This window comes from Amblyomma mixtum, unplaced genomic scaffold (assembly GCF_055824585.1).
Source record: "Amblyomma mixtum isolate Tamu unplaced genomic scaffold, ASM5582458v1 scaffold_19, whole genome shotgun sequence".
NCBI classification, from domain to species: domain Eukaryota; kingdom Metazoa; phylum Arthropoda; class Arachnida; order Ixodida; family Ixodidae; genus Amblyomma; species Amblyomma mixtum.
Window position 1 is genome coordinate 351,744 of NW_028317716.1, and position 72,089 is coordinate 423,832.

The 72,089-nt window shown below is 47.8% G+C and overlaps 1 protein-coding gene and 1 pseudogene across 1 annotated transcript; one reads left to right on the forward strand and one right to left on the reverse strand.

Moving 5' to 3' along the window:
- Positions 1-20,521: 20,521 nt before the first annotated feature.
- LOC149324749 (uncharacterized) lies at positions 20,522-23,511 on the forward strand (annotated as a pseudogene).
- Positions 23,512-34,900: 11,389 nt separating this feature from the next.
- LOC149324750 (uncharacterized) lies at positions 34,901-35,652 on the reverse strand. Its single transcript, XM_089565282.1, has one exon. The coding sequence runs from the start codon at positions 35,516-35,518 to the stop codon at positions 34,901-34,903; it is 618 nt and encodes a 205-aa protein (XP_089421408.1). The 5' UTR covers positions 35,519-35,652.
- Between the last annotated feature and the right edge of the window lie 36,437 nt (positions 35,653-72,089).

Consider the following 72,089-nt stretch of genomic DNA (forward strand, 5'->3'; position numbering starts at 1 on the left):
TTATTGTGTTGACGTTTTGCCGGAAACAATCAAACTCTCCTCTGTGAAACTGAAATTTTTTCGCTTTTTTAAGGAAACGCAAGCTATGAAAAGAGAAAGGCTTGAGAGAAAACCTTGAAACGATCTCTGTGCCTGTCACCATAAAGCCCCGTCTCTATCCGTAAGGTAAAATTAGCATGTGTGTCATGAAAAAACAAACAAAGGCAATGAAGAAGAACTGGAATCTGCTACGCAAAAATGTTTCGTTTTAATAAGAATTAGCTGAAACAATAATTGTGACCCCAGGCTTATCGTGGTGACATTTTGGAATCACTTAAAGATAAGCAGCATAAAGCACCTCTGGGAAAAAAGAAGCGAATATTAAGACGAGAGAGACACGAAAAATATCACGCAAATTTGTTCGCGGAAAACTTAAATCGGATTGCTCTGCGGGCACCCTGCGTACCAAGAGGTGCCGCTTCCAACTTAATATTCCTGCTTCCCAAAGTTAAATGAGAATATTGCATCAACTCTCAGGAAACGTTCTGTTTAGATATCGCTCAAAACTTTTCGAATAAAACATAAAATCTGGAATTTGAAAGACTTCTTTCAGAAAGCACCGGAACAGCAAGGCAAAAAAATTTACTTCAGAAAAGGCGATTGTTGGGCCAGTTGGGGAGTAATTCTTGGGTCAAACACAGCAGCCTGTTTCATCCTTTTTGATTTCACTCCTGCTTTTCTTCTTTGTCCGTGCGAAATTGCGCTTTTACACTAAAAATAAAATTTTCATTGCCTTAGAGACAAGAAAACAGAGAACTGCGGAAAAATTATTTCTACTGAAAAATAGTGAATGTGGTCACCAGAAAAGAAAGGCCAATCCCCGCAGCTTTAGCACGAGCGTTGCACTTGGGGACCAAAATACCTTCTTTGCAGGTCTAAGAAGGAATATGCATCAAATACTTGTACACACCTTGTCCCTTGCCCGATAAATAGGTAAAACAGAGTCCGATGTCAACTCCGCGCATTTATTGTTTTATGTGAAAATTCACTGCCTACCTATTTATGTTTATACTGACGTTTGTAATGCAGCGAAAGCAGCAACTATCGCCAAGAAAAATAACTTAGAATTCTTCTCGACAGCTGATCCAAACTTGCGCCGTCCTTACCACAAGCAATGCGTTGCCTCCGTTTTGAAGTGAATGGCTGTGTAGCACAGCCTCCGAGATCACCCCTACAAAAATCGGCGTCGAGGCCTGCATTTTACTTACGAAATCGGCTGGTAGTGGCGCTGCCTGTATTTCTGCTTGTGGTCTTGCTTTGCTTCTAAAAGCTGCGTTTTCGGCCAGGGTGGCATATTTGTGATAAGAGTGAACGCAGTTGACTATAGCTGCAGAACATCTTCCAAGTTTGTCTTCAGCGTCCGTTTCTGCTTAGAAAAAGTGTTACTTTTAAAAGCGGGAAACTTTTTTTGAGATTTTCGCTATGCACTGGAGCTTGCAGTGCACGGCGCAAGCACATATTGCGCTGAAAATCGCAGACAAAAGACGGCGTGGTAGTTTTTTTTTTTTGTGACTAACATGCACCCTTACACCCACACTCTTCCTTTCCCTGTGGGAATGCCCTGACCCACCGGGGCACCATGCAAACACACTTCACCCCACTTTCTTACACTACGCTTGATCCAAACTGATAAAAAGGTCCATACACAGTCTGTTGAGCTCTTATAAACTCTATTGCGCTCTTAGATATTGATAAAAAGTGTACTAAAAGTATATGGACATAAATCTACGGAATATCTATAGACTGCCTGGTTTGTATTGCTATAGTCTTTTATCTAGGATATCTCTATAGACAGTCCATAAACTTTATAGACAAAAGTCTATGAGCAGTCGACAGACTCTCTATAGGATTATTTCTAAGGGCATGCCAACTAGCTTGCATGGTTATCCAGTTAAGGTCATCTCCCCCTTGAGAATTTTATTTTGATCAGAATGTTATTCACGCTGGGACGTTGTGTATTCCACACAGTGCACCTAGCAAAAACTCACGATGGATTAGAATTACAGGCAGGCGATTACAATAGCCGGCGAACATTTTGTCGGAGTACTCTGAAAGCCGGCTCTGCAGGAGCACGTCGAACGTTTCTGAGCGTTCGAGGCAAGATATTGGCACTAGAAGAAAAATTGCAGAAATCCGAAGTGTTAAGCGCATATATCAGAGCTTCTAAAATTTGACTGTATCACGTCTAAGGCATTAGAAATATATGCGGAGATTTATGCGCCTTCGCGTCCTCTGCAGCAAGCCGCATTCACAGTTGAGCATCAGGCGGTTCTCACTATGCTCCAGTGTTTACAGAAGGAAAACTAACACCCCAATGAACACACAAGTACGGTTTAGTTGGTTTGGTTTATGGGGTTTAACGTCCCAAAGCGACTAAGGCTATGAGAGGCGCCGTATTGGAGGGCTCCGGAAATTTCGACCACCTGGGGTTGTTGAACGTGCACTGACATCGCACAGTACATGGGCCTCTACAATTTCTCCTCCAAAAAATTTCAACCGCCATGGCCGGGATCGAACCCGCGACTTTCGGGTCAGCAGCCGAGCACCTTAACCACTGAGCCACCGCGGGGGGGGGGGGGGGAACACTAAAAGTATGAACCGTGGTGTGGCCTACTTATGGAAAATGTTGCGCACACACAAGACAGCGCATTAAAAGGGACATGCATGGCGCAAACTCCAATTGGATTTTACTCTGATCGCCAATAATATGCTGCACCTCTGCTTTACTTGTTTTCAGTGATTGCTGAAATCCTTCAGGTTTTAATCCCATTAACGTCCAGCGCAGGTCTGGTTTCGGGATGTTTCACTCAACAATTTACAATTACAAATGCGCTAGACCAGTTTTTTTTTTTTTTTGGAACCACTGTACAAAGAAACATGATGCTTTTCACAGAGCTTTATACTGAATTTAATTCCAGCCATATGTTAGAGCCGCCTTTACCGCAAATGCAAGGCCGTCATCTGCGACTTGGAAAGGAACTCCTGAAGAGAAGACATTGCCTCGAACGCACACCTGAAACAAGGTTAGAGCATTTAATCATTTCTCTGTTTGCAATACAGGTAACGTCTACATCAAATCTGTGCGAGGCTATTTCTACAGAAGCAACAGGTTCCATTCAATATCTAGGCAAGCTTTCTAGCTTTTTACAAGTGAGAAAAATCCGCGACCTTCAGCAAGCATGAATAGCAGGTGTTTTGGGAAGACTTTCAAAAAATCTCGGAAATAAGATTTCTGGTTAAAAATATGGCTTTTTAGGTATAGTATTGCTAGCTTTCGCGGACACCACAAAACCGGTGAATCTTCTTAAATAGCAAGCTGGTTAACTAATTTTTAATAATTCAGTTTTTAACTAAAACAGTTAGGCGCCTAGTTGCAAATAGATATTTGTAGCCGGCCGATAGTAATGCCTTATCAGTTTTCAGAATTTCAAAATTGCGATTATCCTTGGCTCTAAAAAACAAAATTTGGCATTGCTAACTAGTGACATGCACTGGAAAGGTTACTTTGCCTGCATTCGTTTCGAAAGTTCATGTATTTTGCATGATGTACCCAAGTACCCAAATGTTCTTGAGCCCCAGCGCCAAGGATAATCACGCGGTTTCGGAATTGTAAAAACTAATATTGCCATTACTAACGACCGGATACAAACCTCTCATTGCAATTAGATGCCTGACTCCAGTGGTTAAAACGTTAATTCTTAAACATAAAGTGACCAGATTTCTGGTTAACTCACCAGTGTTCTGGTGTCTGCCAACAATGGTAGTACTATACCGGAAAAACCATATTTTTACCCCGAAAAACTACTTTTGAAAAGTTTTGCAAGTGTTCCCTGAATTGCTGGTAAGTAACCACAATGGTTACTTATGATTGATTTTTTTTTCTCTTTTTTTTCGCCTTGACTGTGCGGAATAATCGCTTGTTTTTTCTAGGCGAGAGACGACCACTGCGCTCGGGACAGATAATGACCTCTCGTGACAGCTCCTGCCATGTTCGGTATTCAGTTGGGTGCTCTAGATTCCTTAGCTCGAAAGTTCGCATTTAAACTGCGGACTCCGGAAAGCGAAGGTCGGACACACTCGCTTTTATTGCAGCCGTCTAGTTGGTTCTGCTTGCGGCCACAGGTAGGCCCAATAATCCGTTTGAGTTCGACACCAGCTTGCTTAGTTCTCCGACTGTGTCCAGGCGTGTTGTTCCAGTCACGTGACAATCACGTTGTTCAGGTACTAAGTGGGCCGAAACCTCTGCTGAGCACATCGTGCGGAGTTTTAAATGCCTTGACTGTGTTGTTCACCTCTCACTTATCTTAGATGCAGAGAGACTGAGGTCTGTTTCTTTAAAAATGCACAGGGTTCGGCCTCAGCGATAGTTATCTGGCCTGCTATTCTGCATTAGTGAAATTGAAGAGAAGAAAAGTTATGACACAGGAGTCACCTTCAGTCTAGGGGTTATCCAAAGAAAGCAACTACATGCCTCCAAACTGCATATCCATTCTACACTCACCGGTGACTTCCCTCTACCAAATCCACACTTATTTACTTCATACAGTGTCTGTGTCACTTCCTCTGTTATGTCAGCTTGCACTCCGGACCAATTGCGCTCTTTATACTTATCAATTGGCTAAGTATTTAAGCCTAAGCTCCTTGTCTCCCAGGCAAGAGACCTCACCTAGCCCAGACCCGCCGCGGTGGCTGAGTGGTTACGGCGCTCGGCTGCTGGCCCGAAAGACGCCGGTTCGATCCTTGCCGCGGCAGCCGAATTTCGAAGCAGGTGAAATTCTAGAAGCCCGTGTGCTGTGCGATGTCAGTGCACGTTAAAGAACCCCAGGAGGTCGAAATTTCCGGAGACCTTCACTACGACGTCCCTCATAGCCTTAGTCGCTTTGGGACGTTAAACCCCATTAAACGAAAGCCGAACCAAACTTCACACAGCCCAACGTGACAGCTTCAAAGCCAGTTTCAATTTCAGTGCGCGGAACGCTTTTGCCTTGAAGAATATTGAGAGGAGTGGTAGTATGCAAAGAGACCCAACATTTGAACTGTCTGATGTATACCTGCTCTTAAAAACTGCATGTAGCAGTGTTGTTAGGGCAAGTGAGAACGTAAGGAAATACATGTGAAAAGAACGCACTAATAAGAACATATAAGAGCACAGCAGCACACAGCTTCAGTATAACTTTATTCACATTAGCAAATTTTCAAGAACAGCAATGCAAGTTTTATATATTTGGTTTTGGGGTTGCAAACATATTCCGAGTAGGTGCATTTTCAGAGCTGTTTCAACAGATGTGCTAATATTGTGCTGAATATTGAGAAGATAATTATAAATGATGCAGCTGTAAAAAACTGCAGTGCATTTCCTGTAATCGGTGTTTGCATCCGGACAGAGTAAATACCGCTTTGAGGTTGGGACTGCAAGGGACTGCGATACATGTGATTGTACTCGAGCAATACACAAGCGTCCCTAGTTTTGATTTCACTCGTAATGTCAAGATACCCACATTTTCAGAAATGGGAAGATTAGTTTCTAGGTTCGGAGTCAGCGTAATGGTCCTAGCTTGGTGGTTTTGGAGGTGTATTGAAATTGTAGGTTTTCTACTGATGTGGTGCCCAACGATGATACTGATTAATCATGTGACTGAATGAGAGCATAATAATATGGTGCGAGTACATGTTGTGGAAAGTAGTGCATTTTTCAGTGCACAGCAGCATTTGAAGATCAAAAATTTTTCATTGATTCATCAACATATTTGTTCGTTTTAAATTCGCGTCTAATTCAGTGCCAGCGCATGCAGCAGTGGGAGATGAATATATTACATGCTTGTCAACAAGTTATTTCGTATAGTGGTGGGCCGCCCGTGACAGTAGAGAAATATTACTAGCTCAGTTGCAGTTGGATTTATTTGATTGGAATGATTAGTTACATCTCAAGGAAGGAGTCTTAAGACGACCATTTGTATGCGGAGTTCGTTGTCAAGTAATTTAGATAAAGGAACGTGCCGTTGTTTCATCCACGCTTAAGTTGCATGTAGTGTAGAGTAAAAGAAGTCACGTCGTCTTACCGTGAGGCCCTCAAAGGCGTGCCCGAAGGAAGATGGAACAAGTCGTGCCGTGTAAAGAAGCCCACTCTACAGCATACAGAAATGTGAAAATACATCAGCAATGGCTTATGTTCCGTTACACACTCTCGTGTACATTACAGCGATTGTTAAGGCGAAAGCCTTTAATGCCTCATCGTTGTTGACAGAAGGTTGTCAGCAGAGGTGTCACGCTTTTTCGAGTCAGACCAGAAATAAAATCTTTGTGCACGATGGGATATGAACCACCTTTCTTCCGTGCCGCAGCCGAGCGTGCTAATGGCTACGCTACTTTCTGCCTACGCATATGCAGTTCTCCTAGTCTAGGGCGCTGGAGAGTGTTTGCAGAAAAGCGTCGAATCAGACGGATGCCTCCCAAACGCCCTCCAGTGTCTGCAGCATTTAAGATTCACAAGGAATTGTGTATTTAATTAGCATCTCAACCACACATCAGTGACACAAACAGCAACACCACACTTAAGGCTTTCGCCTCACCGCACTTTAGGTCAACAAAGTGTCCCCCTGAATTTTTTACGCCTGCCAGAGTTTTTTTATCACACAAATAACTAAACTCTTGTTTGAAACCCGTCTGTTCACCCTGGACGAAGGATAGATAGCTAGGTAAGTTGGTTATATTTGTTCACTGTGGCTGGTACAGCTCGAAATGTACGAATTACAAAGTAGAAGACCACACAGACGAGCGCTAGCCCCAGCCCCTAATATACGGCGGCGCCCCCTATGAGCTTGGCTGGCAGGCATTAATAGCGCCCTGCACTTTTTCCTTGTTCATTATAATTCAGTTTCGGCAAAACCACACATGCTACAGTTTTCTGGCTACTTCATTTTAAGAAACCTGCATTCAGATCGCTAAGCAGGATCACTAGCATGTTTGTTGATGTGCTGCTTGTTCAAGCTCAAACAGATAAGGTGTCGATGAAGGCCTGTTATATGGCTGGCTGCGGTAGACTGCTTTGTGCAAAGGCACACCAGAGTAGCTCAGTGGACTGGGAGCTGGGCTACTGTACCCAAAGACGTGGGTACAGGCCAGGCGTTTCGAGGGAACCGAAATGCATGACGCGCCCGTGTATACTGTGCTATTTCGGTGCCCGTTAAAGATCTTCATAAGGTCTAAACTAATCTGCACTATGGGTCCTCTTTCTTTCTCTTTCATTACCTCCTTCATTCCTTCCCTACTTGCGCAGTTCGGGTGTTCATCGAGACGTTAGGCTCTTACTGCGCTGTTCTTATCATCAAAATCAATTTTAATTTTTTTTATTTGTGGATAAACACCGAGAATACTGTTCATTGTGCAAAGAACATAATTTTGATCAGTTATTTTTGTAAATCTCAATGCTTGCTAAAAAAGGAGCTTCGGTCTTTGAAGTCTGATTTATTTCTTTCGCCACAGCGACGCTGCGAAGTTTAAGCTCTTTCCAGCGCAGCAAGCAAATAAATGCTTTGCTGAAAAGCACTGCCTGAAGTTCTGATCTATATCAAGGCATTAACGCTTTCAACCACTGCCTGTAGAAATGAATGTAAAAGTAGTTAATGGTCCGATGAGATTTACGCAATATTCTCTCCCTTACAGTGTTCTGCATGTGTCCTGAAACGCAGTCCATCACCTGAAATATGAAGGAAGACATATATAATCCGCATGGATCCTAACTCGATGAACACTCAAAGCATGTTGGGATGATCAGAATTGCGGTTAGAGTGAATGCGGCAGTGCAGACCCGAGTAGAGCAGTTTCACGACCTTTCTGGCACTACCACTTTTACGGTGTTGAGCATCACATTAAGAATTAACTACTGTGTACAAAGTACAGTAGAAAAAAAACGTTCAGACATGTGCTTTGCGGCGCAGGTGGGACATATGACGGCTTACCCTTGACTGTTCACTTTAGCGCACAAACCTGAAAGTTTTTTAGGTGCTGTGAAGATGACTGGTACATCGTGTCTACCGGCGTTGTATGATTTACCACCAACTAGGCCTAGTTTTCGTAGTTCAAAAAAAATATTTCTGTGAAAAGCTTATTTCGACTATTCGACTTCCCGTGTTCGGTATCCAATGCCAAGTGTGTGGAAAGCTTTGTCATTTACGCTGGTTTATGCGCAAAGAGCTTACATCATCAATTCTTACACACCAAGCTCTAGCCCTCAGTATTTTGCTGTAGAGCACTATGTCCAGAATATGCTGCTTACCGACTGACCGTCTTTTCCTTGATCGGATTCTTTGCAGGCGTTCACCATTTGGCAAAGAATAATAAGTGTCTGCGGATAAATGCACAGATACAATGTATTCCACGTCCATGAAAATGAGAACACATAATTTCTGCCATTACGAGGAATGATTCACGATACAATCATTCGCTCTTTCTGGCTTCCACAAAAGCAATTGAGGCTGTTCTGGAAGATTCCTCGCCAGTTGACATAGTGGTCTTTAGGAAAGGATTTATGCCCCTATACTCAGCCCGCGGGTTCGATCCCGGCCGCGGCAATAGAATTTCGATGGAGACGAAATTCTAGAGGCCCTTGTACTATGCGATGTCGGCGCACGTTAATCAACCCCAGGTGGTCGAAATTTCAGGAGCCGTTCCCTATGGCATCTCTCATAGCCTGAGTTGCAGTCGGACGTTAAACCCCCTAAATCAAACCAAACCAAACCAATACTCATCATCATCGTCATCAGTCTGACGACCCCCTCTGCAGGGAAAAGGAATCTACCATGTCTCTCCAATTAACCCTGTCCTTTGCAATCTACGGCCACCGTATCCACACAGAATTTTAATCCCGTCTGCCTACCTAGCTTTCTCCCGCCGCCTGCTGCGTAGTGATCCAAACTAAGAATTACCTTTAGGCTGGAAGCTTAAGCGCTGACAATTTTGAGTAATTTATACCAATCAATTTGGGCTGCGTCTTCATAGTTATAGCGTCAACGTTATTCGCGAGAGAGAGAGAGAAAAAAACTTTACTGTAAGAGGAATTTGGGGCCTACCCCAGGGTCCCCGCACGATCCCACTGCACTCGAGTGTTTATGTTCTTAAGGACCATAACACTGGCAGCCCGGCCGGTGGCGATGGTCTGCACGGTCGGGTCCGCCGAGCGCAGCAGGGTCTCCCAGTCCTCCCAGGTCTTGAGGTTCTCTAGGTCCCGCGGGGGAGGGTCTGCCGTGCAGGGGGAAAGGGTGTGGAGGGAAGAGGCGGAGGGTTCTAGGCATAGAGCGCAAGAAGGAGTGGGGAAGGAGGGATGACAGTGGTCTAGGGTAGGGGGTGAGGGGAGAGTGTGTGCATGTAGTCTCCGCCAGAGTGTTGCATGCTTGTTATCTAGGGAGGGTGGGGCGGGAGGTAGAACTGGTTGAGACTCTGTGTGCCTGCGTCAGCTCACTGAATGAGTGCATGCGCCCCTTCGTGAATCCCCGATCCGACGCCGCCTGAGTCCGGTTTAAAGAACCTCGGGCTAAAAGGTTGGCGGTTTCGTTTCCGGGATTCCTGGAGTGCGCAGGCACCCATATCAGCTCCACTTAGCGGGGTGGGGGTGCATTAGGCGAGTCCAGTACGTCCAAAGCAGGGACATGGACTCGACCTCGAGCAAAATTTAGAATTACAGTTTTAGAGTAACTTAAAATATTCCGCGCTTCCATGCGCGTGATAGCAAGTGAAATGGCGGCTTCCTCTGCAGCCTCTGGGGTGGTGTCTGGAACGAGAGGTACTGTGAGGAGGGTGGGTGAAGAAGAGTCCACCACAGCTGCTGTCGCTTCATAACCCGTGCGCGCAGCATCCACTCATACGGCGTCCGGCTCGGAGCCGTACGCTCGATGGGATGCCTTCGCACGGGCTCTGCGGCGCTGGTAATGGTGGGACGAGTGTATATTCCTCGGCAGCGGCTTGATGAGAAGCTCCCAGTGGAGGGGTCGTGGGATGGTGAGGAGGGTTGGGTCGTTGGCCGGTATTCTCATTCCGAGGGAGTTCAGGATATACTGGCCAGTGGAGGTTTGTGTGAGCCTGATGTATTGGGCCTGTCGGTGGGCCTCCACGAGTTCCCCGATCGTATTGTGGAGGCCCAGGCCTAGTAATCCATCTGTGGGTGGGTTGAGGGGAAGATGAAGTGGTACCTTGAATGTCTTGCGAATCAAGGCATCCAAAGAGCTCACGTCGTGTTTGGATAGTTGTTGATATGGCGTAGTGTACAGCACACGGCTGAGGCCAAAGGCATGAATGAGGCGACATAGATCACGCTCCTTCATGCATCTATGATGTCCCGAATTCCTGCGGATGAGGTGCGATATCGCGCCTACAACCTGCTTGAGTTTCTCGAGGGTGGTGGGGTTTCACGAGCGTCCCCCTCTCACTTGGCGTTGGTTTCAGGGTCTGTCTGGTTTCCTCGCCCTTTCTGCCCCATGAAACTCCAAGTCCCTGCAGGCTGCGCGTTTCCTCTCTCCATGCCAACGTTGAGCGGCGACGCTGTGTGGTTCGGCTCCTTCCACGTAGACCTGCTACGCAAGCGTCCCCGCCAACCGCGTTAAACAGGGTGTCCTATCTAAGACTGTACACAATTCTTAAAAATAGCCTTTTGGGTAAGAAGAGCGCTTGTTTGTCCATTACGTTGTCAGTGGCTTAATACATGAGACTAGAGCTGAGAAGTGCTAGCTTGAGGGATGTTCAACGAATATTGAGTAGTTAACTTTCAACTACAACTGCTACGCATGTTAATTATTGAGAGGCGTGTAATCCACTGTAAGTAATATTAACAACAGTTTTTAGGATTTCGAAAAATCGGTTACCCTCGGCGCTGTGGCTCCTCAAATCATGGCTACATCGCATCAAAATACATGCACTTTCGAGAAGCTTGCAGGCAAAGCAACCTCCCCAGTGCACGCAGGCCGTCGAAATGGCCAAAATTTTTTTGGCCACAGCGCCCTGGGTAATCGCGTTTTCGAAATTGTGAGAACTGCTATGGATATTATACGCTTCTCAATAAATAAGGTAGCCTAACGGTAATAGGTAAAGAGGTCACCATTTAATATAGGTTAACTAGCCTGCTAGTTAGCACGTCTTAGCTGAATTCTGATGTACGACTCTGTACAATGCTATGCCAAAATAAGCGCTGTTGTAACTCAGAAAGCCTATTTTTAAAACTTTTGTAAAGTCTTAGGCTTAACACTGTATGTCCGTGTGCTACGTCACTGCCAACCCAAGCTGTCATTGACCGCGCACGCAACGACACCAGCACAGCCGTGGCGGCCGCCGCGCTACTTCTCTGCTCCTCGCAATGCAGAGACCGGCTAGGCGGTCCTGAGCAACGTCGTAACAACTCCTATTACTATAATAATTGCCGGGTGTTTCACTGAATCAAATGGATGAATGAATGAAAGTTAGGAGTGTCCTCTAGGAAGGGGGGTGTTGGCTGTTGCCACCATGCTCGGCTTTGTCGTATTTCTTTAGGCAATATGTCAAAACTAATTATGTTACCTTAAAGTTCGGCATTTTTCTTTAAATGTAGTTCTCAATCATGAACTTATAATCGTACGTTACAGCCCTGCTTTTGAGCCACCAATCTTTGTCACTTCTTCCTAACTTTTATCGGAGACTCGTTTACGTAACCTGTGTTATCTTAAACCCTTCGTCCTCAGGCAGAGTGACTGGGCCCGCATGGACATCCGGACTGATATCTTCACATGCTAGTATAAGATGTTCTATTGTTTCCACAGATTTACCACATTCTGTGCGTCTGTCATCTTCGTGGATAGAGTTGTTTTTGCAGCTTTGCCTTATAAGGCGCACTGATCTGGCTTCAGAGATCAGAGCGCTGCTTCTTGAGAAATCATGGGACGATTCCTTCCTGATTTCCTTTTGCCATTTCTATATAGTTCTACAGTCTGCTTCTTTTCCATTTAAATGGCCAAGTTCTTATCTTCTGTGTTTTTACCTGTCGTTTGCAGCTGCTTATTTCTTTTTCTTTCCAGCACACTCACTGACTACTTCCTAAGTACTTCTGCGCTACTGTGAGTCAACGCTCTTTCTCTTTCTTTATAGCTTATTTAAATACCATAGCTGCCCGCCTCAATCGTCGAATTTCCTCACGCGCTATTGATATATTAATTTTACTCGCACATTCCCGTGCCTTGAACGCTCTAGAAACACAGAGGACACGTCCCCTGAAGACGCGTGATGAGCGCCACCTGGCCGCGAAATAATTAACACAAGCGATGATCCATAACTACAGCGCAAACGACAGGACAGAGATGAAGAAGGGACACCACACAGCGCTGACTCACAACTAAAGTTTTATTGCATGCCAGCAGGTATAAATACCTCCCTGGCGGCCAGAAAAGAATGCAGTCCACACTTAAATGCGTGACTGACATACTAGTATACCAGTCACGTGCCACCAAGCAAATCACATGCGCGAGAATACAATATAATCAGTGAGCATGCACTTGTCAATATTCGCAATCAAGGTATCGTCTTTCTTTTTCTGACAACGCGACAGATGAAGCACTGATGCATTCTTCCGAGAATACATTCCGAGAGATACATCGGCCAAACCGGCCGATGTTTAAACGAAAGACTCAAAGAGCATGAGTATAATGTCTCCCGTTCGCTATCTCTGGCCACGTGGCGAAACATTGCAGGCACTGCAAAGGCAATGAAGATGACGATGATACCTACGTCTGTGCGCCAAACTATCAGGAAAGTGCAGTGTTAGGAAAGAACCGTGACTCGTTAGCAAGGGAGATCATAAAAGCTCACTTAATAGGTATGCTCTCGGAAAAATGCATCAGTGCTTCATCTGTCGCGTTGTCAGAAAAAGAAAGACGATACCTTGATTGCGAATATTGACAAGTGCATGCTCACTGATTATATTGTATTCTCGCGCATGTGATTTGCTTTGTGGCACGTGACTGGTATACTAGTTTGTTAGCCACGCATGTAAGTGTGGACTGCATTCTTTTCTGGCCGCCAGGGAGGTATTTATACCTGCTGGCATCCAATAAAACTTTAGTTGTGAGTCAGCGCTGTGTGGTGTCCCTTCTTCATCTCTGTCCTGTCGTTTGCGCCGTAGTTATGGATTATCGAAAACACCAACTCGCCCAACAAATGCTTTTGTGTAACACAAGCGAAAACGCCACCCACACCGTTGAAATAATTTCTTCAGTTTATGGAAGCATTTCAGTAAGGGTTGTATGATCTAAGACTCGTGTCGGCACAGACTGGAGGGGTTTGGCTTACTGCGGTCTTACGGGCAGCGACTCGAGCGCATTCTGGCAGAATCTGACCCGCCGGACGAGCGCCTACTGTTGTCTCCTGTACGCGTTCAGTGTTATATGCACGCCTGGCTGCGCACCTGATGTTCCTCTTCGTCACTTTAGGTTTATTATCATAGCGGCGGCCTTTACTGCGCATGCGCTGACTGATAGTGCTCGTCACGCGTGTCGTCTGCCGTATGACGTCAGCAAAGTGAGCGACCGTTGCCTATCCTGCTGTCTCCTCTTTTCTTGTTTTGTCAACGGCTTGTAGCACATAACGTTCTTGAGGTCAGCCGTCACCAAGCAGATCAACTTCGTGCTTTACCAATGGCTCTCGGGGCGTTTTGGGCGCACGCAACCTCTCTGCACGCGCGCTGCCATGTGCCCTCTGCTCTGTACGCCTTCTCTTCCTGCCCCTCATGTTTTCGTTCTCCCTCACCACCCGTTGCAAACGGGACAAAAACTACATGAACCCGGAGAAATAGACCAATACACCTGCCGCCTCTGCGTACCGTTGCCACAACATGTGTTCTGCTACGCGCCTTTGAAGAGCAGCACCTTAGTCCGGCCGTCGCCAGACTGCATCTTCCTCAACACAACCCTGGTTACACCATGACTTTTTTATTTCCGATACTTTTTTTCCACACACTAGTACCCTTTATATACGTTTCTTCGTCGGCGGAGCTGCAAGAGTCGGTGCAAAATCGAGGCATTCAGCATTTCTTCAGGAGATGCGAAGACACGGCCAGATTTTCAGGAATGCTTATCTTACCTTTCGCAGACTTGCGGAAGGTATCGACTTCATCAACGCCAGCATTTCCTTCTGGCAATGTTTCATCACGTTTCCGTAGAACGTTTTTGCCTTGAGGAGTCTCGGTCCCATAGCTGCACAAAAGAGCTCCTAAGCATGAAATCACTTCGAAAAACCTCTCACCTTTTCGACAGTTAGTATAAATTTATCATTTTCTCCGAGTACAAAGGAAATCTGTTCACAGTGTACACGAGTGCCATTAAATTTGAAAATAATCGTCCTTCGCGAAGAGAATACTGTCAATTGCTACAAGTGAGCCACACGCACCGCGTGATATTTGCATTATCTGCGGAGCTCCCAAAATTTTTTCATTGTGCATTCGATGTGTCAGGGCCAAAGGAAAACTTAATAATTTAACTTCCATCTCTTATTACAATCTCATCCTTCATTTGCCACATCCTTCCAAGATCTTTGAAACGTACGCATACTGATATATCAAATTTTGCCGAAGGGTACAGCCAGAGAAATACTCCGGCTAAATGGAGAAGTTTAGGCGATTTGCTCGTAAGCACTTATGCTGACTATGGCCCCTTAACGCATTCCACACGAATGTGCCCGGGCAGCCAAGGCGGCCGAATGCCTAGCTATGATCAGAGGAAAGCAGGCGACGGGTAGGCGCATGATGCTTCGAGAAGCAGTCGACGTTGGATCGCGTTTCGGGGGCCGAAAACGAAAAGCGACTTAAAGCTACAGCACATAAACCACCAAAAGCAACGGAGGACGCCGATCCCACTCGTTCCTGTTGGAAGAAAAGCGGCTGGTAGTGTTTAGGCTCCTCAACCTCCATCTATGGTCTGACGTATTATAATAAATACTTCCCACAATAGATTCCATGCTTACACCTACTCTGAACAGCGGGATAGAGGGTAAATTTTTTCGCGCTTTGTCGCAAGTAAAATGCAATTATTGAGTCGACCCACTAGATAACGGAAGGATGCGCACTGACCAAGAAGCATCCAAAACGTCATGAACTGCATTAAGAATTGCGAATAGTCGACACTTTGCCAAGATTTATAGCCAAAGCATCAATATATATCGAATAAAAGTATCTGCGTTTGGGCCATCATGGAGCTGGGCCTAGTTTAACTTCCGATAAACCAGCTACGTAACCTACGAGCGCACGACTGCATGTTTTTCAGTGAAGCAACGCAGTGACTGCTGTGCTCGGTGCCGTTTTCCAGATTTATTTTAAAGCACATCAGTGCACATGCACGGAACGAAAGTAGGCAACTCAGATTCATGACGGACTTTTTGGGCGTATTCATGATATACGGCGCTAAATGAGCTCCACGAGCTCGTATTGTCCGGCCGCTGAGACCAGCGCTGCCAACCTCGAAAGCCACTTTTCCCCTGCCACTTTCACCGCTGCTAATCTTGGTTGTTCAGGTGCTAAAGGAACATCTGGGTGTGGAAAGAAGCACTCAAAGCCCTACGTAAGGTGTGCCACGACAGTGGTCTACGAGATCCCCCTTACGTGTGGCAAGGTGTACGTCGTTCAGACTGGACGCTGCGTCAACGAGCGTGCAGGGGAACATAGAAGGTCGTTAGGGAACGCATCAGATTCGTTCGAAAACCTACCCGCCCATTGCCGCTCTTGCATTCATGAAAATAAAAATCACTGCGCACCACGACTTCAAGAGATTAAAATTATAACCAGAAGTAAGCATAGATTAGCTCGCGAACTGCCAGAAGCATTTTTTATTAAAGAGAGGAATGGCATGTGCGTCAGCACCACTTCTATTTCCCTACGAGGAAGTGAGCACAGATTGTTAAAAAATACGCGATTATGAGAAGTTCCCGTCCGCGCGCGTCTGTGTGTGTGTGTGCGCGCGCGCGTGCGTGCGTGCGTGTGTGTGTGTGTGTGTGTGTGTGTGTGTGTGTGCGCGCGCGCGTGCGTGCGGGCATGTGTGCTCGTGCGTGCGTGCGTGTATGTGCGTGTGTGTGTGTGTGTGTGTGCGCGTGTGTGCGCGTGCGTGTGCGTGCGTGTGTGTGTGTGTGCGTGCGTGCGTGCGTGCGTGTGTGTGCGTGTGTGTGTGCGTGTGTGTGTGTGTGTGTGTGCCATGCAGGAAATGCGCATGCGTTCACCTTCTTCGGGCTATATACCGGGTGTCCCAGCTAAAGGTAACCAAGCTTTTAAAAAAGGCGAAGTGTCCTGGCCCAGTGAAACCAACTGAGGGTTGTTCATTGTCGCGTGGCCTAGTCTTGAGTATTTTTTCGCTCTTCAATGTGAATTAATTAGTTAAGTTTAATTAGCTAACTTTTTAATTATTGACTTCGCGAAGAAAGTGTCAATGCAAAAGTTTTAGATCACCTCGCAAAAACGGTAGTAGTCCTGTTTCCGTCAAGTTACGCTTTGCATAGCTTCATTTATTGGCCTTGATAGAAAGTTGTCACGTGCCCAGCTGCTCGCTTACTTCTCTGCCCCAATGTGCACCCAAAGTGTAATCGAGGAGGGGATTTCAGAAAAACGGATTTTATTCTTTAAGGCACGTCTTGGGACGTTGAAGTGGCACTGTTGTCATGTGGAAGCTTTTTCTTATTGTGCGGATATGGTTAAAGGGCGGTAAAAAGACAACTTTACGTAAATAGTACTTTGCTGCAAATGTCTCGGTAAACTGTTTCTCAAAGCGATCTACAACTTTTCCATTGACACTTTGTTCCTCAAGTCAATAATTAAAAAGTTAGTTAATTAAGCTTGACTAATTATTCAACCTTGAAGAACGAAAAAATAACTCCAAACTAGGTCACGCGACTTTAAACAACCCTCATTTGGTTTCAGAGGGCTAGGACACCCCGTGTTTTTTAAAAGCTTGGTTACATTTAGCTGGGACACCTGGTATATGCTGTTGCATATATATAGCCCGAAGAAGGTGGCTTTCAATAAACTTAGTTGGGGTCAGCGCCCGTCCTGTCCGTCTTTCTGTGTGGTTAGTGTACAATTTAGCGCTGTTTTTTACTTTCCTGAACTGCCGCCGCGGTGGCTCAGCGGTTATCGTGCTCGGCTGCTGACCCAAAAGACGCGGGTTCGATCCCGGCCGCGGCGGCTAGAATTTCTTTGGAGGAGAAATTCTAGAGGCCCGTGTACTGTGCGATGTCAGTGCACGTTAAAGAACCCCAGGTGGTCGAAATTTCCGGAGCCCTCCACTACGGCGTCTCTCATAGCCTTAGTCGCTTTGGGACGTTAAACCCGATAAACCAAACCAACCAACTTTCCTGAACTCAATCATTGCTGATGCGAAGAAATCGGACACTAACATGTGCAGACCAACAGCAGCACCGTCCTGAACAGGAAGCAAGGCTAAGAAGGAGTCAGTCACGGCCCCGTCTTCCTTGGCAACTCTTCCCAGGAGAGAAAGGTGCTTCACTCTGGCCCTGTCCGTAGACTCGTCCGAGATGAGCGAAAACGGGGACGTTCTGAGTAAAGCGATCAGATTGTCGCTGCCGTCTTTTCCGAGCACTCCCTTGATTATTGCAGTGCACTTCGTTCTGCCACAAGACACTTTTTTCGCTATGTCGGAATCGGGGCACGCCGTTTTTATTAGCGGTACGAGGTGGTTCATCATGGCATGCGGAAGGATGTGTTCAACTGCGAAAGCAGCCAACCTTGTTTCTCCTTCCTTGACCTTCTTTCCACTTCTGTATTTGCGCTCAAACAGGGCGCGTCAAAATGCGTTTACGTCTTTACCATGCTTGCGCTGCTTGCTTGGTGCTTCTTGCTTGCTGCGTGCTTTTCTAATTCAGAATTTCCACCATTACAGTCAGCACAACACGGCTTGCAGTAGAAATGGAGCGATCTTCTCTTGCTCCTCATCAGCCAGCCTCTATACTTGCGGTCCTCTTCCCATTTTCAAGGTAATTTTGCGCGTATACCCTGGCTTTTTTTGGTGCTTGCGGGCATTGCAGGTCGCAGTCAGACGACATGACATGCTGGCGGGGACATGTACTGTGAGAGTGTCTACTGGCTAGCATGCCTGCGAGACTTTATAAGAAGTCGGCAACGCTGTTGTGAAAGAGCATGGACCTTTAATCCCAGCAATTACCAATGGACTGTTTCTGCTCGCATCCGGGTCAAGAAGGTGCTCAAGAAGACCAATTGGTTGGTTGGTTGGTTTATGGGGTTTAACGTCCCAAAGCGACTAAGGCTATCAGAGACGCCGTAGTGGAGGGCTCCGGAAATTTCGACCACCTGGGGTTCTTTAACGTGCACTGACATCGCACAGTACACGGGCTCGAATTTCTCCTCCAAAGAAATTCAGCCGCCGCGGCCGGGTTCGAACCCGCGTCTTTCGGGACAGCAGCCGAGCACCATAGCCAATGAGCCACCGCGGCGGCGAAAGAAGACCAATTAGCCACTTCACTGTTGTCACCCAACTTCTCGCACTTTAGCGTGAAGTTCCGGTAGCGGTCTTGGACTCAAAGGAGATGCCCTCGACTCAGCGTAGAAAGCTAAGCGGAGACCAGCTACCAAGTGAAAAGAAGTTTTTGGTCGTTTGGTGCCCAGTTTTTCCGGTCGCAAGCCAGAGAATGGTGCTGAACCAAAGGTTCACAAACAAAACAAAGTTTATAAAGCAATGAGACAATACAGAGGATTACACAATCACTCGTACGAGTACACTCAAAGCGATTAACAAAACAATGCAACTCAGGCAAATTTACATTCGAGAGGGACTACAATACAAAAGGGATGTTGCACCTCAAGTGCACTCATAGTTTTTCAGTGCAACGGCACACGGCCAAAGAAAAGAAACAGGAAGAGAAGAAGGACGAACACAGAGCTGACCAAACTTCCGTCAGTCTTGCAGCTTCCCTTCTGAGAGGATGAAACCTTCTGGCAGCAATCCATTAGAAGCGCGCAAAACATACCACGCGTAGCCCCTTGGTCTATAACCTTTCTTGTCTCCACAGGTCAGACCTTAGGAGTATGCAAACGCGTTTTACATGCCCCCACGACGGCGGGACAGCACCAAACAAGGCACTCACGTCTGCGGGGGTAACACTCTTCTTAATGCAGAATGTCAGGAACCTAGCACGGTACGTAGCTCTTCTAATGTTGCTCTGGAGCACATGCACATCTGAAGAACAGACACACAGAGGAAAGGCGAACCCTATCTGTAAGAAATGTACTTCAGTAGAGTTAGTTCTTGGGCGAGGTGGTATTCTTGATTTGAGCTCATAGTTTTCCAGTGTAACGGTACACGGCCAAAGAAAAGAAGCAGGAAGAGAAGAAGGACGAACGCAGCGCTGACCAAACTTCCGTGAGCCCTGCAACTTCACCTCTGAGGTGATGAAACCTTCTCTGAGCAATCTATTGCGGGAAGCGAGCAAAACATGCCACGCGTAGAAACGCCGTTTGAGTCGAAACGTGAGCGTCCAAACGTCGAAACGCGTTTGCAAACTCTTAAGATCTCATTTGTGGACACAAATAAGGTTATACACCGACTGGCTACGCGCGGTATGTTTTGCGCGCTTCCGGGAATGGATGGCTGAGAGAAGGTTTCATCAACTCAGAAGTGAAGCTGCAAGAGTGACAGAAGTTTTTTCAGCGTTGTGTTCGTCCTTCTCTTCCTGCTTCTTTTCTTTGGCGGTGTGCCGTTGCGCTGAAAAATTATGTGTTTAAATCAAGCATACCAAGTAGCCCAAGAACTAAGTCTACTAAAGTGCACTAACACAAGAGAGAGGCAAACAAGAAAAACACAATTTGTTCACCGGGCATTGCGACAGTCCGACGACTAGAGGTTCACGACGATTCCGTCCCACAGAATGGCGCGCGCTGCATCGTTGAACCGCGGCGTCGAGCAGGCGCGCTCCACGGAAGCTTGAATGGTGGCTCCGACTAAACTGACAGCGCTCAACGCCCTTCTTATATAGGCTCGCTCCACGTCTGTCTGTTCTTCGCACCATGGCTGGCGCGCACATAAGCACAGCATCGGCCGTGCTGTCTCCTTCTCGTTCTCGCCCCGGGCGCGCGTCTCTGATTGGTCAAAAGCAGGCAGTGGATTCCAGGAGCATCTGGAACTTTCTGGCGTGGCGCCGCCGCCGATGCGCGAGCGAAAAGGAGGAGGGCATGTCTCAGCCAGCGCTCTCTGGACTATCAGGACTGCTCACTCCTCCTGTCGCGGCTGCTGACGTCTGTCAGTTTTGACCGACGCTTTCCGTCGCGCGGAGGTGCCCACGCCGTTCTCGAGAGTAGGATTTGCTAAGCCTGACGAGACCTGTGGCGGCATGCTGGTGTTTCTATTCTGAACCGGTTCTGGAGAAGACGTATTTTTCTGTGTCTCTGAACTGCTGTGTTGTGATATGAAGCGTTTCACTCGCTGAATGTTCGCGTAGTGTACGCCTGCAAACTGTCCTAATGGGGCGATGCTGCGTGCCCAACGGTCGCGGCAATTACGACAATGGGCCGAAGGTTCGAGTGTTCTCGTTCCCAAAGGATGATCGAAGAGCAAAGTGGGAGCGGGCTGTTCGTCGCGATAACGTCGATATCCGTTCTCTCCGTGATCCGAAGGTATGTGTACGTTTATACTACTTAATTTGAATCGCTCCAAAAGCACCACCTCCAGCATGTCCGGTTCTTCCTCTACAATAAAGACCTCTGGTGCGCTTTTGACTTGCCAGCCAGCGTAAGCCCTGACATTGTAACGGCTGTTTATTTCTATTCTGAAATGTTCGCTTCGACTGCGGCGCTTTGTGGTGATGAGATACGCTATTTTTATAACGCCGTGCGCATGCCTTGAGGGTTGTTTTTTTCCAGAAGTGAAAATAATAGTCTTTTGTGTTTTTTTACTTTTCAGCCAGTAAGACCCGATATTTCACGGGTGTTTATTTGTGTTCTGGAACGTTATAAGATCGCGCAAGTCATGAGTGATGTCGTTCTTTCCAGGAACGCCAGGACGTATTATCAGTTAACGCGCACGCTCGAAGTGATCTGTAGATTGTTGTCGAATGTATTTGCTGGTCAGCGCGCTTCATTGAGAATTTTGTAGCTTTCCTTTTTATTTTGTGGCTTAGTAAATGAGGCGGATGTGGAGCACGAAGCCTGTAATATACCGTTTATTTTTTGTGAATGGTTTGCAGGTGTGCGAGCTCTATTTCAAGGCGGAGTACTTAAGGACAACTACCGCGTACACCAATCCAAGAACCGGCAGGACAGTAGAAGCTCCCATGCGCGCTACTCGGCTTACGTTCGACGCAGTGCCGACAATTTTTCCTAATGCACCTGCTTATTTGAGCGAATGCGCACCAGTGCGCCAGCAGCCAGAGGCAAAAAGGAAACGTCGCGAAGCATCGCATCTAGAGGAAGCTATTCGGCAGCCCATTTCATCGCACGAAGAACAAGAGCGTCAAAATAAGCTGCAGTCATATGAAGACTTTGTATCGGGCCTACAAGGCCTCGCCTCTCCACCTACTGGACTTCAGTAAAAGCAGAGCATGCTGTTCTCTTTGTTCACATAGAGGGTGAAGACCCACCAGACGTCGAAGGATCTGTGATTGTTAGTAAGAACATGAAGGTTACGGCCTTCTGGAGGAAAGTGAAAGTGCCTGTGAAGGACCTGCTCATCCCGTGTATACTGGACGATCTGCGCTGCCTTCAGACTGCACTACACAGTATGAGAAGTTTCAAGGCTCCAGACGTTTGCGACAAGGATGAAAAAGTGAAGGCAAGTTTCAGCTTGCTTTTCTCTTTGCTGGACAGCCTCAGGTGTGACGATCTTTTGCCGCAAGAGAAGACAGAAGCGCTCGGCTTTATAAAAGAGCAACTTGACCTATTGCACAAGAAGGACCATTCAGCACGGTACTCTGCTGAGCATTTAATATTTTCCAGTATTCTTTACACTGTTTCCCCACACGCTTACTGATCCATTCGCAGTGCTGGCAAGTTAGCACTACCACATCGATCTACACTCATGCGACTCTGTTCTCAATATAACGTCAACCCTGGAAATGAGCAGGACGATGAAGGGTTTTTACGTTAGGTGAAGAAGCGATCAAGCCTTCTGAAACCGCATGAAAAGATCGTCACTATAATAATGGACGAGATCCATATTCAGCCGTACTTCGAATACAAAGGTGGATCAGTGACCGGGGCAGCTTCTAATTCTTGCGAAGCGGCCAAAAATGCGCATGTTTTTGTGATCCAGTCCTTGCTATCAGCCCACAAGGATGTCGCGCACATTCTGCCAGTATCTAACATTGACGCAGTCCAATTGCATGCAATCCTAAGAAAGACAATTTTGGAGCTAGAGAATGCAGGGCTTACTGTCATCGCAGTAATAACAGATAATAATTCCATAAACAGAAAAGTGCTGTCCTTGTTTTCTAAAACTCGAACAGTTCACACTGTGTACCCCCACCCAGTAGACGAATCAAGACCCCTTTTTTATGTAGTTGACCCAGTCCATCTTCTGAAGTGCATAAGAAACAACTGGTTAAACCAGAAAAATCCAGGAACGTGCATCTTCTACCCGTATTTCCTAGCACATCTTCGTTAGTTCGGGTTAATGGAGCGTCTTTCAAAGCTCTTCGAGACATGCACGCTGCGGAGCAACACAGCGTCTCAAAGTTTGGTTATGGATTGAGCTACAAAGCACTGCATTAATCCAACATTGAGCGCCAGAATGGGAAGCTTGTTTTAAAGGTTTTTAGTTCATTTGTGGTGGAGGCTCTAAATATGCGCGGAGACGAGCTTAATTTGAACTACGCCGCAGGGACAGCGCATTTCATTGACCTAATACTGAAGTGGTGGCATATCGTCAACGTGAAAAGCCCCTCCAAAGGCCGGCGCCTACGAGATCCGCTCCAGGATCCAGTAAAGAGTTTGGCTGACAAGCAGATAGAATTTCTTAATAAATTCGTGGATTGGTTGGACACATGGCGAGACATCAGGATAGATACAGGCGCACTAACCACTGAAACAGACGCAGCGCTGCGGCTGACTTGTTACTCGCTTGTCGAACTGTGCCGGTACTGCCTTGAAGAATTGAATTTCGACCACGTGTTGCTGGGAAAATTTCAGACCGACAGTCTGGAAGAAAGGTTCGGACAGGATCGTCGGCTGTGGGGAACGAATTATCATATCTCAATCCAACAAGTCTTTGAGTCATAGAAAAAACTGAGGCAACAAGACAGTTTGGTTTTGCCAGATATGCAGGAAATGCAGAAGCCATGTTCTGAAACACTTGACGGAGCTCAGTTGACAGAGGAGTACGGCATAAAGGTGTCAGATCATGATATAAGAAATAAGGAATCCATTCTGCCGGTAATAACATACATCGCAGGCTTTTGCGCCCACGCCGCGTTAAAGAAGCTGCCCTGTCAGTATTGTGCCATGAATATTACGTCTGAGGACCGGGAAGTTCAACTTGAAAGGAATCTCCTAATCGAAAACCTCTCGAGAGGCGCTCTCAAGTTTCCTCAACCGGCTGTCGTTAATGCGGTTCTACACGCCCACATTGTCTTAGAGCAGCTTACCAACAAAGCGAATGCTGCACGTTTTCATGCAACACATAAACAGAGGGAGCTACTTATGGCTGTCACAAGACATCTTTGTGAAACAGAGGATTTTGATATCTGTAACAATGGTCACCATCCTGACACTGTGCTGACGAACATACTTGTGGCAGCAGCAAACACTCTTCTGAAGAACTGCGTTTCCATAAAGACTGATGTTCTGAAGAGTAGAAAAACGCCGATTCATGAAAGGAAATTGCAGAAGTTTGCAAAATGAGTAACAACAGTTTCCATGTGTTTTCCGGACACAGTGTGTATGTGCGTGTATGTGCCAAGCGTGCGTGTAAAAGACTCATTAAATTTACCCTTTTTATTTGATTACTTTGTTGGGCCATCGAACTTTACTCTTATAAACCGGTCACACGTTCCACGGCGCACAATCTCTATATTTAGTGGAATAATAAATTGCTATACAGATAAATGCACGATTTTTGAACCATTATGCATTCATAACATACACTGCCAATCAAAATGCAAAGGCAAAATAAAACTATTACACATGTGCGCTTCGCCACGATCATTCCTTCTTGCGGCGGCTGAATTTCAATGAAGGCGAAATTCCAGAGGCCCGTGTGCTCTGCGATGTCAGTGCACGTTAAAGAACCCCAGGTGGTCGAAATTTCCGGAGCCTTTCACTACGCCGTCTCTCATAGCCTCAGTCGCTTTGGGACGTTAAACCCCACAAATCAAACAAATCAAATCAGTCCTTCTTTTCACGGGAAGCGATGATATGCGCTTCACAGCCTCCCGCTTCCGCGCGGCTCGGTCAAGACACGTGACGTCACGGCGGCAGTGAGCAGGCCTGAAACTGGTTCTAGATGGCATTGTCTCAGCACACGCAAGGTTACGCGCTCTCCGCTGGTTTCGAGTAGAAGCATCTCCGACATTCTAGAAAAATTGACGGCAATCCCCCCGCGCGCCGCGTGGAGAGGTGGAGGGGGAAGCACGCACGCAAGGCTAGTCGTTCACCGGGGTTTCCTTCTCGACTGTTTTACGACCCGCTATGGCGATATGCGTCTGCGCGGCGCTGTTTTTGTTCTTTTGTTTCAAAAATGTGGCGTGTTATGTGACAACCGTCAACTGGCGAGTCACGGGTACTGGTTCTAAGAAAACTCTTCACGAATTTACACTTCTACGCAATTTCACCGGAACCCTGCCAAGAGAGCCCAACCTAGACCAGCCCTTCCAACAAGCAGCGCACGTGGTGACGAAGAATGTGCGGTGCGGAGTCACACTGAACATCCTTCAGCCCATGGTTTTAAGAAACTGTGCTTCTTGGCTAGAATAGAAATAGAATGTCTTGTTGTCCCCCAAAGTCTCCCTGAGTCCCGTCATCTTCGCCCCTCCTCCAGGCCCGGCGACGCTACCCGGATCCCAACAATGCTTTCCCCTCATGCAGATGACGCATTGACAGAATCTCAAAATCAAGGAAGTGAAGAAACGGTGAATAAGGAGCCGATTCACACCGAAAAATAAAAATGACCCATTAAGAAAATAAATGTCCCTATATTACAACAGAAATCATTTTTCCCCTAGACGACGTTTAAATTCCCTAGATCAAGAGAAAATCCCTACGGTTGGCAGCACTGGCTGAAACGACGGTGGAAGGCGGAAAACGGCTGAGGTGGCCGGACAACGCTTACGCTTTCATTTTCCATCGCACAGCGCGGGGAGAGATTAACGTGTAAAACGTAAAATGGTGCTATCTTCTTCAATGTTGTATTCTGCGAATACATTATTAATGAGGCAAAACTCAGCTGGCGACTCTACCGGCACAGCCGGCCCAGACAACGGCAAACAACATATTTAACACACGGTGTTAAATGTTACCCGTATCTTTAGCGGAGTACCCCATCACACCAACTACCAGCGCTCTCTCTGTGCAAGTCTCTGTGCAAGGCTCGGCCTCGACATTTCGGAGAAGGACATTAGGGCATGCAAAACCTCCGCGCTCAGACCTTTGTTCAGTATAAAAACCCATAAAGAGGACTTTTCATACTCATCATAGAGAAAGAAGCTTCGCAGCATCATGTGGCTAGATATCTACAGCCCCACTTGTCGAACGTGTCGGGTAGCAGACCATTTCAAAGTTCAAGGCTGGAATGAAATAATCAAATTTTTGCAGAACGATTCGCCGGTCACCTGCATGTCAGTTACGTCCACGCTTCGTAGTCGTCTTTAAAGTGTGTCTGGTTTGTTTAAGTACAGCGCGGTTTTAACACGATGGACCACCAACTTGCCCCTGTAATTGTTCTCTTAGCTGTGTGGATGTATGCAGGTCTGGGTTCGAGCCCAAGTGCGCATAGCTGGCTTTCCGAGAAGAGCTGCGCGCATTGTACGGCCATTTTCAGAGCACAACAAAAAATTAGCCTCTATGGAGGCATAAGTGGCTGTGGATGGCCTCGCAAAGAAGTTTACTATGTGCACTTTTCTGACTTCCTTTCAAAGTAAATAGCTATCTCTTTCTCTCTGTCTTGTAGGCACTGGAAAACCACAACATGCCAGGACTGTTGTACACAGTACTTAATGTTCAACACACGATGGAAACCTTTTGAGTAAGCACAGAGGGACATCAGGATTAACCCGACGTAACTTTGTACTTAAAAACTGATAAACTAGAACCTAAATGTCAAAGAAAATGCATGCGCAATATTTGTTTATTCTTTTAGTGTTGGAAATTTTTACATCAGAATGCAGAACCATCTATTGAGTGAGTGATTCCTAAGCAAATAATCTTGTAATCTTCCCTACTTTAAAGGTGCACTGAAGAGGATTCTGAACATGTATTTTTGCCGCGGGAACTCGATCCAAACGTTCCTAGCATTCTTAGAAACAGTGACTTATTGCCCTGTGTGGCCGATTTCCCCAATTAAAATGAATTAACGTCCGGCTCCCGCCTTTTTTTTTTAATTCTGCCTCGTACGGTGGGCGGAGTCGACCAACGCGTGGAGCGCCTTTCACCCAGTCCCGTGGAGGCTTTGCTTCCGCTTTATTTTGTTTTTTAGATTTCCGTGAATAAATAGTTTCATTTGCAGATAATATAGCCGCAAAATAAGCCCGAAGAAATAAAAATACGCGCGGACTATTTGCTACTACGGACTACTACGTATTACTCCGCCGATGGCAGAGCGGCAAGCCGCCACGGGACTGGGTGAAAGGCGCTCCACGCGTTGGTCGACTCCGCCCGCCGTACGAGGCAGAATTAAAAAAAAAAGGCGGGAGACGGAAATTAATTCGATTTAATTGAGGAAATCGGCCACACAGGGCAGTAAACCGCAGTTTCTAAGAAAGCTCGGAACGTGTAGATCGAGTTCCCACGGCAAAAAGACAAGTTCAGATTCCTCTTCAGTGCACCTTTAAGTGCAAAATACACGTTAAACTCTGAGTGAAGGAGTATGTAAGGAACAGCGGAAGCAATACTTACGGGGCAACTTCGTGTTGCATGCAGAATCAGGGTTCCACATTAACACCATAGTGCAGCTGAACAACAGAAGTCCCGCCGGCGAAAATAAGCCCACAAGCACCATGCTTTTCACGATTGAGCAGTTTTGTTATAACGAGAGGCAGGCCCTGTGGCATAAATAGACAGTAAGTGCCCAGGTGTAATCAGTGTTATGGAAAAATTGTTTTCAAAATTTTAGTATGACAGAGTTTTATCGGATCGCAGGAATACCTGCACGAGGAGAACAGAGTTGCACATCTCCGACTGTGATGCACACTGAGGGGTTCCGTATTCATACATATGTGCTTCTATATTTCCATGAGAAAATAAAATTTTCTGGATTGTGAGGCAATGGGTGATTGTTTTCGTTTGCCTGGCATAATGTTTCATCGACATTTTCTACGTATTGATGGTCTGGCGCAATGCCGAACAACAACAAAACACTTTTTCTGAAATATTATGCTAATACAAAGGAAGGTTTCTGGGTCGGGCAGTAGCGCTTGACGTTGCTGACAATCCTGTTTTCTCTGTTTAATTCCTAAACTGTTGTTTCTTCTCCAAACATACCTCTCTACTTCTTGTTTTGCCCGTCCAGCATTTTATGTGTGCCGTACCGGGCCCGCTAGTCTGCCGCAATGGCGATAAATACATAAAAGAGCGGGCCGTTCCAGCGCTCTGGGCAGGTGTGTGGACGATTGTACACACCGCACACAGATCTGTAGAATCTCTTCAGAATTTTTGTGAGGGCAGACATAATATATATTTTAGAGTTTAAAATGGAGCAGCTGACCAGAGCTGGGGTGGGGCTCTTGCTAAATGACTGGAAATTTGACGCAGTGAGCTCCGCATTTTAATCAAGTTTTCTATGGCACACTCGCATCGAATTGATTACAATTTGTGTAACAATAGTCATGCTAGATGGGTTGTTATTGCTGTTCCTTCAAAACAATAAACATTTTGCGGTCTGCAATGTGCACCACTGCATGCATAGCCCGGAACTGCCTACACGGCCGGAATGACCTGCGTCCAATGAAATAGGAATTTCCTATCCATCTTCGATACCTATATCGGGTAAAAATAAGCTATTAGGCTTAGTTGACGTCTTCAAGCAGAACAGCCTATATTTGCAATTCGCTCAGCTCTACCATGATAAACGAGCCTGGATTCAAAACCTCCGATCCACAAAATGGACAAACACAAAATGGAGCTGTTTAATGAACGAATAACTGAATTGAAGATTTTCTTACTTCGCACTCGAGGAATTACGTTGCTGCTGGTTGCTTATTTTCAGGTATTCAGCTGGAAAGTCTCCTGTGCTCCACGAAGTTCCAGGTGTCGTTCCAGGTGTCCACGAATGGCAGCAATATAAACTCTACGGATATCTTCAGGACTCTCACATTGTCAATTATGGGCTGATTCCACGTTCTAACGAGCTACCAAAGCTGTAGCTGCAGCAACTGTGCTGCACGTACATGTACTCTGCACGTAGCACGTACTCTCGAGCAGAGCACGCCCAAAAGAATTAATAGCCATTTTTCCGCGTAGTGTCTATGTCAGGTTATGATGAATGAAGCGCTAACGGTAGGGCAGCTGCGTCGCGTTTGCCGCGCAAGAAATATGCTTGTGAAGGCTGCTTCTTGTTGAACGATGCCTGTGCATTCGTAGCAATATATATAGGGTAGGCTATAACCTAATGCGTAGTACCCCTCTTCTCACGGTATCTAATATGTTTTATTAAGGGGCAAGAGGGCCATTTTGAGAAAATTGGAGCACCCACTAGAATATCCAATCAGAGGACACTGGACCATGTCAGTGCCTCCAATGTTTGAAGGAAAGGGCAGCGATCACAACGCGAAGAGGCGATATATTCTTAGCAGTATTGATAGCATGCAACATATAAATCTGGTACGAAATATGGTTCATGTCTTCAAATACTAAGTAAACAACTCTTGACTTCCATTGGAGACCGTCCCACCCGATCCCAAGCTTTTTACTGGCTTTAAAAGAAAATCCACAAGATACCAAAGCAACCATGTGACAGCACTACTACTTGAGCCTTTCCATGTGAACTGGGCCACAGTTGTTCGCGACAAGCTGTCACTTGAAAGCTTTTGTACTTCGCTGGCTTTCTTTTGCTGGTGATGGTGGTGAAAATGTTTTTTTTGGGGGCACCAGGGGCGGATTTAAGGGGAGGGAGGAGAGCCCCCCCCCCCTTCCCCGTGAGAAATTTCGGAAAAGAACATTATACTGATCTCAATTTTTGCGACCAAACAAACCCCAAGAAATATATAGTACAAATGGAAGAACCCTCCAACCGCCCCTCCAGGTGTAACCGAAAAATTCTCCCCTGTTTGCTACGTCCGGGATGGAAGGAGGTAGGGAGGGTTAGTCAAGAACGTAGTTGATTACAACAGGCATAGCAGTATGGTGTAGAACCCACTTCTGTGCCCTCGATACTGGCAAGAAATGACATCGCCTAAGACACTGCTTCGCGGATGAGCCAGCAACAGTATGGAAAAAAGCTTACAGCTAACGAGACGCGCAAGTACTAGCGCAGTAGAGAGAGAGAGAAAGGAATTTAATGAGGGAAAAGGTGGACAGGTCGGCCACTAGCGCAGTATCACGTAGAGAAAGAAGGCATTTAGCATAAGCGGTACTTTCCTTAACAAAGCTACAAGTGTGATGTCGATGCAAGTACTGAATCCGCTTCTAGATATTCAGCGCATGCATGCAAGATATGGAAGTGCAGTTTTTTTTAATGCACTAATCACAAATCAGACAATAACAGATTAACCAAAGCATAATGGAGGGAGAAGTCCTCGGAAGAGAGAAGAAAGAGTTGAGTCAAATGGGTTGTGCCAGTCGAATCTTAAGTGAAATTGTTGAGTGCCCGAATGAGCATGAGTTATTAACTCCTACTGATAATAGGATGCAGTTCTATTTTGGGTTTTTACATGTTCTCAGGGCCGAAGATCAGCACTCTTTGCTCCGCCTATTATTGTGTGTTGCTCCATTTCATAGTGGCTAAACTGCCATCATCGCCAGAGTTTCTCCGTAGACATTCCGCTCCTGAATACTTTGTAGAAGTAGCTTTGAAACCGCGGCCATTGAATGAAGGTAGGCAAGCAAACTCATCGGGCAGCTCACTTATAGCGCCTAAGACACCTTTATGAGTGCACACCAAGGTAACCAAGCAACCAAGGCGTCCTGATTTGTCGTTAAGACCGTATAAAAACAGGTGAGGTCTACGGCCCGTTATGCAGTCAGTAGTATTCGACGCTTGGTCATGCATCGGAAGCCGATAAGGCGAAGCAACTGAAATATAAGGCATATAAGCCACCAGAAGCGATAAGGGAAAAAACAACCACATGCCGCCGGTGGGATCCACCGGCGGCATGTGGTTATTTTTTCTTCCGCTTTTCTAATCAATTATCTTTAAGCGATAACATATTCAGTAATATTCTAAATTGATCAACACCACAAATTAAATAAATAAATTAAAAATCCCCTGTGCCCATTGGTTTCTGTGGCTGTTGGCTTCTTTCATATTTATAACGAGCCCCTCATTGTCCTTCGCGTATATATATATATATATATATATATATATATATATAGGTACAGCATTACGACAAACGCGACTGTTCTTTTAACGTTTATTTTGCCAACAGTTTCGGGAATGGTATTCCCTTCGTCAGGGCAGGCTTACAATGAATCCGTTTCGTCAATATAAGGACACAGAACAAGCGAGGAGGTATAATCTCCGCCCTCTAAACAAACTTGAGAATGAGGGCAGGGGACCGTATAATAGGCAGCACGACAAGTCTCAAACGGGCCGCGGCTGAACAACAACCAGAAAAAACAAACGAGGAGGTGGAAATGGTAAAGTAGTAGCAAAGAACGAGCCTGAACAGCACAGCGATAGAAGGGGCAAAAGAGCGTTAGACCCGGCTCTCGGCGCACACGGAAGCCCCTACCCCCCCCCCCCCCGCCCCCCCCGCCTCCCCTCCAAATACGCGCACACCCCCGCAAGACGCCGCCGGGTCCGAGCGGGCGGCCCGTATCAGGTATCCTGAGACGCTTGCAAGGGACGCGTTCGAGAGACGGCCAACACACACTTGTTAACCGCTGCAACGGCAACTTGCGACTGTACCCTCTGCGTATTTTTGCTTCATTTCGTCGCTTTGCTCTGCTGTCGGGCCTTTCTACCAGAGAATCTGGCGCCCCTTTTCCCATAAATATAGTAGGCGGTCCAAAACCGTGTCCCGCAGTGAGCTTCCCGTGAAAAAACAGCGTCCGTCGGGTAAAATACTGAGCTAGCCCGAGCGCGTAATGGGAAGGCAAAGATGAATTTAGGGGGAACAAAACAAAGGAAGGGAAGATCAGAAAAAAAAAAAAAATTTTAGCTCTAGAAATGTTTAAAGAAAATGTAACACAGAAAATGTTAACGCACACAAAGAAAAACTTCTGATTAAATGTGGCGCCAAACAAGTATGACATGGTGAGAGCACTTTGAGAGAGTTTGGCGCAGTGCATGTGGTTTCGAGATTTGCATGCACACGCAGGTTAAATCATACTGAGATTATCGAGTTGAGTCGATGTTGGTGTAAGTAAATAAATGACAAGAAATATGTAGAAAAATGAAAATAAAAATGGCACGGAGAATAAAAAATTGAGCACAAGAAGTTATACAAAAGTTAACAAATTAAAAATAATAATAATACATGTGTGCGGAAAACACGAAAGGTCTGCGGCCCGCGGAGCTGCCGCGTGGTCCCAATGGTCTAGGTGATAGATCAAAGGTGTCTATTTGGAATGGAACGTGGATGCTGGCAGGAGGTTGGATAAAAAAGTACTCAGGAAATAAACTGCCAGATTCCCTGCCATTTCAAAGTGTGTCTGCAGTTGTCAAGAAAAAAACAAGTTCAGGCGTATTCTGATAATAACGCTGTCCAAGGCCTATGACCGGCGGAATTTCCTACGTTGGCTCCTTTAAGCAGGAAAGTCTCCCGGGAGTAGCGTTCATGCCATGAGAGAACGTGCCGAATTTATGAATGAAGTACGATTCCCTTTGTTCCCTGTAATATGTGTTAGGGAACCCGGACTGGAGAAGGATTACACGGATGTTTTCAAAACTGTGCAGGGGCAGACGCAGGTGCCTGGAAAGGGGCAAGTTGGGCAGGGATGACACATGCGCTTTGTGGTTGTTGAAGCGGAAACGAAATGTTGTCTTGGTCTGACCAATGTACTCCTCCCCACACACCTCGCATTGAAGTTTGTAGATAACATTGCTCGAATCGCAGTCGAGGTCTTCATTTATGTGAAACGTAAAGCCATCCGACTTGGATTTTGCCAGTTTGGTGTCGCAAATGTGCGGACACACCTTGCAACGGGGTTTTCCGCATGGGTGGCATCCACCTCGGGCAGCGGTCTTCTTCGTTTTCGCGTTGACAAGCAAGTCTCTCAGATTCTTGTCCCTGCGGTACACCACTCGGGGTGGTTCCTGGAATATTAGTGACAGCCTATTACTCTGTCGGATTATATTAAAATGACGGCTTAGTATGTTGTTTACCCTGGGAGCAGTTGCGGAGTAAGTAAGGATTAGGTTTGTTTTGCTGTCTTTTTTTTTTTTTTCACCTTGTTCTCTGTCAAGATGGAAGAACGGTCTAGGCTGCGAGCGCGTTGAATCGCGTCTTCGACTATTTCCCCCGGGTATTTTTGTCGTGACAAAGCGTCCTTGAGAGTCCCCGTATGCTGATCAAATTCCTCGGTTGTAGAACATATTCTTCGGTATCTGTGAGCCTGAGAATATGGAATACTTGTTTTGCAGTGCTTCGGGTGGCTACTGTGAAAATGGAGATACTGCTGCCTATCCGTTGGTTTTCTGTATAGGGTAGTCGAAAGGCAGTTGCCGTCTACCGATATTTCCACGTCGAGAAAGTTAATCTTTGAGTCGGAGATACAGTGGGTAAACCTAATGGAGGGATGCAGGGTATTAAAGTGCGCAATGAAGTCCAGCAGGCTCGCTTCATCATGTTCCCATACAAGAAAGATGTCGTCTAGGAAACGCTTGTAGAAAAGTGGTTTTTTTGGCTGTTCCTCAAGGAAGGGAATTTCTAGTGACGCCATAAAGATGCTGGCATAGCTAGGGGCCATTTTTGTGCCCATCGCAGTACCGCTTATTTGGAGGTAGTGCTCGCCATCAAATTCAAAATTGTTGGAATTTAGGACCAGTTCAAGAAGGCCAGAAAGGGTTCCACCGTCCAAATCAACCAAAGGGTTTGAGCTTTCGAATGCTGCCAGCGTTGCTGCTATGCCGTCTGCGTGCGGAATATTTGTATACAGGGAGCAAACATCCATGGTCGCCAGAAGGCCTCCTGTGGGGATGGTCAAGTTTGAAATCTCCCGAAGGAAATGGCTTGTGTCTTTGATGTACGAGGGAAAGCGGGGAGGGATGTCCTTGATGAGAAAACTAATGAAATTTGATATGTTCTCCGTCACTGCCCCGTTGCTGGACACAATTGGACGGCCAGGATGGTTAACTTTATGTATTTTAGGGAGGAGATAAAACCGGCCTGGAGCTGGATTGCTCGGCGACATTGATTTTAACATTGCCTGAGTTATTCTACCGTCCTTAGCGAGTCCAGCAAGAGAGTCCTCTATTTCTGTCCCCAGTTGGCGTGTGGGGTCATTCGGAAGCTTTCTGTAAAACTGAGGATCATTGAGCTGGCGGTGGCCTTCTTTCAAATATTCTGATTTGTCCAGGATTACTATAGCTCCACCCTTGTCAGCCGGTTTTATTACTATGTTTTCGTCTTTACGCAACGTTTCCAAAGCCTGTCGTTCTTCGTTCGAGAGATTGTTGCGAACCGGACGTTGTTTTCCATACGCCCTTATTATGTCCTTCTGCACCGCAGATATATACATATCAAGGTGTCTGTCACGTTGTTCGCTCGGTGTCCACAACTTCTCTGACACGGTGGGAATCGTTTGTTGTCTGTCGCTGGTGTTTTCGTGGAAATACTCCCTAAGCCGGAGGTTTCGCGCGAAATTGTCCAGATCCTGAAAAAGTTGAAACTCATTGAACCTACCAGATGCTGGACAAAAAGTTAAACCTTTGGAAAGGAGGCTGAGTTCGGCAGGTGTGAGAATCTTTTGTGAAAAATTAACCACGTTTGTGTTTCCACCAGCTGTTTCATAGTTCTCAGCCGCGGACCTCGTATCGACAACACCCCGAGAAATATGAGCAGTTGTGTCATTCCCTGGAGCTCGGACAGCAGTCTCACGGTCGACAGTTTCCAACCTACCATTAGCGCTTAGCTCGGACGGTTTGGTTTCTGTATATCTGTTTGAAGCCAGCGGAATTCGGTCACGTTCTAGCTTTTTGGTCTTATCCCTGGTTACTTCTTCTCTTCTTTTTGCCTCGTAGTTTTTTAGTTCGCTCAGTTCGGCAGTGGAGAGAGCATGTTGGCGTCTCTGCTCTTCCTCGACATCTCTAAGTTCGGCAACTTTCCGTTTGCTATGATTGACGACCGTTTCTGTGAGCTTTTGCGATGCTTCTAATAATATATTATCCCAGTCCTCTTTTTCTCTCTCACTGAATGTGGACATGGAAAGTGTACAGCCCAGACGAAGACCTTTTGGAACAGTACCCTGCGACAGGTAGGACGTTAGGTGAGATGCATGAAGCTCAAATCTCACGCGTTTATCAATAATCTTCCTCACTGAGAGGAACGCATGGGACCACGTCTGCTCTCCGCGGGCCGTACCTTTTGTAACAGGCAGTCAGTTGCTCTGTCCAGATGCCGCCTGCTGGGCAGCCATGGCGTACGTCCGGCGGGTGTTGTAGCGCCGCTCCGGCACTGGGGGTGGCGGTGGAGGGATACTGGGTGGTGGTGTTGACGGGGCCGCGTCTCCCGAGCGGCGCCCAGGGATTCTGCTGCGTGGCACGAACGGAGTCGGCTGCCAATGGTGAAGCGGGTAGTTGAGCTCCGCTTTGAAATGTTGGGCCAGCAAACCGACGCCCTCAAAACTGGTGTGCAGTCCGTCCACGGCGAGGAAGCGCCACAGAGGCAACGATGTAAAACCATGTTCGATGTATCGCACACCGGGGCCGAGTTCTCTGCGCCTGCATAGCTGACGAACTCCGGTCTTGAATTTCGACAACTGGATGTTAAACCATCTCACGAAGCGGTGATTTGATCCTCTGCTTCGGCGATTTGGGGCACGGGAAAGAGGAAGGCTGACGCCTATCTTCTTAATTGCCGGTCGGTTCTGGCGAATCTCTTCAATGAGTAGTGTCAGTCTCTCCAGGGACGAGGACGACCCATTTCTTGCGATGTCAACTGTCCCGACGTGTACGATCAGGGTGTTCACGCTCGCAGGGACGTACTGCAGCAGCATGGGGACGTCAGCATACGTGGCGCCACAGTAAGAGATGAAGCAGGGGGCCTCTGGGTCACTTGGCGTGAAGTGGTTGTGTACGTACTTAGTAAGGGAGTCACCGATGATGGCACTGTTGATCGGATGCCTTGGATAATGACGAATCAGACGCTCTGTCGTTGGGTTCCTGGCAGCCATGTTGAGAAATTGTATTCAGTAGGGGTTCCAATGGCCCAGTTTACTAGTTTAGGTACAGTATTACGACAAACGCGACTGTTCTTTTAACGTTTATTTTGCCAACAGTTTCGGGAATGGTATTCCCTTCGTCAGGGCAGGCTTACAATGAATCCGTTTCGTCAATATAAGGACACAGAACAAGCGAGGAGGTATAATCTCCGCCCTCTAAACAAACTTGAGAATGAGGGCAGGGGACCGTATAATAGGCAGCACGACAAGTCTCAAACGGGCCGCGGCTGAACAACAACCAGAAAAAACAAACGAGGAGGTGGAAATGGTAAAGTAGTAGCAAAGAACGAGCCTGAACAGCACAGCGATAGAAGGGGCAAAAGAGCGTTAGACCCGGCTCTCGGCGCACACGGAAGCCCCTACCCCCCCCCCCCCGCCCCCCCCCCGCCCCCTCTCCAAATACGCGCACACCCCCGCAAGACGCCGCCGGGTCCGAGCGGGCGGCCCGTATCAGGTATCCTGAGACGCTTGCAAGGGACGCGTTCGAGAGACGGCCAACACACACTTGTTAACCGCTGCAACGGCAACTTGCGACTGTACCCTCTGCGTATTTTTGCTTCATTTCGTCGCTTTGCTCTGCTGTCGGGCCTTTCTACCAGACAATCTGGCGCCCCTTTTCCCATAAATATAGTAGGCGGTCCAAAACCGTGTCCCGCAGTGAGCTTCCCGTGAAAAAACAGCGTCCGTCGGGTAAAATACTGAGCTAGCCCGAGCGCGTAATGGGAAGGCAAAGATGAGACTTGCTGAGAGACTTGCTTGTCAACGCGAAAACGAAGAAGACCGCTGCCCGAGGTGGATGCCACCCATGCGGAAAACCCCGTTGCAAGGTGTGTCCGCACATTTGCGACACCAAACTGGCAAAATCCAAGTCGGATGGCTTTACGTTTCACATAAATGAAGACCTCGACTGCGATTCGAGCAATGTTATCTACAAACTTCAATGCGAGGTGTGTGGGGAGGAGTACATTGGTCAGACCAAGACAACATTTCGTTTCCGCTTCAACAACCACAAAGCGCATGTGTCATCCCTGCCCAACTTGCCCCTTTCCAGGCACCTGCGTCTGCCCCTGCACAGTTTTGAAAACATCCGTGTAATCCTTCTCCAGTCCGGGTTCCCTAACACATATTACAGGGAACAAAGGGAATCGTACTTCATTCATAAATTCGGCACGTTCTCTCATGGCATGAACGCTACTCCCGGGAGACTTTCCTGCTTAAAGGAGCCAACGTAGGAAATTCCGCCGGTCATAGGCCTTGGACAGCGTTATTATCAGAATACGCCTGAACTTGTTTTTTTCTTGACAACTGCAGACACACTTTGAAATGGCAGGGAATCTGGCAGTTTATTTCCTGAGTACTTTTTTATCCAACCTCCTGCCAGCATCCACGTTCCATTCCAAATAGACACCTTTGATCTATCACCTAGACCATTGGGACCACGCGGCAGCTCCGCGGGCCGCAGACCTTTCGTGTTTTCCGCACACATGTATTATTATTATTTTTAATTTGTTAACTTTTGTATAACTTCTTGTGCTCAATTTTTTATTCTCCGTGCCATTTTTATTTTCATTTTTCTACATATTTCTTGTCATTTATTTACTTACACCAACATCGACTCAACTCGATAATCTCAGTATGATTTAACCTGCGTGTGCATGCAAATCTCGAAACCACATGCACTGCGCCAAACTCTATCAAAGTGCTCTCACCATGTCATACTTGTTTGGCGCCACATTTAATCAGAAGTTTTTCTTTGTGTGCGTTAACATTTTCTGTGTTACATTTTCTTTAAACATTTCTAGAGCTAATTTTTTTTTTTTCTGATCTTCCCTTCTTTTGTTTTGTTCCCCCTAAATTCATCTTTGCCTTCCCATTACGCGCTCGGGCTAGCTCAGTATTTTACCCGACGGACGCTGTTTTTTCACGGGAAGCTCACTGCGGGACACGGTTTTGGACCGCCTACTATATTTATGGGAAAAGGGGCGCCAGATTGTCTGGTAGAAAGGCCCGACAGCAGAGCAAAGCGACGAAATGAAGCAAAAATACGCAGAGGGTACAGTCGCAAGTTGCCGTTGCAGCGGTTAACAAGTGTGTGTTGGCCGTCTCTCGAACGCGTCCCTTGCAAGCGTCTCAGGATACCTGATACGGGCCGCCCGCTCGGACCCGGCGGCGTCTTGCGGGGGTGTGCGCGTATTTGGAGGGGAGGCGGGGGGGGCGGGGGGGGGGGGGGGTAGGGGCTTCCGTGTGCGCCGAGAGCCGGGTCTAACGCTCTTTTGCCCCTTCTATCGCTGTGCTGTTCAGGCTCGTTCTTTGCTACTACTTTACCATTTCCACCTCCTCGTTTGTTTTTTCTGGTTGTTGTTCAGCCGCGGCCCGTTTGAGACTTGTCGTGCTGCCTATTATACGGTCCCCTGCCCTCATTCTCAAGTTTGTTTAGAGGGCGGAGATTATACCTCCTCGCTTGTTCTGTGTCCTTATATTGACGAAACGGATTCATTGTAAGCCTGCCCTGACGAAGGGAATACCATTCCCGAAACTGTTGGCAAAATAAACGTTAAAAGAACAGTCGCGTTTGTCGTAATACTGTACCTAAACTAGTAAACTGGGCCATTGGAACCCCTACTGAATACAATATATATATATATATATATATATATAGAAGAAGGGGTCACAACCTTGCAATTATCTTAATTTAATACCGACAGTTTCGGACGGAGGACCGTCCTTCCTCAGGGTATACACAAGAATATATATATATATATATATATATATATATATATATATATATATATATATATATATATATATATATATATATATATATATATATATATATATATATTGTTAGATGGTTGCCGGCCGAAGTGTACGGGAGGGGACCGTATAAGTCAATGCCGACGCGGTCAGATAGGCGTGGCGTGCAAGGTAGCGGCTGCAATTCTCCAGCAGAACGATGAGGAGGTGGCTTGCGACGTTGAAAGGTAAGCCATGACTGTACGTATTTGCGGATGAGTGTGTACATGCCACGCCAATAATATCGTAGTCGGATGCGATCGTAGGTCTTGACCACTCCGCCATGACCACACTGCGGGTCAGCATGAAAATGGGCGCAGACTTCCGAGCGAAGGTGGCGGGGAATAACTAGCAACCACTTGCGGCCATCGGAGGTGTAGTTGCGGCGATAAAGGAGGTTATCACGTATTGAGAAATGGGAAGCATTGCGGCGAAGAGTGCGCGAAGGCGAAGCAGCCGTAGGGTTCGTGAGGAAGTCAATAAGAGAAGAGATCCATGGGTCGACACGCTGCGAGGAAGGCATGGCGCTGATGTGAAGCATCGGTGAGGAGGCGTCGAAGGTGGAAAGGCTGGAAATATTGGCTGGAAGTGGGCAGCGGGATAGGACATCGGCGTCTTGATGTTTGCGGCCAGTACGATATACGACGCGGATATCGTACTCCTGGAGGCGAAGGGCCCACCTCGCGAGGCGGCCGGATGGATCTTTCAGAGAGGAAAGCCAGCATAGCGCATGGTGGTCGGTCACGACTTCAAACAGGCGGCCGTAGAGGTAAGGGCGGAACTTGGTAAGGGCCCAAATTATCGCCAGACACTCTTTCAGTGACCGAGTAGTTAGATTCAGCCTTTGTTATCGTGCGGCTGGCATAGGCAACGACGTACTCGATGAAGCCAGATTTGCGTTGTGCGAGTACGGCGCCAATGCCTACCCCACTGGCGTCAGTATGACCTCGGTAGGTGCGTTTGGTTCGAAATTGCGCAGTATCGGGATACGACGCAAAGATCGAAAGCGTCGTCACAAACTTGGGACCACTGAGAAAGATCGGAACTGCCGGACAGAAGTTGTGTCAAAGGTGCAGCAATTGAGGAAATGTTGCGTATAAACCTACGCAAGTAGGAGTGCAGACCCAGGAAGGTGCGCAGATCTTTGATAGAAGTAGGTCGAGGAAACGCAGCCACAGCATGAAGCTTAGCCGGGCCCGGACGGACACCGTCCTTAGAAACAACGTGGCCTAAAATGGTAAGTTTGCGGGCGGCAAAATGACACTTCTTTAAGTTGAGCTGAAGGCCGGCGTCAGAGAGGCAGATCAGAACGTGCTTCAGTCGAGAGAGGTGAGTGTCAAAGTCAGGCGAAAACACGACGATGTCGTCGAGGTAACAGAGGCAGGTCTTCCACTTCAGCCCACGCAGAATGGTATCCATCATCCGCTCAAAGGTGGCAGGAGCATTACAAAGGCCGAAAGGCATCACAGTAAATTCATATAGGCCGTCAGGGGTTACAAAGGCTGTTTTGGGGCGATCGGCCTCTTCCATGGGTGCCTGCCAGTACCCGGAGCGTAAATCTAAAGAAGAAAATATTTGGGCACCTTGCAAGCAGTCTAGCGCATCATCGATGCGTGGCACGGGATATACGTCCTTGCGCGTGACCTTGTTAAGGCGGCGGTAGTCTACACAGAAACGGATGGAGCCGTCTTTCTTTTTGACAAGCACAACTGGCGAAGCCCAAGGACAACTTGAAGGCTGGATAACGCCGCTCTTGAGCAATTGGTCGACTTGATCTTCAATGACTTGGCGCTCGGCTGTCGACACACGATAGGTGCGCCGCCGTAGATGAGCGTGGGCACCTGTGTCGATGCGATGTGTGACAGTCGAGGTTTGGCCAAGGGAGCTGTGATGGCAGTCGAAGGAGGCGCTGAACTGGTGGAGCAAGTGGAGAAGCTACGTGCGCTGCGGCGGAGGAAGATCTGCGTCGATGGAGCGGAGAAACAGTTATGTAGAGGAAGAAGTGGGCGTAGAAGATGGTGGGCTGAGCGCAGTGAGATTGATGTGCGATGCATCGTCAGTCTCCTCACGGGTTATAATAGACGCGATGGGTTGGACACTTCCGACACATTCGCCACGGCGCAAAGCACTAGGGCAGGAGAACGGGTTACAGACCCACCGTACGGATAGGCCGGCAGAAATAGTCAATACGGCGTAAATCAGGGGAAGAGACTTCCGGCGGAGAAAAGTATGAGCGGGCGTGAAAAGTACAGTGTCATCACGGAGAGGGTCACAACAGAGGCGCACAAGAACGGAAGAGCACGGAGGCAAGTCGATGTCTTCGGCGACGAGGGCTTTAATACATGACGACGAGAGAGCAGCGTCCGGCAGCGATTGGGGAAAGACTTCCGACTTAAGCCTGAGCGCAATCAATCTATGACCGCAGCATGACGAGACAGGAAATCCCAGCCCAAAATAACATCGTGGGAACAAAACGGCAGGACGACGAACTCGATCGTATGTAGGACGTCGTGAATCAAAACTCGTGCTGTGCAAGCTGCTGACGGCTTGATGTACTGAGCGCTGGCCGTGCGCAGCGAGAGACCGGCAATTGGCGTCTTAACGTTCTTCAAGCGGCGACAAAGTTGTGCGTCTATTACTGAAATTGCGGCGCCAGTGTCGACAAGGGCCATGACAGAAATTCCCTCGACCGAAACGTCAATACGGTTCGCAGGTGACAGCTGAGGTATTTCGTAGTTCGACGGTGACGCAGTTCTTGCCTCAGGAAGTGCGGCATCTAGTTTTCCTCTTGCGAATTATTAGGACGGCGACGCATCGGAGAGATGGAGCGGCGCCGCGGCGAAGGGGAACGGCGATCGGTAAGCGGTGAACGGTCGGGGGAGAACGGTCGAGTCGACGGACGGGGCTCAGCAGACGCAAAGTACTGACGCGCTGGAGGCCATTAGCCGACCGGCGGTGCCGAAACGGGGAGACGGCGACGACAATCGCGGGCTACGTGCCCAGGCAATCCGCAGGAGTAGCAAATAGGCCGGTTATCCTTCGTGCGCCAGGGATCTCGGTCTCGTGGAGAGGGTCGCATATAAGGTGCCGGTGCTGGTACGGGCACTGACACTGTAGGGTACGTAGGCGGCGGAGTTTGAGCAACGACTTCGGCGTAAGTAAGTTGACGGGCGGCAGGTCTTGGGACGACGTTGGCATAACTCAGAGGGGTGGCGACAGGTCTGGGAGCGGCGTCAGCGTATGTCAATGGAGCAGCGACATGTGATGATGAATGGGCGGACGGAAGCGCCTCAGCAACCTGCTCTCGAATAGCATGTTGGAGAGCCGGGGCCAAATATGGTGGCGACCCCTGGGGGCTAGGCAGAAGAGAAAGCTGACGGGCCACCTCCTCAGGCACAAAGTCTTTGATTTGCTGCAGCAGAGAGGAGTTATCAGCTGCGGGCGTCAGTCCAGCAAGTGACTCTACATGAGCTGAGTGCTGAAGAGTCAGGACCCACTGCGTACGCAGCTCCTCGAACCTCTGGCACAGCGTGATGACTTCTGAAACGGTGCGCAAGTCCCACTCTAGCAGCATTTGAAAGGCGTCATCATCAATACCTTTCAGGATCTGCTTTATCTTGTCAGCTTCCGGCATGCTGACGTTCACTCGGTTGCAGAGGGTGATTACATCTTCTATGTAACTAGTGAATCTTTCGCCGACCTGCTGCGACCGTTCACGCAAGCGCTGTTCGGCGCGGAGTTGTCTGACGGCTGGGCGACTAATCACTTCGGAGAACTTCGTTTTGAAGGCCGACCAAGTTCCAACATACCCGTCATGGTTGCGGTACCATAAATTGGCGACACCGGTAAGATATAATATGAGATTGTTGAGATTAGTCTCGTCGTCCTATTTGTTTTAGAGGCTCACACGTTCGTAAGACGCGATCCAATCTTCCACGTCGTGTTCATCTGTTCCGCTGAAGACAGCCGGGTCCCGCTGGCGAAGGGAGCCGGCACAGATGATTGTCGGTGGGCCTGCTTGCACGGCTTGATTTTGGGTGTCCACAGGCATATCAGGTGTTAGAAGAGTGCGGTTACGGAGCTCCAGAGCCGATATCGTTACCCGGCGACTCCACCAAATGTAAGACGGGGGTTTGTTAAAGGCACTGGGACCTTATTAAAGGAGCAGGGCGGCAACCGTATGCGGTCAGCCAAAGCGAGCCCAAAGCACGAGCAGCGATGGGAAACCAACTACGACACCTACGAGCACGCGACTGCATGTTTTAAGGTGGAGCGACGCAGTCATTTCTTAGCTCGGGGCCGTTTTTCAGCTTTATTTCAAATCTCATGGGTAAGCCCGCGCGGCGTGATAGTATGCGACTCAGTTTGGTGACGGGCACGTTGGCCGTATTCATGATAAACGGCGCTAAATGATATCCGTGCGCTCGCAGTGTGTGGCACCTGAGGAGACGGTCAAGGCGGAAGCAGCTGAAGAAATGCGACGGCGCTTACGCTTTCGGTTCACATCCCATAGCGACGAGCATTGAAAAATTAAAATGGTGTATGTTCGTAACAAATGCATTACGCGGATTCGTGATGAGTAACGCAAAACGCACTTGACGACTTTGCCGCTCCCGTCGTCTCAGATCACGGCAAACAGTGGAACGTGCGGCCTTTTACAAAGAAGTGTGTTTCTGCGCCGCCCCGTCGAAAAAAGTGGTATGGTTTAACGTAGTCAACACGAGTAGAAGAGCGAGTACACGTGTTGACCCTGATTGGCTGATTGTTTCACTTTGCTGGGCGGTCGCCGGCATGTCTGGGATCGATATTAGACTAACGTTAAGCTCTACTAGAGGTTAAGCTGGTCTTACCTGTTCGCGCCGAAGGTGGAAGTTAATAAATATGACGATGTGCAATGCACAGCGTGTGTGTCTGTGTTGCATTTTCACAAGAGTCGTGATAGGCTGCGATAGCATAGTGTTCTCGTTCTGTGGCTACCGGTGCTAATCAGTTCGCGCCGCTATGGCTTCGAAACAAAATCACGGAAATGTTAATATTGTTACTGCATCATCATTGTCATGGACGCTACAAGTTTCTAGGTTGGATGTAACCCCGTAAAGTAATGCTTTCGTAATTAAAACGAGTTTCCCCATTGGCTGGCGAGGATATTCAGTTTTCCTTAGAACAACATAACTGCAGCCTTTTTCATCTCTTACTTAGACCAAACATTACTTCAAAAGCGGAACCTTGTGGCCTGTAACCGTATCTCAATGCGTCATGAAAGATGACGTCGCGACTTGATGCGCCAGATGATGCAGGTAGCGTTGTGGTACATCCTGTTCTCTGGGCAGCGTGGTTCAATTTCATTTCACGTATCATTGATTGGGCTTGATTTGTGACTGAGATTTTGATCTGCTCTTCATTAAATCCTTAACTTATCAGCTGCCCATTTTTGTGCTACCTGTTTTCGGGCATTATTTCAGGCATTTCGTTTCTTAAGCTTGTCTATAAGGTGTCGGGTATGCATTCAACACAAGGCTCATTTCTCGGCGGTTTCACTCCAGAACTCGAGACGATCGCACGTGTTGTCTAAAATCGTTGAGGCCGTAGTGTCTTGATGCACTAAACTACTAGCCTTCACTACCCATCATGGAGCTGTCTCTTGAGACGCCAACGGAAAATGATCTCTCCCGCCAGTGCGAATGAGATGACGAAGCCAGCCAGATAAGAGGCAATGTACAAATGAAACGGCTCTGCTACTGCGACTCCTGCGTGCTGTCAAGAACGACTCGTTTTGAGCGAGGTACAGCCACTTCCCGTTCTGCGATGGCCAGCAGTACACGGCGGTGCTGGTACCTGGAAAGACATTGTAGCGGATTAATTTATTTTCAGCCCAGGGTCCCTGTGTTTTTTTTTTCTAGTTAGTTCCTTTACATGATTATTTCTTGATATCGCCTTCGACAGCACCCGTTTAAGGCAACCACTTATTGGCAACTGGCTCAGGCAGCTGTGCGAGCAGTGAGCGGTACCGAACAGGCCAGTGCAAAACTTGAAATGATAATTATCACACTAACGATAATTTCCAAATTACGCGTCGACGTTCAAACCATTCAAACCTGCAGATGCGGCTGCAGCGTACTCAATATACACTGCCTATTTAAAGCCCGCAAACATTAATCTGAAAGCATTCCTGGAAGTCATCTAAAGTTCACTCTCTTTCCTAGTTTTTCCGAATAAATGCAACATCCGATGACTGAGGTAACTTGCATTTGCCTTTTTTAAAACTCGCCTTCGGTGCACTCCAAAATATCACTAGAATGCAAATATCTGATGATATTCCTCGTTATGTCCATGATAACCTTTACTTTGTGTAACTCTACACAAAAGTTTGAAGTAATTAAGAAAATGCCCCACGGAGAGGAGGCACTGTTAGTGAAGACGAAAATCGAAAATATAGATACAAACCACACCAGAATTATAAATCATGAGCATTGAGAGTGTGTTTTGTTTTTTTCTTACTTTTCATTCGTTTTCTGGCATTTCAACCGGACGCCCGTCCGCTCAATAACACCTGTGCCCATCATAGGGGTGTGCGTAACCGACCGATGGCGTGCCCATGGGGACGCCATTGATGTGACGTTGCCGAAGGGGCACTTAAGGGCGTCAAGTGAGATTTTACGAAGATGAGCCTTTGTGGTCAAGTTATCGCGGATATCCTAGGGCTACGGGAAGAATGGAGGTCAGTCGACCTATCCTTAAACGGACGCTTAGCGTAACTCCGGCTATTCTAAAACCTTAGTAAAATTTCATTACTTCGCTCTTTCAGCCGTATTTACGTTCACAGAGTAGCGAAAATATTTTTTATGCCAACATGTACCGAGGTATATAAAACTTCATTCGCCTGCCTCAAGAATCGAACTCGTGATGCACTGACACAAACTGGAAGAAAATGGAGATGCGGTCTAGCATGAGATGTCTGCATACAATGTAAGAAAGTTATCACAGGTTCTGATGGCGATGATTGTTATTTATAAAGCTTTTTATTTTCAATTTTTATTTTGAGAAAAACTGTGTGTGCGTGTATCCGTGTCCGTGTGCGTGTGAGTGTGTGTGTGTGTGTGTGTGTTTGTGTGTCCGTGTGCGTGTGAGTGTGAGTGTGAGTGTGAGTGAGTGAGTGAGTGAGTGAGTGAGTGTGTGTGTGTGTGTGTGTGTGTGTGTGTGTGTGTGTGTGTGTGTGTGTGTGTGTGTGTGTGTGTGTGTGTGTGTGTGTGTGTGTGTGTGTGTGTGTGTGTGTGTGTGTGTGTGTGTGTGTGTGTGTGTGTGTGTGTGTGTGTGTGTGTGTGTGTGGAAAGTCCGGAGGAAATTGGGACACCTTCCAGGCACACTCCGGACCTGTAAGATGCCGCCTCCTGAATCATCGCAAGTGGGGCCTATCGCTGTGACCCCGCACTAGGGTATGAATACTAAGCGTGCTTACAAACGGGATTCATTGATATCATGTAGCTATACGAGGAAGTTTTCAGCCAAGCTCTGAGCTCATATGAAAGGAAGGAGCTCACGACCTCAAAAATTTCAGAAGACCTTGAATACCAGCGTGAATAATATCCTTGTACAACGTAGCTTAAACCTGGTCAGCACTTGCACTTAATGGGCTTGACGCGGCCACTACATCGAACACTAAAGAACTTGGTGGCCGATTGAAGGGGCACAAAAAAAAATTACAGCACCGCCGCAGATTTCATGAGAACTCCAAAACATGCTGAAGGCAGCAATAGCTCGGGATAAGCTTCTTGTCATAACTGAAACCTTGGTAACATGCTCTTGGACGAAAATAACATCTCTCCTGCCCAAATGCTTGGGGGGAGGTAGCTCAGTTAGGCATACCCATGTAAGAAATGATGGAGTTAGATGCTTTTGTGACATGTCGGTCTGCTTGGACACTATCTGTTTCATCAGATGATGTCGCCAAAGACGATGATGTCGCCATGTGTGCGTCAAAATCGGCCCAGACCATGATTCGCAGTGAATAAATTAAAAACAGGAAAGGTGGAACCTCAAACAAACGCCCCGTACTGGTCGCCTTGAGATCACAGCTTTAATAAAACAAGTAGATCGAGGATAGTCATTTATGTAAATAAAAGCAGACACAGGTAATAACAAAAAATAAAGCAGAATTTGGACAGCAGATCGTTTACGGTGCTAGGAAGTTCGAATTATCCGTGGCCTTGAAAGAACTCCTGACTTGTTGCAACCAAACAATGGAATACTGGAATAGAAATGAGGAAATATCCTATAAAGAACACCCGCACATATCGATATTGCTGACAAGAGGTTTAAGTAATCGTGGAAACAACGTGGGAAGCACAAAGGAACATTAGAAATAGAACAAACTGTGTAAGAAGGAGTTTACATAAACAAAAAATTTGAGTAATGTAATAAGCATTGGCACCTAGAATGACAAGTTCGTGGAGAGTATTCTCCACAAAAAGATGTTCTGATACTTATTTCCTAAAAAAGCTTTCTGAGCTCTTCACTGGAAAAATGTTATGCGCAAAATTATTTGTAAATGTTTAGAATGGTTAGCGTATGCAGACGCTTTTGATGTCGAAAGATACTCATTTTGAGCACCTACAAGGAGAGAGGTAGACTTTAATGTAAAACAGGGAATTCAGTTGGTGTTTAAAATTCCCTGGCATGCTACTCTGCCAGGGAAAGGGAATTTGGGAAACAAAGACGGAAGGAGAGCGGTGCAGAAAAAAGAATAAGGGGAGAATATGAACCACGGTCATTAAATACGTGTTATGGTGCATCAGGGAGTAATTTATTTATTTATTTATTTATTAGAGATACTATCAGTCCGGTCAGGACCAAGATAGGAGTGATGAAAGGTACAGATTACAAAGGCGGAACACGACAAACGGTGTAACGTATAAAGTGATCAAGTGCATAATCCGAAAAACGGGCGAACAAAATTCACTGCATGAAGAATGGGTGAGGGTAACATGCAAGGTGAAGTTGATGCTTTCCAATATGTCCAGTGTCAATTAATTATGCAAGTAAAACGTTCGTTGCATATCTTTGTTGCCTAAGGCAGACTAATGGCCCTGGGACACTGTTCATTATTAGAGGCACTCGAGAGAGCTTCTCCATGCAGTTTTCATAGTGCTCACAGTCGTCAGGATACGGAGGGCAGTTAATCAGTGTATACTCCACAGGTTCTATGAAGCGGTAGTTGTCAGAGAGCGGACTCTTAATTTCCCCGAAACGGTATCGCAAGCCATTTGTAAATGTAGCGTTCAGGCGAAATCGGTGGTAAAGTGTTTCCAGACGGCGAGGTAGTCTGGGTCGGCGCCTTGATCCGAGATATGGGTCGATGGTGTAAAGAAACAGGCAGTGATGTGTCGTTAAGCTCCAGAGCCTACGTATTTCTTCGGATGCAAATATTTTAGCCATTTGAGATACATCACATTTTGCGAAGAAAGTCCGCATGTATCTACGATGTTGGCGGCATTTGCGGGCCGCGCTATCTGCTTTATCATTTTTCAGAATGCCACAGTGTGCTGGTATCCACTGAAATATTATGCGGTGGCCTGACGCAATAGCTAATCGGTGTAGATACCCGATGTAGAGGGAAACGCGCTAATGGTTGGTTTTATTCAGCATATTGAACAGAATCTGCACATGTACTTTGAAGTCGGTAAAGATAACCCATCTGCCGGGCGTTTGATGCAGGATATAGGAAACCGCTTCTTTAAAAGCGTGATTCTCAGCTATCGTAGAGGATATCTTCCGCAGTAGCCGGTTAGAAACAGCATAACTTGTTGAAGGCACATAAAGGCCACAAGGAGAAGCTGTATTCTTAGTTGAACCTTCGGTGAAGCTGTTAATCATGATCATCAACATCTTTATCACCATCATTAGCCCGACTACACCCACTGCAGGGCAAAGGCCTCTCCCATGTCTCTACAATTAAGCCTGTCGTTGGCCGCTTGCGGCCACCGCATCCCCGCATATTTCATAATCTCATCAGCCCACATAACTTTCTGCCTCCCCCTGCTACGCTTGCGTTCTGTTTGAATCTACTCCGTTGCCCTCAAGGACCAGCGGTTGTCTTGCCTTCGCATTACATGGCCCTGCCCAAGCCCACTTCTTCCTCTTGATTTCAACTAGGATGTCATTAACCTGCGTTTATTATCTCACCCTATCCGCCCGCTTCCGATCTCTTAACGTTTAGACCTACCATTTTTCTTTCCATAGCTCTCGGCGTTGTCCTTAACTTAAGCTGTACCCACTTTGTTAGCCTCCACGTTTCTGCCCCTTAGGTGAGTACCGGTAAGATATAGCTGTTGTATACTTTTCTCTTGAGGGATGTTGGTATGCTGCTTATATCCGTCGGTTAACTACACGAGAGTAGACTGTAGAACCGCTGTTTTTGGTATGCGGCTCTTTGAATTCACACCTCAAACAAACTGCTGCTCCTTTAGAGAGGAATGTCCAAGGTGGAAAGGTCAGAGATAGTTGTTTCTGTGGGTGATTGATAGTAGAGAGTGGCAAGTGCTGCATAGCTGCTTGGCCAAGGCGAGAATTGGAGCTGTTAAGTGCAAACGGGTTAGGAAGTCCCTCTTCCCTTGGAAAATGTGGCGTTGATATCCACGCATAGTTTTCTGGACGGCAAACACGTCTAGCGGGAGACAGTCTGCTTCCGCTACTGTTCTTGAGGCAGAGGACCCCTTTGGGAGGCAAACGCATATCCGTAGGCAGTTGTTGCTCACGGCCTCGAGAATCTTTTTGCTTGTTGGAGATAATCTTTGAAGCTCTGGCAGACAGTAGCGCAAGGTTCCTGCAACGTAGGCTTTATAAAGAATAATCCTTGATCTGCAGTTGCGGTCCCACCGTGTTCCCACCATGAACGTGAAAACTTGTGATGCTGCAGTGATCCTCTCGCGGAGATTTTGATCTGATATGACCACGAGAGATTACTGCTTATCACAACAGTTGGGAATCGCTCAGTTCGTACATAAGGTAGTGACCGTCCAGCTAGGAGGCGCCGATATCGAGACAGTTTTTCTCTCAAAAGCCTTTGCAACACTCTTAGTTAGGTACATGGAGCTGTGCAGTAACGCTCTGTGAAGACGCTGCTTGGTAGTATATGCACGAACCTGACGCGCTCCAGATGCAGATATTATCTGTATAAATCGTTATGTGTATTGTTCGCCGAAGAATTCTTCTTATGTGTATAATGGTAATATTGCAAAGGAGAGGGCTGAGCACCGCTCCCAGAGGTACGCCCCTCTCCACCGCGTGACAGTTTGTTGGACTGTTTGGAGGTTTCATAAAAATTTGTCGTTCTATTAGTGTCCAATTCCATTGTACAGCTTTGCTCCGAGGCATAGACTGGCCAAGATGGCCAAGACTTCGAGAATTGCATGATGAAAAAGAGCGCCAAAAGTGGACTTAATGATAAGAAATGCAGCTTTTGCGATACATCCAGCATGAAGGTTTTGTTGCAGTGATGAGACGAGCCTATGGCATTACACTCGCAGACGTATTTTGACGGAAGCCGTTCATTTCCTGGGGATGCACGTTGCGGCTTTTGACGAACCAAATGATACGCTTGCGGACCATTCCCTCCATAAGCTTACCTACGCCGCTGAGTAGGGCGAAGGGTCTGAATGATGCGAAGCTTGCGGGTGGCTTACAAGGTTTCAGATGCACAACTGTCGCCAGCTTCCATTCCGTGGGGAACTCACCAGTCATCCAGGAAGAACTCTATTGTTCTCAGAGTCGACGACGGCAGTTTTGGGGCAGCATTGCGATGGCTTCATAGGCCACCCTATCAAAAAATCCAAAAGTCTCTCCTTGTTGGCCGTTGAATGGCAAACAGGAATTGCTATTGGCACTCTGTTTTTCAAACAAGCCAGTAAGCCAACACCAACAGATTCCTTATTGGGCCGTGTTGGCGAAACGCGAAATTATGCCAACACCAACAGAGTGGCTTGAATTGGAAAGAAAATCCTGACTGGTACAGCTGTTGGTCAAAGACGCCAGTAAGCCAACACCAATAAGTGGCTTGAATCGCAAGCAGGAATCTTACTTCTACTGTTGGGTGAACACGCCATGTAGCCAATAGCAACGTGCAAACAGGTAAATTTGTATGCGCAGCAAAATATTCTAAACACTGTATGCCACGAAGACAACCCGTATGGTTATTCAGACAGCATGTTTTGCTTCGGATGGCCTCCTTCCGTGTCATAGGTATAACGCGTGCCGCCCACATCTCTCATCATCCCACGTACCTATAGGCGCGATTCAGGCGCTCACTGAATGAACAGGAGGTATGTTTGGATCAGCCCGTAAGGGACCGATCCTTACAAACACTAGGTGGAGGTCCCTAGTATGGGACCCCAGTGGCGGTCCCATACTAGGGACCTCCACCTAGTGTTTGTAAGGATCAGTCCCTTACGGGCTGATCCAAACATACCTCCTGTTCATTCTTATATGTTTTCACCACCACTACCAACACCACCAGCCAGGGAGCCAGTTATGTTTCCTTCCTTTAAAAAGATCGAAGTGTAAAACGTTAACGCTGACGCCAAAGAACGCAATGAACTCCGACGGCGTATGGCTGCAGCGCCGCGTTTCCGGCCCAACGTTGTCAATGCCTGCAGCCCACATCACTCTCTCTCATCACCCCACGTACCTATAAGCGCGATTCAGCCGTCCACTGACCCAGGGAGCCAGTTATGCGCACTTTCTTTCCTTAGAATCATCGGAGTTTAAAAGGTTGTCAATGCCAATGAAAACAACGAACGCCGACGACCAGTCCCTCCTGGAATACGTCAATGCGATTTGGCGCGGGGACACCCCCCTGCCAATCGAATGGAAAACGGCTTTGGTCACTTTTATTCCTAAAGCTGGCAAACCAATTGACACAGACAACCTCCGCCCCATCTCTCTCACCTCATGTGTGGGAAAACTAATGGAGACGATGGTGCGGGATCGGTTATCTACATATCTTGAACACAAACATGTCTTTGCGAGCACCATGTTCGGATTCCGCCCACACAGATCCGCACAGGATGTCCTCCTGCAACTCAATCGGGAAGTCCTTGACCCCCTCGAATGCCCCCATAATGACCGGGTAGTACTCGCCTTGGATCTAAAAGGGGCATTTGACAATGTAACACATGAGATCATACTCACTAACCTAAGTCACACCGACTGTGGCCTCAACACATTCCGATACATAAGCCAATTTTTAATGGATCGTCAATCCTACATTCGAATTCAAGATAAAGACCATGGTCCTTACCTACTCGGCACGCGGGGAACTGCTAAAGGCGCGGTACTTTCGCCGCTGCTCTTCAATCTGGCCATGATGCACCTGCCGGCCCAGCTGAGTGGTGTCGGCGGCGTGCAGCACGCCCTGTACGCCGATGACATCTCTCTGTGGGCCACGCAGGGCAGCACAGGGGACATTGAAACCAGCCTGCAAACAGCGGCGACGGTAGTAGACCGCTACGCCCGCCGCTGCGGTCTTCAGTGTTCCCCTCAAAAATCGGAATTTGTGCATCTCCGCCCCTCACAGAAGTGCAAAACTAAAATATCTCTTTCTCTTGAGAGTGGTCCCGTACGCGAAAGTGATGAGATACGCGTACTCGGACTCTACATCCACAAACACAGGCGGCCAGACACTACATTGGCCAAACTCTGTAAGGTGGGGGACCAGGTGGGCCGCATAGTCCGCCGGGTTTCCAACAAACGCGGAGGGTTACGAAGTAATGATGCCTTGCGGCTGGCAAATGCCTTCGTAACTAGTCGAATTCTCTATTCGACTCCTTATCTCCGCCTACGGAAACAAGAGGAGGACGCCCTTGAGGTCATCCTTCGCAAAATTGTTAAACGTGCCCTTGATCTCCCCATCACTACTTCAAACAGCCGGCTTATGGCCCTTGGGGTGGTGAATACTTTCCGGGAGCTCCGGGAGGCGCACCTTACAAACCAGTACACGCGCTTGTCGCTCACGGAGTCGGGTCGCCGCCTTCTTGCTCGACTCCATATCCAACACACCCCTCCAATGGAAGACAGGTTTCGCATCCCGGAACTGTGCAGACGTGCCCTCCACGTGTGGCCTCTTCCAGCAAACATGTCACATGAAGACCATAATGGTTGGCGCCTGGCACGAGCGGAAGCGCTAGCCCATTATTATGGCAACAAAACAGGTGTATACTACGTGGACGCCTCCGGCCCTCAAACGGGGGATGGTACACGGCCGCGGTAGTTCACAACAGCAACACAGTTAACGGCCTCACTTTCAGAGCCCACAGCGCAACACAAGCAGAAGAGGTCGCGATTGCTCTCGCGGCCTCACATTCCAATTCAAAATACATAATCACCGACTCGCGAGGGGCCTGTCGGAACGTCGAACAAGGCTGCACTCCCTTTCTAGCCTATCGAATCTACCGAAATTGTATGCGGAATACGGACCCCGCAAACCGTTACCTCATATGGGCCCCTGCTCATCAGGGGTTGGCAGGAAACGAGGCAGCAGACGCAGCCGCCTGCGCGCTCTCTCACCGGGCTGTTTTCTCCTCCCCACCTGATCAGGAACCCGATTTTAATCCGGTCTATACGTTCAAAAATATCGCAACCTACTATCAAGATAGCCATCGCCTTTACCCTAGCCCCTGTAAAGGCCTCAAGAAGGCGGATGAGCGGCTCCTTCTCCGCCTCTTCACCAATACATTGCTGTGCCCGGCAGCCCTAAAACATTTCGACCCCTCCTTTAGCGGCAACTGCCCGCACTGTAGTGCGGTGTCTTCGGACACCTATCACATAGTGTGGGCCTGCCCCTCCAATCCGTCCATTCCCCCTATGCCCAACTCAACCCGGGAGGACTGGGAGGCGACCCTGCTCGGCTGCCACGACTTACAGGCCCAACAAGCCTTAGTCGGGCGCGCCCGGGCGGCGGGTACCGCCACTGGGGTCCCAAACTAGGGACCTCCACCTAGTGTTTGTAAGGATCGGTCCCGTACCTGCTGATCCAAACACCTCCTGTCCGTTCTGAAATAAATGTTTTCACCACCACCACCCACCATGGCTGCAGCGCCGCGTTTCTGCCATAACGTTGTGAATGCAAACGCATTCAGCGCACATCTGTCGCTACCTCCACGTAGCTTAGAGCAAAATTGAGGTGTCCACTGTTTCAGGAGGGCAGTTATGCGCCTTCCCTCTGAAGATCCAACTCCACGCAACCTGATTTGGGCCCCCGGTCACCAGGGACTCCAGGGAAACGAACAGGCCGATCAGGCCGCCCGCGCACTCTCTCCCCGGGCTATCTCCCTGTCCTTGGAAGGGTACTCCCAATCAGACAATCTGGCCATTACATTCAAACAAATCACCGATTACTATTACTACAAGGAGGAGCACCGGCGCTACCCGGCCCCTTGTAAGGGTCTGGATCGCGCTGACGAGCGCCTCCTCATCAAAATTCTCACTAACACTGTACTGTGCCCGGCGGTGCTTAAACATTTCAATACATTCTTTGATGGCACGTGCCAGTTGTGGGGAGGTGTCTGACACCTTCCACATGGTTTGGGCGTGTCAATCTAAGCCATCTATCCCCCCCAACCCCAACCCCACCAGAGAGGACTGGGAGGCGGCCCTGTTCGGCTGTCAAGACCTAAAGAGCCAAAAGGCCTTGGTTCAACGGACGCGGGCGGCGTTGCTTGCCAATGGGGCCCCGGAATAGGGGCTCCACCTAGTACTGTGAGGGGAAAGGGCCAATAGGGTCCTACCCCAATCACCTTTCTGTAAACAAAATTAATTGAACATAAATGTTTTTCACCACCAACACCACCCTCTGGTTCAGGTATGCAGGTCGAATGCGTGTGATGATCTAATTAAAGTTTAATGTCAGCGCACATTAAAGATCCCCATGTGGTCGAAATTATTCCGGAGACCTCCACTACGCCACCTCTTTCTCTCTTTCTTCGTTCGCTCCCACCTTCCTCCCTTCCCTTACGGCGCGGTGCAGGTGGCTGCCGAGATATGCGTGACAGATACTTCGTGATTTCCTTTCCTCAAAAACGAATTTAAAAATTTTTATACCACCACAAACGCACTACACAATGCTTACTACAGCTGGAGTGGGGCGTCGAACGGGCGATGGCGTACCGGGGACGCCCTGGCAGCGCTGTAAGACGGTGTCGCGTTCCACTCTTAAAGGCGAAGCTCAAGCGCCCTCCAAATATTTCTCGCTCTCTCAGATAATCACAAAAGGAAAGACGCATAGCTGGCTCCCTGGGTCAGTGTACACACCACAATTTTGCCCAAAGGCCTCGCTTGAATGATGTTTATTAAGCAGACATCCTAATACGCACGGCTGTCACCTCCGCCCTACGTCTTCCACGAACGGTTAGCACGGAACGTCTCCTGGCCACTGGTACCTACAATACAGTGATCGAATTAATAGAGGCTCAACGCACCAACCAATTAGTCCCCCTGAGTCGCACGGAAATAGGACACTGCCTACTGCGACAGCTACGTCTCAATCCACCAATACCCACTCCAACAAGTCCTACACCTTACATGATTTCTCTGCGCACGCAGGATCACATACATCACAAGCCCCTACCGTGCAATATGAGTGCTAGTCTCCATCATGGTAGGCGGCAGGCACGAGCGAGCTATTACACCAAGACATACAGCAACCGCTCCGATAACCTTTACGTCGACGCGGCACAAAATTCTAAAGCAGGATATTTCACGGCAGTCGCAGCCTATGAAGACGGCACAGTGGGGGCCGCCGCCACTATCCGAACTAATTCACCTGCAGAGGCGGAAGGAGCCGCCATCGCACTTGCTCTGGCCCACTCCACCATTGACAAAAACATCACGGAAATTTGCACAGATTCCCAGGCCGCGTACCGCCACTACCTAAAGGGCGTGGCGACGCCAGCAACACACCGTATTCTTACCACGGCCACCCCTCTCGACCGAACGGTTACTCTGTCGTGGGTCCCTGGGCATGTCTCGATCCCCGGTAATGAGCGCGTTCATGCGCTGGCCCGAGAACTCTGCTCCCAGACCACGGAGGATCAGGCACCCAACCCTGCACAAGAAGCCCCATCGGTCCTGTCTACATATCACCAAATCACCACATTTTACAAATTCAGCTGCATGACTCTGCCACCACCCCACAGTACCTTGTCGCCCTTATCCAGCGCCACATGGCAACAATTACAGACAGGCTGCTTTATTTCACCCCACCGTCTCTCATGCTTTCACTCCACTTTTACTCCTGATTGTAACACCTGTGGCGTGCCCAGATCCACACTTTTCCACTACCTTTGGGAATGTACTTCCCCAAAGGCAGCAGCCCCCATCCCCAATCCCACTCATTCTTCTTGGAAGGCTGCTTTACGGACCGCTCAGCCATCCGGCCAGAAATGGCTGGTGGATCGGGCTTTACGTGAAGCACAAGCCCGTGGACTCCTGGACCAGTAGGGGACCACCCTGGAAGATTTTTTTTCTTGTAATAAATGTGTTGCCATCCATCCATCCATCCATCCATTAATACATCCATCCACACCACAATCTGAGATACGATGCTCTAGTGGGAGAGATGCGCGCTGCATCCATTGGCGTTGACAATGTCCTCGTATCTTCATCATCATCAAAAGCTTCCAGTCACACTTTTAAGGCGAAAGCCTTTAATGTCTCATCGTTGTAAGCAGCAGTTGTCGACAGAGAATGTCACGCTTTTCAGTTGGTCGAAACGGTCATGACGTCACAGTGCGCCAATTTCAAACGGGGCCAATTGTACTTTGGCTAGTAACCATGCAACCAATTGAAGGGACCATATAGTGATGCTCCAAGTAAGTGGGACTGAGCTTAGTTAATTGCTTAATTACCCAATTAGCCTCATTAACTTCTCTAGTCAGGCCACATAAATAAATAAAACCTAGTAAGAAATTGGTCGAGCTCGGGAATCGAACCCCGGTCTTCGGAGTGCGAGACGAGCATGCTATCCACTCCGCCATGCCAGCTCGATGGTTTGGAATGAACAAAGGCACGTCTAGTGAATACGGTGTCTTCGCTCACTGCCATCCTCCTCCCTTCCCTTCCGGCGAGGTTTAGGTGTCCACCGAGATATGAGAAATACATTTCCTTTCTTCAAAAACCAATTTACCGACGAGCGAGGCGTAGAACCGAATGGGCGATGGCATTCTGTGGACTCCCTGGCAGCGTTGCAAGACGCTCTCGCGTTCCACTCTTAGAGGCGAAGCTTAACATCTTAACCACACATCAGTGACCACACTTTAGGTCAAAAAAGTGCACCCCCCCCCTTCCTGAATTTTGACGGGTGTCCACCGAGATATGTGAGACAGTTACTGCGTAATTTTCTTTCCTCAAATAGAATTTTCATTTTCTTCATTACGGGCCATCTTCGTCGTTCTTCTTTCACTCCCACTTCCTCCGTTCCTCTATAGTGCGGTTCAGGTGTCCACCGAGATGACAGAGATTTACTGCGCAATTTCCTTTCCTCAAAAACCGTTGCGTTGAAACGGCAAGGCATCGCGCCGAACGGGTGGTGGCGTTCCGTGGACTCCCAAGCAGCGCTACAACACGCTCTCGCGTTCCACTCCTAAAGGCGATGCTTAAGCTTAATTAGCAGTTAATTAGTATTCAGGCATTAATCATTAATTAACCATCAATTAGTGATTTGTCATAACTTAGTAATTCGTACTCAATTACATGAGACGCCACCAGTGCCACAGAAGCACTGAAAGTGGTGCGGAAAACGCTTTCGCCTCTACCCACTTTAGACAGTCAAAGTGCCCCCTGAATTTTTTAGTATCCAACTGAGCACGTAGGCTTCCTGGCACGTGCATGGCCCCACTGCAGTCAAGCGTTTGTGCGCCTGCGGTCCATTATGTTGGCAGCAGGGAGACGATTTTCGGGTGCATAACTACCTCCCTAGGTCAGTGGATACCTCAATCTCGATTTGAGGCACGTGGCGGTGTGGCCTACCTGTAAAACTGCGCTTCCGCACAGTATTTCTGATTAGCAATTTTATTCCTAGAGCCATCTGTTTAGTCAGAAATTTGGATCTGTTTTGAAGCGAACAGCTTCAGTATAGGCTAGTCAACACCGGGTCTGGCGTATTTTCCGTGATCAGATTTAGCCACAGCTACGCTTGCGCAGAACCGGGTGACGTCACAAAAGAGGCGCAGATTATCGGACCGGCCGCCGCCGCAACCACCGCCGCGATTCCGCTGCCTGACCTTTCGGCGCAGCCGCGCGCTACTGCGCTTGTGCGCCGCCTCCTCACCGCCGCTATTACTGCGCGCTCGCCTCCTCGCCACCGTTTGACCTTTCATTGCAGCCGCGTGTTTACCACACTCACCACGCATGCGGAAATAGGGCTATATAACGCGCTTCCCTACACCGTTATCGTGGTGCTCCCAGTGCATATTGCGCGAACTGCAACAGCCATGACGTCAAACAAAGCATAACTGCAGCTTTTCGCTTGTATACCCAGGCTTAACCAGCGCTCAGCCACTGCCAATTTTTTTGAAGCGAAAGCTTCTCCACGCTACGTAAAGCCAGTTTCGTGGCGGCCTCAAGTTTTACGTTCAAATGACCTTGAGCTTCGAAAGCTAAGGAAAGGCCCATAAGTGCACCCCCCCCCCCCCCCCCCCCCCCCCCCCCCCCGGAAAGTGGACACCTTAGTCGCGCTTTAAGCTACGAAACCTATGGACGGAGAGCTTCGAAAGCAAAGGAAAGGCGCGTAACTCCCCCCCGCCCCTCCCCTCGGAACAGTGGACCCCTCAGTCATGCTCTAATCTACGTGACAGTAGTGACAGATGTGCGCTGCGTGCGTTGGCAAGGGCAACTTTACGGCAGTAAAGCGGCACTGAAGACGTAGGCCGTCGGCGTTCATTGTGTTATTGGTGAAGACGGTTTGGGCTCCGATGTTTTTTTTAAGGAAAGGAGGTGCGCACACTGTCTACCTGGGTCAGTGGACACCAGAATCGCGCTTTGTGGTTAGGGGGTAAGCAGCGAGAGATGTCGGCTGCATGCGCTAGCGCTGACAACGTTGCGGCAGACACGCGGCACTGCAGCAGGAATTAAGAGGCACTTTGAATGTCTAAATTGCTTAGAGGCGAAAGCGCTTCCCGAACCACTTTGACTGCCTCTGTGGCACTGTTGACATCCCCACTGGAGGACGTCACAAATAATAATGAGTCATTACCAAGTAACCAGAAAGTAATAATAAATAGTTAATTACTTATTAATGACTAAATACCAATTAACTGCTAATTAATGACGCTTAAGCTTCGCCTTTAGGAGTGAAACGCGACAGCGTGTTGCAGCGCTGCCAGGGAGTCCACGGAACGCCACCACCCGTTCAGCGCGATGCCTTGCCGTTTGAAACACCTTTGATATCAACGCTTTTTGAGGAAAGGAAATGGCACAGTAATTCTCTGTCATCCCGGTGGACACCCGTACTGAAACGTACAGGAAGGGTGGAAGTGGAGTGAAAGGAGAAAGAGGAGCCGTAATGAAGAAAATGAAAATTGTATTTGAGGAAAGGAAATCAAGCAGTAACTTTCTCACATATCGCAGCGGACATATGCCATCCGTTTGATGACGTCAGCTGCGCTCTTCGATCTGTCACCCCAGATCCTGGATGTAACGTCGGACGGACGGGAGAAGGACCAATTAAAGGCTTTCGCCTTAATAGGCCGCAGCGTTCACTGGGTGAGCAAGCTCTTGCAATCAACCCACTAACCCACCTGTCAGGGTGGGCCCGCTTCTTATCTACTCTCCAGAAGGAACTCAACGTTACAGACGCTAATTTTGGTCTCTTACTATGTTCAGCAGCAGTTCAGCCACTCACTGTATTTGATCATGACTTTCACTGGTGTAGCGAACAGCGGAAAAAGCACATCGGTTGTATTATGTCCCAAAGCTCCTCAGGCTATTATGACAAGCTTCCCTATTTAGCGCATAAAAGAAGTGACGGCTGGGCTAAAAAATCTACCTGTTATTTTGCAAGGTCCTAAAATAATCAATTTTTTAAATATTTTTTAGACTAGAACTTCGTAAGTTACAAAGTATTTTTAATTGAATGCACAGAATGTCACGAATATTTTATAGAAAAGAAAGAACACACATTTCTTAACCGCTGTAACGACAGGCTCCAGGACGGACTATATTTTTTTCAGGAACGGAATTATCTCACTTAAAAAAGTGGCTTTTCCAAGGAAGGAAATTGCACCGTATCTGTCTCATTTTTCGGTGGAGACCTTAACCGCGTCGTGAAAGGAGGAAGGAAAGTGGGAGTGAAAGAATTGACGTGCCGTATTCATCTGCTCCGAAATAATTTCGAACTCCTCGAACTTCGACCTCCAAAGGGCGATTCAGGCGTCCACTGACCCAGGGAGCCATTATGCGCACTTCCTTTACTTAAAATTATCGGACTCTAAAACGTTGTCAACACCAACGCAAATAACACAGTGAATGCTGACGGGCTATGGCTTCAGCGCCGCCTTTCTGGCACAACGTTGTCAATGCCAACGCATGCCACGTCGCTTGAAGCACGGCTGAGGTGTCCACTGTCCCAAGAGGGCAGTTATGGGTCTTTGCTAGAAATTACATCTACCCACTCTGGGCCTACTTGGCCCAGACCAGGAATGAAAACGACGCGAGATGTGAGAACTGCGGAAAAATTACCGAAGACATTTTGGAAATTCTAAAGTGTGCTGGCGAAAGCCTCGTCTGCTCTGCCTCAGTGCTCTACTCATAGTGTAGGCTTGTACCACTCGCAGAGTATCCTCTTCACTACGCGGACACTTAGAGCATAAGTGTCCGCGTAGTGAAAGTGAATGTGATCGGAGTGCTATTCCGTCAAGGCAGAGGAACGTGCCCCTGCGAAAGCTCACTATGTGCACAGTTTTCCGAATGCTAACACGAGCGCGGCGGTATGCTGGTAGTCGCATTCGTGGCGTTGGATGCAGTGATCGCGACTGATGCGCGAGGCACACGACGTTCTTTCTCCTGAGTAACCATCACTGATTTTGATACTGTGCTTGAAAAATCACTGGAAGTTACACTGCCTCCACTGAAAGTTGCGCTGCCAGGAGAAATGTGCAATAAATGTTTCTGAATGACTACACGATTCTTATCACGGATCCTCCATCGGGCCAAACACATTTACTGAAACACGCAAGGCTGCAGTACAAGCTGCTAACAACCATCATAATTACAAAATTGCATTTTTTAAATCGGTAAGATTAGACGGCGTAGGATTTCCATCGGGTTGAAGACAATTGGAGCACGCATATCGAGCATCCAACGGCGCGGCTTGCATAGGTCCTTGGAATGTAAGCAGTTTAAGTATTCATAAGCAAGTAGCAGGATCCAACAAAGGCGGCTTGCGTAGACCCTTGGTCTTGGAACCACTTGTTTACAAGGGCGTGAAGACACCGCGAACGCCATTGCCACATATGAAGCAGCCATTTTTGTTGTCGACGGAAGCGGAGTCTTGTAACGTGATCGCGCTCAAGGGCGTCGACGGCTCTAGTGCGCCTACGGGATATGGTTTGGTTTGGTTTATCGGGGTTAACGTCCCAAAGCGACTCAGGCTATGAGGGACGCTGTAGTGAAGGGCTCCGGAAATTTCGACCTCGTGGGGTTCTTTAACGTGCACTGACATCGCAGAGTACACGGGCATCTAGAAATTCGCCTCCATCGAAATTCAGCCGCTGCGGCAGGGATCGAACCCGCGTCTTTCGGGTCAGCAGCCGAGCGCCGTAACCACTGAGCCTCCGTGGCGGCGGTGGTGGTGGTAGTGAAAACTTTTATTTCATGAAATAGAGTTTGGGAGCCACAGAGTGGCCCCGCTGCAGGTATTCTCCATTAACTGTTACCCCCAACTCTTCCCATTTCAGGCCCCGGAATACCTCCTGTCAGCAGGCGGTGGATGGATGGATGGAAACAACTTTATTACACCAAAAAAATAAAAAATCTTCCAGGGTGGTACCCTACTGGTCCAGGAGTCCACGGGCTTGCGCTTCACGTAAAGCCCGATCCACTGCCCATTTCTGGCCGGAGGGCTGAGCGGTCAGTAAAGCAGCCTCCCAAGAAGAATAGGAGGCTGCTTTACTGTACCACCTTGTACCACCTGGGCAGGCCACAGGTGGTACAATCAGGACGAAAGGTGGGGTGAAAGCATGCGAGACGGTGGGGGGAAATAAAACAGCCTGTCTGTAATTGCCGCCATGTGGCGCTGGATGAGGGCGACAAGGTACTGTGGGGTGGTGGCAGTGTCATGCGGCTGAGTTTGTAGAATGTTCTAATTTGATGATATGTATACAGGACCGATGTAGCCTCGTTCGCAGGGTTGGGTGCCTGATCATCCGGGGCCCGGGAGGAGAGTTCTCGGGCCAGCGCATGAACGCGCTCATTACCGGGGATCGAGGCATGCCCAGGGACCCACGACAGAGTAACCGTTTGGTCGAGAGAGGTGACTGTGGCAAGAATACGATGTGTTGGCGGCGTCGCCACGCCCTTCAGGTAGTGGCGGTACGCGGCCTGGGAATCTGTGCAAATTTCGGTTACGTTTTTGTCAATGGTGGAGTGGGCCAGAGCAAGTGCGATGGCGGCTCCTTCCGCTTCTGCAGGCGAATTAGTCCGAATAGTGGCGGCGGCCCCCACTGTGCCGTCTTCATAGGCTGCGACTGCCGTGAAATATCCTCGTTTCGAATTTTGTGCCGCGTCGACATAAAGGATATCGGAGCGGTTGCTGTATGTTTTGGTGCAATAGCTCGCTCGTGCCTGCCGCCTACCCTGATGGAAACTAGCGCTCATATTGCGCGGTAGGGGCTTCTGATATATGTGATCCTGAGTGCGCAGAGAGGTCATGTAGGGTGTAGGACTTGTTGGGGTGGGAATGGGTGGACTGAGACGTAGCTGTCGCAGTAGGCGCTGTCCTGTTTCTGAGCAACTCAGGCGGACTAATTCGTTGGTGCGTTGAGCCTCTATTAATTCGGTCACTGTATTGTGGGTACCAGTGGCCAGGAGACGTTTCGTGCTAACCGTCCGTGGAAGCCGTAGGGCGGAGGTGACAGCCGTGCTTATTAGGATGTCTGCCTGTTGTGTTTGCCGCTGAGTGAGTATGTGGTATGGGAGGTGGTATATAATTCGGCTAATGATTAGTGCATTTGTCATATTGAGGGTCTCCCTTTCAGACAGCCCATGATTGCGTGCTGCCACCCGCCTGATAAGTGCAGCGACCTGTTTGGTCTGTTTTTTTAAGGCGAAAGCCTTTAATGTCTCATCGTTGTAAGCAGCAGTTGTCGACAGAGAATGTCACGCTTTTCAGTTGGTCGAAACGGTCATGACGTCACAGTGCGCCAATTTCAAACGGGGCCAATTGTACTTTGGCTAGTAACCATGCAACCAATTGAAGGGACCATATAGTGATGCTCCAAGTAAGTGGGACTGAGCTTAGTGAATTGCTTAATTACGCAATTAGCCTAATTAACTTCTCTAGTCAGGCCACATAAATAAATAAAACCTAGTAAGAAATTGGTCGAGCTCGGGAATCGAACCCCGGTCTTCGGAGTGCGAGACGAGCATGCTATCCACTCCGCCATGCCAGCTCGATGGTTTGGAATGAACAAAGGCACGTCTAGTGAATACGGTGTCTTCGCTCACTGCCATCCTCCTCCCTTCCCTTCCGGCGAGGTTTAGGTGTCCACCGAGATATGAGAAATACATTTCCTTTCTTCAAAAACCAATTTACCGACGAGCGAGGCGTAGAACCGAATGGGCGATGGCATTCTATGGACTCCCTGGCAGCGTTGCAAGACGCTCTCGCGTTCCACTCTTAGAGGCGAAGCTTAACATCTTAACCACACATCAGTGACCACACTTTAGGTCAAAAAAGTGCACCCCCCCCCCCTTCCTGAATTTTGACGGGTGTCCACCGAGATATGTGAGACAGTTACTGCGTAATTTTCTTTCCTCAAATAGAATTTTCATTTTCTTCATTACGGGCCATCATCGTCGTTCTTCTTTCACTCCCACTTCCTCCGTTCCTCTACAGTGCGGTTCAGGTGTCCACCGAGATGACAGAGATTTACTGCGCAATTTCCATTCCTCAAAAACCGTTGCGTTGAAACGGCAAGGCATCGCGCCGAACGGGTGGTGGCGATCCGTGGACTCCCTGGCAGCGCTACAACACGCTCTCGCGTTCCACTCCTAAAGGCGAAGCTTAAGCTTAATTAGCAGTTAATTAGTATTCAGGCATTAATCATTAATTAACCATTAATTAGTGATTTGTCATAACTTAGTAATTCGTACTCAATTACATGTGACGCCACCAGTGCCACAGAAGCACTGAAAGTGGTGCGGAAAACGCTTTCGCCTCTACCCACTTTAGACAGTCAAAGTGCCCCCTGAATTTTTTGCAAGAGCTGAAGGGTGGTGGTTGCATCGAGACTTCGGCTGCGGTGGTGGCAGACAGCGGTTCGCAGCCTAATTGCTCCGTACAACTGGTTGCAGGTTGCAGACTGCGCGACGGGTTTCTCCTTCGCCTGGAATTCCCAAGACTGTGGGACCTGCAGTAACCTTCTTTGAACTGACCGGCTGTGGATGCACGGCATTTCGTTTCCTGAAGCAACTACCGCTGCTAGCGTCACCAGGCTGCTATCACCGGAATGATTTGTGCCGCTCCTGTCACGCCCACTGCTCGTCACTTCGGCTGCGGTGGTGGCAGACAGCGGTTCGCAGCCTAATTGCTCCGTACAACTGGTTGCAGGTTGGTGCTTTCGCCTTTACATTTTCAGCCTTGGTCTTACCCTGCTGCCACCGCTGCCGAAAGTGTCTTGCTTTGTGCTGTGCCTTTTTGACTTGTTGCCCGTGTTAGATAAGACATGGCTGGCCGCGATAAAATATGTGCGGCATGTTCGAAAGCAATTCCAGCCAAAGGCCGTGTAATGGAATGCTCTGAATGTAGCAACTTGTTCCACCTAGGAAAATGCTCTGGGGTGTCTGAGGCTGCTGCGAAGGGAAAGGCTGAGGTTTTTTCGAGGTCTGGAAATGTGGCACATGCTATTCGTCACGCCTCAGAGGGGCGGGAGGCGGCAAGGAGGGAGACGAAGTCAATATACCTGTCATTCTCAGTGCTATCCTTGCGAGACTTGAGAAACTTGAACATCTTCCAGAAAAAGTTGACAATATTGACAAGTCTATCAATATGATGCCAGAGAAATATGATGAAGTGTTAAAAACAATGGCTAGACAAGAGGCAGAGATTAAGGAACTTCGAAAGCGAGTTGTTGTCCTTGAAAGTTGTAGTAACAGTGAGGAAGTGAATCATCTGAAGGTCACTGTGAACGATTTGGAGTGGAGGAGTTGACGGCAAAATTTGGTATTCCACGGCATTTCGGAGTCAGATGGTGAGAATTTGCTTGAAAAAGTGAATGATGTGGCCCACTCAATTGAGCTTCCTGAGCTGTGCGAAGGCGATGTGGATGCCGTACACAGGCTTCCCGCGAAACAAGGCAAAGTTCCAGGTGTGCTAGTTCGTTTCACCTCCCAGAAGCTCAGAGATCAATGGTTTTTGAAAGGCAAATCACTCGGAACGTCTGACTCTGAGGTCTCAATCGTAGAAAACCTGACTCGGTTGAACAGAACGCTTCTCGATTCTGCGAAGAAATGGGCTGATGCGAATGCCTACAAGTATGCCTGGCACCGGAACAACAAAGTGCTTGTACGAAAGGCGAACGGGGAACTGGCACACGTGATTCGATGCGATGACGATTTGAGGAAGTTGTTGCAGTGAGTCACTGCTCTTGGTTGTAATTAGTTCCTTCTATATGGGTGATACTTACATCTCTCCTAATGATATTAACAATGAGGTTCAGGGCCAGTCTAACCATTTTTCAGTGCTATGTTTGAATATTCAGTCTGTTCGTGATAAACATGACATTTTACGTGCATTCCTTGAACAGTTTAAATTCATGTTCTCTGTGGTAATGCTTACTGAGACATGGGTCAAAGACAAAGTTGATTGTCCTGAGCTGCTCAACTATCAGTCTTACTTCCTAAACAGAACAAGCAGAAGAGGTGGAGGCGTTTCTTTGTTTGTGCTTGATAGTGTTCAGTGTGAAAGGGTTGATGAGATTACTTCGGTTACACCTGATTATGAGGTGCTCTCAGTTTGTAGCAATAAGAACCTCTTCACTGTTGTCTATCGCCCCCCGAATGGTTGTGTTGAGAACTTTTTTCACTATATGGAGCATGTTTTTCAATTTGCCACTGAATATAATTACACTGTATATATAGGTGGTGATTTCAATGTCGATATGCATGAAAATACACCCAGAAGGTCACGACTATCATTACTAATGGAATCATATTGTCTTGTAAACGTTGTGGCATTGCCTACACGCATAACACCCACTACAGCAACACTTCTTGATTTGCTGATTACAAATAACGCAACAAATGTGCTCTCAACCGGGGTTATTAATTATGCTATTAGTGACCACCTGCCTGTTTACATCGTATGTAATAGTGTGCCTGTATTAAAATCAAACTGTAAACAAACAAATGTAAAAATACAGCAGATCACCTCAACTACGTTAGAAACATTTCGACGCAAAATAATGAACGTCAATTGGGAACCAGTTTTTGCTGCATTGACTGCTGACATAGCGTTTAGTTGTTTTCTGAAGATATTCGCTTCTATATATCGTAACAGTTTTCCGTACAAAGATGTAAAGAAACCAAAACGAGCTCGTAAACCCTGGATTACCTCGCATATTCTTCGAATGATTGCCAGGAAAAATTCCCTCTATCAGAAGTTCTTACATAGTCGCAGTCCAGAATCGTGGGCAACATTCAAGAGGTACCGAAACAACCTGAACTTAACTTTAAGAAAAGCGAGGAATGCATATCACCTTAACATGTTCGCTGGCTTGACCGATCAAAAGAAAGTTTGGAATAGGTTAAATCGAGTCTTGAGCCCTAACTCTACAAATACAATTGAAAGTATTACAATGGAAGGCATTAGTTATAGCGGACTCGCACTCGCAAACAAGTTTAATAGCTATTTCAGTGGACTTGTTGATAGTGAACACAATAATATGGCATTGGATTACATTACGAAAAATACAAGTAACAGTATTTTTATAACATGTTGTGACGAAAATGAGGTGCTTAATATATATAAAGGCATGAACAATACAAACAGTGAAGATGCTTTTGGACTGAAAATGAAACGTGTTATGTACGTCTTGGACATTATCTGCCCAATTTTAACTTATATTTATAACTTGTCTTTGACTACCGGCATTTTCCCTTCGGACATGAAAATAGCAAAAGTAGTTGTTCTTTATAAAGGTGGTTCGAAAAACGATCTTGGTAATTATAGACCAGTGTCTGCATTGCCTATTTTTTCTAAGGGCTTGGAAAAAACAATACATTTACGACTTTCCAATTTTCTTGAAAAATACAACGTCATAACTCCAAGACAGTTTGGATTTAGACCTAAGTCCTCTACTGAAATGGCTCTCCTGAAGCAAAAAGAAATAATCTTAAATAACATTGAATGTAAACAAATAACCCTTGGAATATATATAGACTTCTCCGAAGCCTTCGATAGGATTCATCACGAAACTCTTCTTCTTAAACTTTCTGCATACGGTGTCCGGAACAAGGCACTATCTCTTATCACCAGCTATTTAACTGACCGATATCAGTACGTTTCTATAGATAATCATCGCTCTACTTATAATAAAATAAAGCATGGTGTACCTCAAGGAAGTATCCTTGGTCCCTTATTATTTAATGTATATATTAATGACTTAGTACAGATTGACTCCGAAAAAGAATACGTAATTTACGCTGACGACACTACTTTATTTCTGTCTGGCACCAACGCGAATGATATAGTAGAAAAGGCTAACAGCGTGTTGGGCAAACTTAACTCATGGTCTGAAAAAAATTCCCTACTAATAAACACACGGAAAACAAAGGCGATATTTTTTAGAGCTAAAAATGTCAAATGGGCTGTACATACAGATTTAGTATTGGGTGGTAATATGATAGAAATAACTAATGTTGTAAAAACACTTGGCGTTCACTTCAATGAATTTATGCTATGGGACTACCACATCGCGCAAATGGAGAGTAAGTTAGCTCGCGTTGTCGGCATACTCAGAAGGTTAAAGTGCATGATACCTACTAGGACAAAACTTGTTATTTAACATGCCCTCTTTGACTCTCATGTTAAATATTGCCACTTGGTCTGGGGTACAACGACGCAAACTAATATTCAGAAGGTTTTGACATTACAAAAAAATGCAGTCAGAGCAATTGCGGGTGCCACATACTTAGCACATACGAGTGCTCTATTTGCAAAATACCGCATTATGGATGCAAGGGTTATTCATCAGTACCGTGTAATTCAGCAGTAAAAATCTCAGGTACATAGTGACACCACATTTTTTGCTGACCTTGCGAATCTACGGGAAAATACCGCTGTTCACAACACAAGACACTACGAATATTGGTATGTACCTTGTCCACGCACAAATTACGGTTTTCAAACTCTCAGGTATGTGTTGCCATCTTTCCTTAATAGTAACGCTTTCACTAATCAATCCATTCTTTCCGTTTCATATAACACTGTCAGAAATATGTTCTTACAAAAGAATGAATCATATCCAACTGTAAAATAAACAAAGTGTCCATGTGCTGTGATTAAACTATCATTTGCGTGTGTGTAACAGTACCGAGACTATTCTGGTGATCTGCTATGAAGATATTGTACATATTTGTTATTTCATGCATTCTCTTGTTATTGTTTTACTGCTGTCTATCATCGCCGTGCAAAGCCGCTACGGGAGATGGGAGCTTTGTCAAGCCGCGTGCGCGGCTTTTTTTCCTTTCTCCTCAGCCATTGTACATGACTGAAATAAATGCACTGAACTGAACTGAACTGAGTGTGTTGCTAATGAGAAGGCCGAGAATCTTCACCTGAGGCACAATGGTCACTGGGTTGCCGTACATGTGTAGTTTGATCTGGGGGTCACTGGGGAGGGGCTTCAGTTGCAGGAGTTCCGATTTATTTGGAGAGCAACGGAGGCCTGTGTTAGCTAAATGAGTGGTGGTGATGTCTATGGCAGATTGCAAGATATCCTGGGCTGTTCCAAGGGATCCTCCCGTTGTCCAGAGGGTTATATCATCTGCGTATATGGCTGTGTGCAGCCCTGGGATAGCAGCAAGGGCCTTTGCCAGTGGCGCTAGGGCAATGTTAAAAAGTAAAGCTGACAGAACCGCCCCTTGTGGGGTACCCCGGTTAGGCAGGGGGAAAGGCTGGGAGGCAATATCCTCAAGGTGGAGTTCTGCCGTCCGTCCCTGAAGGAAGGCCCGAATATATTGCCATATGCGGGTGCCGCATCCCGTGGTGGCTAATGTCGTGAGGATATGGTCATGGGTTATTGTGTCGAAAGCCTTATGAATATCCAGGGCCAGTATGGCTCGCGTACTGGCTGTACGGCGCCTGGTGCAAAAGAGGGACTCTTTAAGGGCAAGAAGTACGTCTTGCGCCGAGATGTTTGGGCGGAAGCCGAATGGAACGTTGGATAGAAAGCTTGATGTTTCTAGAAACGGTTGCAGGCGATTGAGGATGACATGCTCGAAGAGCTTGCCGACACAGCTCGTTAAGGAGATGGGGCGCAAATTTTGAAGAGTGAGGGGTTTGCCCGGTTTGGGTATAAATCGCATGCTGGCATGGGTCCAGGCTGATGGGAGCGTTCCAGCTTGCCAGTGGTTATTAAAGAGCTCCGTGAGTTCCTGGAGGGAGACTTCGTCCAGATTGAGTGGTGCCTTGTACGTTATGCCATCCGGCCCCGGCGCCGTACAGCGGCGAATACTGAAGAGTGCTCGGCGGACTTCGTTTAAGGTGATGTCGGCATCAAGTTCTGGGCTAGGTGGAGGTAGATTAGGTGGATCTGCCGACTGAAGAGATGTGGGTATATAAGTGTCCCGTAGTTGGCCAATTACGTCGGTGCCCTTTTGGAGCTCTAGTTGTATTAGACGTTGTGTTTTACTTGTGTCTCAGATTTAGTGGTTGTTGGATCCAAGAGAGCACGTAGGAGGGACCACGTGCGTTTAGTGCTTAATGTACCCTTGAGGTCGTTACAAAATGTTGCCCAGTTTGAGCGGGCTAGCGTGTTCGCATATTCTTCTGCCTCGCGAGTGAGAGCGGCTATGCGGAGTCTCAATTTCCGATTGTGTCGCTGGTGACGCCAGCGCTTGAGAAGTCCCTGTCGGGCCTGCCATAGATGAGCAAGATGCGGATCAATCTGCGGTGCCTTAGGGGTATTTTTAATGCTTTTGCTGTTCGCCTGGATGGCCTTCACCAGACGGTCAGTCCAGTCAGTAACAGTACGGTGTTCTGTAGAATCGGCTGCCAAATATGAGCGCAATTTATCCCAGTCAGTGAGAAGCTGCGAACGAGGGTTGAAAATCTTGGAATCATAAGCTATAATAGTGCCGACTGGAAAGTGGTCACTTCCAAGGCTGTCTTGGAGCACCGTGTGAGATTTAACGATTATGTTCGGTGTGGCCCATGTGAGATCGGGTGTGGTGTCGCGGGTGACGCTTGTGCCAATGCGAGTGGGTAGGGTGGGGTTTGTGATCAGGCTAAGGTTGTAATCAGCCATTGCGGTAGAAATCAGGTTACCTTTGGGGGTATCCGAGGTGTATCCCCAGTGCGTGTGACGTGCATTAAAGTCACCCACCACAAGGAGCTTTGAGGAACGGAAGGAGCCCAGGATGCCCGGAATAACTCTGCCTTTATCTTTAGGATTGCTGTATATGTTAATAATGGTGAGGCCATAAGTGTGTCCTGGTGAGCTGAGCTCTATTGCGGTATATTGAGTGTCCTTGCTGTTTGGGGTGTTTGTCGGTGTGCGGTCTAGTACCGGCATGGATGCGAGTGTCAGGATTGCCGTACGTGGTGTAAGGGCTGCCGTGTGATAACCGCGGCTATGAATGTGATTTGTTTCCGTCTCTTGCAGAGCGATGACATGGGGGGGATTAGGGGAGTTTGCTATATATGCGGCTAGTTGCGCTTGTTTTCGGCGTATGCTGCGACAGTTCCATTGCCATATAATTGTTTCTGTTGGTGTAGTGGACTGTCGTCGCCGCCGACCTTTTCGCGTGCTATTGTTCTGTGCCATGTTGCTGGTCTGGAGATAGTGACGCAGCGGGTTGAACTGCGCGCTGCTTGCGAGGTAATTCCTGATGCGGTACAAGTTCGAAAAGCTTGTTGATGCCGGCTTCATGTTTTTCCAAGCGTGTGTTAATCGTAGCTTTTATCCTGTCAGCCATGGACTGTATCAACTGTGCCTGGGCTAGTATGAGCTGTTGCTGCATCGCTCCAAGTTGTTCAGCAACTATAGTGTTTATTATGGTAGTGATTTCTGACCGAAATTCAGCGGAACGTATGTACTGTTTAACCGCCTCTTGAGGTGTAATAGGGGGGTCAGGGTTTCGAAAAGAGGTAGGAGTGGAGGCTGCTCTGACGGACAACTCACCCTTTTTAGCAGGGCCGGCTTCTTTCTCGGGTGCAGCGTTCCGGAGTGACTGCGTCTCCTGGGTTTCCTGGATGTGGGCTGCGCAATCACTGGCTTTCGAGGTACAGGCCCGTGGCTCGGTGGCGTCTGTCTCGCTACCACTGGGCCCCCGAACGGGTTGAAGTTGTGCGAAATCGCGTTGCAAAGTTTTATATCCGGCGTTCACGGTGTCCACACTGCGCTTTTCCGTGTGGTTTTTGCAATCTTGGTTGTCCGGCAGTTCTGAGCTCTCGGTCTCCATGGCCTGCTCCAAAGGTGTCTGAGCAGCCCTGGTGGCCACTGGGTTTTCTTTCCTCAGTGGTGGGAGGGGTGGCCATTGTTCTGTGCTTTGGTTCCAAGGTTTCTTTGGATGCATGGTGAGTGCCTTGCTTTGCCCGTTGTTCTGATGCCGTTTCTTGGGAAGTGTTGTGCTGTTGCTATATCCTTGCTGTTCTCCCAGCCGGTCGGCTTGGATTTGGTTCAACTTGGGTCAATGCTCATTCCTGGGTCGATGCTCAGTCTTGTGCGCCTGCTCAGTGTTGTTCTTCTGCGCCGTCTTTTGCTTCTGATCAGGCTTTTGGTTCTTCTGCATTTGGCTCTGTGCAGCAATGTCTTCAAATTGATGCCGTCGGATTAAGGTTTCATCAGCTTTGCTTGTCTTTTTGCCTCTAATGCTGTAGTTCTTCTGTCTTGCCGGGCAGTTCGTGTCAATGGTGGAGTGGTTCGATGTGTCACAGACGATGCAGTACTTGTTGCAATTGACATGTCCTGGTGGAGGATTGCGTACTTCGCAATTGTAGCATCTTTTCTCCTGCGGAGTGGGACAAACGTCAGCACGGTGCCCTGTTTTCGGGCAGCATCCGCAAACCTGCATCACTGGTCGGAATGGTTTGCACCTGTACTCTATGCCGCTGAGGTAGACAAACCGT

Coding starts and splice junctions, on each gene's coding strand:
- LOC149324750 (XM_089565282.1), bottom strand. CDS start 35,518: ATGCTGCTGCAGTACGTCCCTGCGAGCGTGAACACCCTGATCGTACAC.